Source organism: Tursiops truncatus, unplaced genomic scaffold (assembly GCF_011762595.2).
Source record: "Tursiops truncatus isolate mTurTru1 unplaced genomic scaffold, mTurTru1.mat.Y mat_scaffold_2_arrow_ctg1_1, whole genome shotgun sequence".
NCBI lineage: Eukaryota > Metazoa > Chordata > Mammalia > Artiodactyla > Delphinidae > Tursiops > Tursiops truncatus.
The window spans coordinates 91,397-153,166 of NW_022983265.1; the positions used below are offsets into that span (position 1 = coordinate 91,397).

General features: G+C 36.9%; 1 long non-coding RNA gene across 3 annotated transcripts; it reads left to right on the forward strand.

Moving 5' to 3' along the window:
- Window positions 1–30,506: 30,506 nt before the first annotated feature.
- LOC117310787 (uncharacterized) lies at window positions 30,507–60,546 on the forward strand. Of its 3 annotated transcripts, none has more exons than XR_012329525.1 (3): window positions 30,507–32,932; window positions 37,346–37,474; window positions 38,999–52,131. It is a non-coding gene; the product is annotated as an uncharacterized lncRNA (long non-coding RNA). The 3 variants fall into 3 exon arrangements; XR_004524845.2 differs by having other exon boundaries at window positions 39,850–52,131; XR_004524844.2 differs by lacking the exon at window positions 38,999–52,131 and adding an exon at window positions 57,887–60,546 and having other exon boundaries at window positions 30,529–32,932.
- The last annotated feature ends 1,224 nt before the right edge of the window (window positions 60,547–61,770 follow it).

Genomic DNA, 61,770 nt, shown 5'->3' on the forward strand with positions numbered 1-61,770 from the left:
CAGAATTTTGAAGATTTTGGTTAGCTATGATTGATAAAGATAATTTAGAAATACATGAATTGATTGTAAAAAAAAAATCATTTGATCTTTCCTAATTCTGAAACCATAATATTTTAGACATCTTTAAAGCATGATAAGGAAATAATTTATAACTAACTGTAAAAAGAATCATACATGACAATTACTTCTCTTAAACAGCCACATCACTAGTGATAAAAATACAATGTATCTTACATTTAATAAGTATGTACTGAAGCTACTACTCTTAGCTTATTTATTGCTTTTATTATTTGACAAGCATATCCATTACTATCACTTAAGTTCATTTATCATTTTAATAGAGAAAAATGTGCCAGTCTACCCAATTTCTAAGGAACTAGAAATCATGAAGTGTGATATAAATACATTGATTATCATCAAAAACAGTAACAAGTTGTTCACCATCTAAATTATAATTTTTTCTTAATTTGTACAAATAATTTTATAATTTTTGCATTCTTCTTTTCCCGAGACTAAATAACTTTTATTATCATTGTATCGTTACATGATGAAGCAAAAAACAAAGGGGGAGGTAGGTCAATGTAACTCATTTTTTCTCATTTTAAAGGCAGGATTATTGTGATTTAATATACCTAAAGTAGATTTCATCCTTTAAAGATGTACATTTCTATGAACATGTAGATACTTTTCTCTTACTAATGTTTCAGATATATCACAAAAACTTAAAAGGCCCAAAAGACAAAACTACCTCAATTTCCTACCCTCAATCCCCACAGCACATGCTCTTGTTTTTTCTTTATTACTTATTGAACAGGAGGGGATGTCTGTCTTCTTACCAAACACTTTCCTGTCTTCCCCTCCACTTCCACTCCCTGGCTGTGGATCCCATTGTACCTGACATCTCAACAAAGTTATGCCATTATTTTTTCTTTCTTTTCTTTGGTATTGCTACCTTTTCCTTCTCTACCATTTCCATTAGCATGTATACAGGCATACCTTGTTTTCTTGTGCTTCGGTTTATTGCCCTTTGCAGATATTGCATTTTTTACAAATTGAAGGTTTGTGGCAAGCCTCCATCAAGCAAGTCTACTGGCACCATTTTTCAACAGTATTTGCTCACTTTGAGCCTCTGCGTCACATTTTGGTAATTCTTGCAATATTTCAAAATGTTTTATTATTTGTTATGGTGATCTGCGAATAGTGATCTTTGACGTTACTGTTGTAATTGTTTTGAGGTGCCACAAACCACACCTATATGACAGCAAATTTAATCAATAAATGTGTGTGTTCTGACTGCTCCACCCATGGGCCATTCTCCATCTCTCCCTCTCCTTGGGCCTCCCTATTCCTTGAGACACAACAATATTGAAATTAGGTCAGTAAATAACCCTTCAATGGCCTCTAGGTTTTCAAGTGAAAGGAAGAGTTGCATGTCTCTTACTTTAAATCAAACTCTAGAAATGATGCAGCTGGGTGAGGAAGGCACGTTAAAAGCAGATAGACTGAAAACTAGGCCGCTTGTGCTGCCAGTTAATCAACTTGTGAATGCAAAGGGAAAGTTCTTGGAAGAAACTACAAATGCTACTCCAGTGGACACAAGAATGATAGAAAGCAAAGCAGCCTTATTGTTGATATGGAAAAAGTTTTAGTGGTCTGCATCAAAAAATCAAACCAGTCACAACATTCCCTTAAGCTAAAGACTAATCCAGAGGAAGGCCCTAAATCTCTTCAATTCCATGAAGGTTGAGAGAGGTGAGGAAGCTGCAGAAGGAAAGTTTGAAGCTAGAAGAGACTGGTTCATGAGGCTTAAGGAAATAAGTTGTCTCCATTAATGTTAAGTGCATGCAAGATGAAGCAGCAAGTGCTGATTTAGAAGCTGCAGCAAGTTATCAAAAAGATCTAGCTGAGGTCCTTAATGAAGGTGGCTACCCTAAACAACAGATTTCCAATGTAGACAAAACAACCTTATACTGGAAGAAGATGCCATCTAGGACTTTCATAGCTAAAGAGGAGAAGTCAATGCCTGGTTTCAAAGAACAGGCTGACTATCTAGCTAGGGTCTAAGGCAGCTGGTGACTTGAAGTTGAAGCCAATAATTTACCATTCTGAAAATCCTAGGGTCCTTAAGAATTATGCTCAATCTACTCTGCCTGTGCTCTATAAATAGAATACCAGAGCTTGGATGACAGCACATCTGTTTATAGCATGGTTTGCTGAATATTTTAAGCCCACCTTTGAAGCCTATTGCTCAGAAAAAGATTCTTTTCAAAATACTAATGTTCATTGACAATGCATCTGGTCACCAAAGAGCTCTGATGGAGATATACAATGAGATTCATGTTGTTTTCATGCCTGCTAACACAACATCTATTCTGTAGCCAATGGATTAAAGAGAAGTTTTGACTTTCAAGTCCTATTTAAGAAATACACTTCATAAAACTATAGCTGACATAGATAGTGATTCCTTTTATGGACCTGGGCAAAATAAATTGAAAACCTTCTGGAAAAAATTCACCACATTCTAGATGCCATTAAGAACATTTGTGATTTATGAGAAAAGGTCAAAATATCAACATGGGTTTCAAAGAAGTTGATCCCAACCCTAGTGGGTGACTTTGAAAGTAGCAGGAGAACTGGAATTAGAAGTGGAGCCTGAAGATGTGACTGAATTGCTGTAATCTCAGGATAAATCTTTAACAGATAAGGAGTTGCTTCTTATGGATGAGCAATGATAGTGTTTTCTTGAGGTGGAATCTCCTCCTGGTGAAGATGCTCTGAAGATTGTTCAAATGACAACAAAGGATTTAGAATATTAGATAAATTTAGTTGATAAAGCAGTGGCAGGGTTTGAGAGGATTGCCTCCAATTTTGAAAGAAGTCTACTGTCGGTAAAATGCTGTCAAACAGCATTGCATGCTATCGAGAAATTGTTCATGAAAGGAAGAGTCAGTTGATATGGGAAACTTCATTGTTGTCTTATTTTAAGGAACGCCACAGCCATCCCAACCTTCAACAACCACCACCCTGGTCAGTTGGTAGCAATCAACATCAAGGCAAGACCCTCCACTAGCAAAAAGATTACAACTTGTTGAAGGCTCAGATTATGTTTAGCATTTCTTAGCAATAAAGTATTTTTCAATTAAGGTATGTACATTGTCTTTTTAGACATAATGCTACTGCAACTTAACAGATTATAGTGTAAAAATAACTTTTATATGAACTGGGAAATTTTTAAAAATTTGGGACTCACTTTATTGTGATATTTTCTTTATTGCAGTGGTCTAGAACCAAACCACAATACCTCCGAGGTATGCCTGTACATGTTCCATTCTCTTTGATCTAAAGACAAGCAATCACAAACTCTAAACCACAGAACCACATATACATCTTTAGCTCAAATCTAACTTGCTGAAAGCATTGTTTCCATTTAGAGTTCTGACTGCTGACTGCCTAACCTCCCATTTAGTAGTTCCACCCTCCTCTCCATTTTTCCCCATCTCTCCAATTAAAATATCTACATCCCTTCCTTCAAATAATTGCTCCCTCTTTCAATCCTTTCTTCCCTTGGCTTATATAGCACTAGAGTCTCTCACTTCTCCTACAAATGTTTTGTCTGAACTTTCTATCTGATAGATTTCTTTTCCATGATCTTATTTTGTAAATTGAGATTCTCATCTCACCAAAAATAGTTCAATGATGACAGAATGCCCAGATATTATGTACAGCATCTGGCAGAGTATAGATGAGAAATATTTGTTGAAAGAGTAAAAGAAAAAAGAAGGAAGGCAGGCAGACAGGTGAAGGAGAGGAAGAATTAATGAAGCTAATTTCCTAATTTTCCCATCAAAAGAATAAAGTTTATTTCCTTTTCTTTTAAGAAAAAGTAAGTCTCTTTTTCTATTAATTACTGTGACTGAATGTGCATATTGTCATTGCATTGAACCAAGCACTAGTTAGGACACAAGATTTTGTTTCCTAACATTGACAAATGGAAAATTTTACCTATTAGTGGCATATTTACTAAAGTCAGACATACAGAGTTCACAGATTGTATATTTTCACAAGGAAGGACACCCATCTAGCTATCAGTAGATGGAGAAATTGGTCATAACTGGCATACCAGATTCTTCTCATATGAACCCTCCTGTGAACTAAACCTCATTCTCTTTAAAATAATTACTCCTACCAACAAAAAATCCTTTAAATTTATATAAGTGTACTCATGCCTTATGTGTTCTTTTTTCTCTAGCTTCTTTGGCCGACATTTAATTGGCTGTGGTGGTGAGATAGATCTATATTACTGTGTTTTGATAATTTGGCTTATGAATTGGCAGTTACCTAAGTGAAAAAGTGGTGCAGAGTATCAGACTCACAATGATGCATTTCCTTCTTTTAGGACTTAATCCATCAAATCTACTCTAGCTTTGTATCTCTCTGATGCCCACAAATAATATTCTTTTAATTTAACGAACTTACCTATTTTTTTTCAGCAGTTGAATTAATCTGTTACAAGCTATTCCAGTATTGTAAAAAGCAGAAAATACCTAAATCCATTCTTACCTCCACAATTTTGCTATGTATCTTCCTCCCTGAAATGTTTCTTATGCAAGTCTTCAAATGCTTTCTGAAGTGACATCATTCAGTATGAGTAAAGGAAAGGCTGGTGTCAGATTTAATATAAAAGACATTCTTAGAAATAATACAGTGATGTATTCTTGCCCTTTGAGAAAGAACAGCACAGCTCATACCAAAGAGGATTCAAACTTGCAGTAGGTTTAAGTCTAGAAAACACAATATATCAGAGGCAGCTTGCCCAGTGAAATGTTGTGAGTTTTATCATTGTCATAAATATTTCTAAGAAACACTGAAGGATTTGAACCAAAAAGGATAAGCTCTCTATAATAGTAATATGATAAAGTTAAAGAGGATATTGTATTGAAAACCTGGCTTTGCTCCAGTCATTGGAAAAAGAAGTTGCAGACAGAAATACAGAATGACTAAGAGAACCCCCACGAATATTATTGTTTTCTTTTACTTTTATTGAGCATGCCGCTCAGTCTTATAAGGATATTACTTGTATTAACACCTTTGCATGCATTAACCTTCTACCGTAGTTGTCCCCATTTTGCAGATAGAAAAAAATGGCACAGAGACAAAGTCAGAGCTGGGGTTAAAACCAATCTCAGGGATTGTAACAGCTCTGACATACTAAAGCTGGCATTGCATTGAGACAAAACTCAACCAGTAAACTGACCTTTTGAGAGCAGATCTAACAAATGAAGTAATGAAACTAGAAAAGTAATGACCCAGTGGGGCTATAACACCAACATACACCCACCTCCAGTAATGTCAATCCTAAGGGAGAATTCAGGAAGCATGAAGATTATCTACCTTGTCATCAAGTGGAAAAGGGGTTCCACTTATTTGCTGAATTTAATAATATCTTTATTTACTAGCTCTTCAGTGCCAAGTTTTAGACTACTAATTCAGTTGAAACATTTCAAAGGCTAGAAGGAAATAAAATATATTCTTAGTTAATGTTGCATTAAACTCCCTTCCCCAACAGTTATCAACTTGCAAGTCAAGTTCAAAGTAATTCTTTCTCAAAATGTCTCCCCTCCTTGCATTGGCCTCCATGGAACTCGCTCTATAAAAATCTATGTCTACACATTTTTTTGTTTCCATTTTAATGTTAATTCCAATCTTATAAAATAATATTCAAATAAATAAAAGATATGGCTGGTAACTTTCAGGCACATACCAAACTATGAGATTTTAAAATTATTGGCATTTGTATGCCTTTAAAAAAAAAAAAAGGAAGAAAAATTAGAGTTAGCAATTACAGTTCCTTTCACTCTCATAGATTTTAGATAACTACTCCTACTCCTCTACAATTCCCCTCATTTCTATAAATTTCCATGTTTTCATCTTCTTGGGAATTCACCCAGACCATTTATATATTGTTATTACTATAAATATATATAAATGTATATAAAATTAATAAAGAGTAACTTAATGAACTCATAATAAATAATGTTGATTAAAATACATAGTAGGCTTCTATTAATTTATAACTTCATATGAATAATATTGTTGATATCCTTCTGGAACATGGGGTTTTTTTTCGGTATTTTAATGTCAAGATGTGTATGTTTTATTTTTTTTTTAAAGGAATCTCATATCTTTATTTTTTAATTTTTATTTATATTGGAGTATCATTGATTAACAATGTTGTGTTAGTTTCAGGTGTACAGCAAAGTGACTCAGTTATACATATACATGTATAAGTTCTTATTCAAATTCCTTTCCTGATTTAGGTTATTACAGAAATATTGAGCAGAGTTCCCTGTGGCTGTACAGTAGGTCCTTGTAGTATGTATTTTAAACTATAGCAGTGTGTACGGTGTCAATCTCAAACTCCCTATCTATCCCTCCCCCCACCCTCCCTCCCCAGTAACCAAAAGTTCATGCTCTGAGTCTGTCAGTCTGTTTCTGTTTTGTAAATAAGTTCATTTGTATCATTATTTTAAGATTCCACATATAAGCAATATCATATTATATTTGACTTTGTCTGACTTACTTCATTAGTATGATAATGTACAGATCCATCTATGTTGCTGCAAATGGCGTTATTTCATTCTTTTTTATGGCTGGGTAATATACCATTGTATATATGTACCACCTTCATCTTTATCCATTCCTCTTTGGTGGACATTTAGGTTGCTTCCATGTCTTGGATATTGGGGACAGTGCTGCCAGGAACATTGGGTGCATGTATAATTTCGAACCATGTTTTTCTCCAGACATACGCCCAGGAGTGGGATTGCTGGATCATATGGTAGCTCTATTTTTAGTTTCTTAAGGAACCTCCATACTGTTCTCCATAGTGGCTGTACCAATTTACATTCCCACCAACAGTGTAGAAGGTTCCCTTTTCTTCACACCCTCTCCAGCATTTATTGATTGGCAGATTTTTTGATGATGGCCTTTCTGACTGGCGTGAGGTGATATCTCATTGTAGTTTGCTTTGCCTTTTTCTAGTACTTAGCAATGTTGAGCAAATTTCATGTGACTCTTGGCCATCTGCATGTCTTCTTTGCAGAAATGTCAATTTAGGTCTTCTGCCAGTTTTTGATTGGGTTGTTTGCTTTTTGATATTGAGCCACATGAGCTGCTTGTAAATTCTGGAGATTAATCCCTTGTTGGTCACAGTTGTTTGCAAATATTTTCTCCCATTCTATGGGTTGTCTATTCATTTTGTTTATGGTTTCCATTGATGTGCAAAAGCTTTTGAGTCTAATTAGGCCCCATTTGTTTATTTTTGTTTGTATTTCCATTACTCTAGGAGATAAGGAAAAATATTACTGAAATTTATGTTCGCAAAGCATTCTGCCTATGTTTCCCCTAAGAGTTATATAGTATCTGGTCCTACATTAGGTCTTTTATCCATGTTGAGTTTTTTTTTTTTAATTTACATGAAGCTGTCCAGTTTTTCCCAGCACCATTTATTGAAGAGACTGTCTTTTTCTCCATTGTATAGTCTTGCCTTCTTTGTCATAGATTAGGTGACCATAGGTGTGTGGGTTTATCTCTGGACTTTCTATCCTGTTCCATTGATCTATATTTCTGTTTTTGTGCCACTACCATACTGTTTTGATGACTGTGGCTTTGTAGTATAGTTAGAAATCAGGGAGCCTGATTGCTCCATCTCTGTTCTCTTTCTCAAGATTGCTTGGGTTATTCAGGATCTTTTGTGTCTCCATACAGATTTTAAGACTTTTTTGTTCTAGCTCTGTGAAAAGTGCCATTGGTATTTGATAGGGATTACATTGAATCTGCAGATTGCCTTGGTAATATAGTCATTTTGATAATATTCTTCCAATCCAAGAACATGGAATATCTTTCCATCCGTTTGTGTCACCTTTGATTTCTTTCATCAGTGTCTTATAGTTTTTGGACTACAGGTCTTTTGTCTCCTTAGGCTAGGTTTATTCCTAGGTATTTTATTCTTTTTGAGGTGATGGTAAATGGGATTGTTCTTTAATTTCTCTTTCAATCTTTCATTGTTAGTATATAGAAATGCAACAGACTTCTGGGTATCCTGCACCTTTACTGATTCATTGATAAGCTCTAGTAGTTTTTCTGGTAGCATCTTTAGGATTTTCTATGAATAGTATCATGTCATCTGCAAACAGTGATAGTTTTTACTTCTTCTTTTATAATTTGGGTCCATTTATTTGTTTTTTTTTTCTGATGACTGTGGCTAGGACTTCCAAAACTATGTTGCATAAAAGTGGCAAGAGTGGACATCCTTGTCTTGTTCCTGATCTTAGAGGAAATGATTTCAGCTTTTCACCATTGATTATGATTATAGCTCTTGGTTTGTCATATATGGCCTTTATTATGTTGAGGTGTGTTCCCTCTATGCCCACTTCCTGGAGAGTTTTTATTATAAATTGTTGAATTTTGTCAAAAGCTTTTTCTACATCTATGAGATGATAATGTGGTTTTTATTCTTCAATTTATTGATGTGATGTATCACACTGATTGATTTGTGGATATTGAAAAATCATTGCATCCCTGGGATAAATCCCACTTGCTCATAGCGTATGATCCTTTTTAATGTGTTGTTGGATTCGGTTTGCTAGTATTTTGCTGAGGATTTTTGCATCTCTTTCATCAGTGATATTGGCCCTATAAATTTTATCTTTTGTGGTACTTTTGTCTGGTTTTGGTATCAGGGTGATTGTTGCCCTCACAGAATGAGTTTAGGAGTGTTCCTTCATCTGCAATTTTTGGGAATAGTTTGAGAAGGATAGGTTTTAGCTCTTCTCTAAATGTTTGATAGAATTTGCCGGTGAAGGTTAATTTGATACTGGACTTTTGTTGTTGGGAGTTCTAAAGTCAGTTTCAATTTCAGTACTTCTGATTGGTCTGTTCATATTTTCCATTTCTTCCTGCTCAGTCTTGGAAGGCTGTATGTTTCTAAGAATTTGTCCATTTCTTCTAGGTTGTCCATTTTATTCCGTATAGCTCCTTGTAGTGATCTCTTATGATCCTTTGTATTTCTGTGGTGTCCATTGTAACTTCTTTTTCATTTCTAATTTTATTTGACTTGAGCCCTCTCCCTTTTTTTCCTTGATGAATCTGGCTCAAGATTTATCAATTTTGTTTATGTTTTCAAAGAACTAGCTTTTAGTTTTCATTGATCTTTTCTATTGTTTCCTTCATCTCTATCTCATTTATTTCTGCTCTGGTCTTTATGATTTCTTTCCTTCTACGAACTTTGGGTTTTGTTTGTTCTTCTTTCTCTAGTTGCTTTAGGTGTAAGTTTAGGTTGTTTGAGATTTTTCTTATTTTCTGAGGTAAGATTTGTATTGCTATAAACTTCCCTGTTAGGACTACTTTGCTGCATCCCATAGGATTTGAGATCATTGTGCTTTCATTGTCATTTGTCTCTAGGTATTATTTTAATTATCTCTTTGATTTCTTCAGTGATCCGCTGGTTGTTTTAGTAGCATATTGTTTAGCCTCCTCGTGTTTCTGTTTTCACAGATTTTTCTTGATGTTTATTTCTAATCTCATAGCATTGTGGTTGGAAAAGATAAGCTTGGTATGATTCAATTTCTTAAATTTACTGAGGCTTGCTTTCTGGACCAGCATGTGATCAAACCTGGAAGGTGTTCCTATGGGCACTTGAGAATAATGTGTATTCTGCTGCTTTTGGATGGAATGCTCTACAAATATCAATGAAGTCTACCTGGTCTAATGTGTTATTTAAGGCCTGTGTTTCCTTGGTTGTCTTCTGTCTGGATGATCTGTCCATTGATGAAAGTGGGTTATTAAAGTGCCCCACTATTATTGTGTTAGCATCGATTTCTCTTTATGGCTGTTAGTATTTGCCTTATATATTGAGGTGCTCCTATATTGGGTAAGCATATATTTACAATTTGTTATATCTTCTTGGATGATCACTTGATCATTATGTAGTGTCCTTCTTTGTCTCTTGTAAAAGACTTTATTTTAAAGCCTAGTTTGTCTGATAATGAGTATTGCTACTCCAGCTCCTTTTGATTTCCATTTGCATGGAATACATTTTTCCATTCCCTCACTTTCAGTCTGTATGTGTCCCTAGATCTGAAGTGGTCTCTTGTAGACAGCATATACATGGGTCTTGTTTTTTGTAACCATTCAGCCAGTCTATGTCTTTTGGTTGGAACATGTACATTTAAGGTAATTATCAATATGTATATTCTTATTGCCATTTTTGTTAATTGTTTTGAATTTGTTTTTGGAGGTCTGTTTTCCCCTTCCTCTTTTGTACTCTTCTCTTGTGATTTGATGACTGACTTTAATGTTGTGTTGGGATTCCTTTTCCTTTTGTGTGTGTATCTATTGTAGAATTTCAGTTTGCAGTTACCATGAGGTTTTGATATAGCAGTCTATGTATAAACAAGATTGTTTTATGTTGCTGGTCTTTTAATTTGAAATGCATTTGCAATATTTTCTATTTGTGCTCTCCTCTTGTCACAATTGCTGGTTTTGATATCATATTTATGCGTGGATGATTCCTACCTTTACTGTATGTTCGCCTTACTGGTGAAGCTTTTCCATTAATAATTTTCTTGTTTCTAGTTGTGGGCTTTTACTTTCCACTTAGAGAAGTTCCTTTAGCATTTGGTGCAAAGTTGGTCTGGTGGTGCTGAATTCTCTTAGCTTTTTGCTCATCTGTAAACCTTTTGATTTCTCCATTGAATCGGAATGAGAGCCTTGCTGGGTAGAATATTCTTGGTTGTAGGTTATTCCCTTTCATCATTTTAAAAATATTGTGTCACTCCCTTCTGGCCTGCAGAGTTTCTGCTGAGAAATCAGCTGATAACCTTATGTGAAATCCCTTGTATGTTATTTGTTGCTTTTCCCTGTTGCTTTTCATATTTTTTCTTTGTCATTAATTTTTGTCAGTTTGATTACTATGTGTCTCAGTGTGTTCCTCCCTGGGTTTATCCTGCCTGGGACTCTCTGCACTTCCTGGACTTGGGTGACTGTTTCCTTTTCCATGTCAGGGAAATCTTCAGCTATTATCTCTTTCAGTATTTTCTCAGGTCCTTTCTCTCTGTCTTCCCCTCTGGGACCTCTGTAATGCAGATGTTGGTGTGTTTAGTGTTGTCCCAGAGATCTCTGAAACTGTATTCTTTTCATTCATTTTTTTTTTAATTCTGTTCTGCAGTAGTGATTTCCACCATTCTGTCTTCCAGGTCACTTATCTGTTCTTTTGGTTCAGTTATTCTGCTATTGATTCCTTCTAGTATATTTTTTCATTTCAGTTACTGTATCGCTCATCTCTGTTTGTTTGTTCTTTAGTTCTTCTAGGTCTTTGTTAAACATTTCTTGTATCTTCTTGATCTCTGCCTCCATTCTTTTTCCAAGACCTCAGATCATCTTTACTATCATTACTCTGAATTCTTTTGGGGGCAGGTTTTCTATCTCCACTTCACTTAGTTGTTATTCTGGGGTTTTACCTTGCACCTTCATCAGGGACATATTTCTCTGCTATCTCATTTGATCTAACTTGCTATGATTGCGGTTTCCATTCCACAGGCTGCAGAATTGTAGTTCTTCTTGCTTCTGCTGTCTGCCCCCTGGTGGATAAGGCTGTCTAAGAGGCTTGTGCAGGCTTCCTGGTGGGAGAGTCTGGTACCTGCCCACTGGTGGGTGGAGCTGCATATTGTCCCTCTGGTGGGCAGCGCTATGCTCAGGAAGACTTTAAGCAGCCTGTCTGATGAGGGGGTCTGTGTTCCTGCCTTGTTTGTTGTTTGACTTGAGGCATCTTAGCACTGGAGCCTACAGCCTGTTGGGTGGGGCCAGGTCTTGGGGAGACATTGGTGGCCTCTGGAGGGCTCATGCCAATGAGTACTCCCTAGGACTGCCACTACCTGTGTCTTCATCTCTGCAGTGAGCCACAGCTGCCCCTCACCTCTGCAGGAGACCCTCCAATACTAGCATGTAGGTCTGGTGCAGTCTCTTATGAGGTCACTGTTTTTTTCCCTAGGTGCTGGTGTGCATGAGACCTTTTTGTGCACCCTCCAAGAGTGGAGTTTCTGTTTCCCCCAGTCCTGTGGAATTCCTGCTGGCCTTCAAAGCCAGATTCTCTGGGGGCTCCTCCTCCCATTTCCAGATGCCCAGTCTGAGGAGCCTGATGTGGATCTCAGAATTTTCACCCCTATGGGAGAACTTCTGTGGTATAATTATTTTCCAGTTTGTGGGTTGCCCACCAGCAGGTATGGGATTTGATTTTATCACAGTTGCGTCCCTCCTACCGTCTCATTGTGGCTTCTTTGTCTTTGGATGTAGGATATCTTTTTTTTGGTAGATTCCAGTGCTTTTTTGTCAATGGCTGTTCAGCAGTTAATTGTGATTTTGATATTTTTGTAAGAAAAGGTAAGCTCACATCCTTCTACTCTGCCAACTTGTCTCCGTCTGTGAGACTCATATACATGAGCATATTTTGATTTACTTATTTATCTTTCTACAAAGGGATATTGAAGTTTGGGCCATTATTTTAAATATGTGTCTCAATAATTTCATCATATATGGTTCTTCGGACTCATATGCACATTTCACTATGTACTTATAATTGCAACTGTTCTGCCATAAGCCCTGTGAATTTTCAAGTAAACTCTTTTACCAAGTTATTCTCCAACATATTAAGTGATCTATGAGTGCCCCTGTTTCTTTCTCTGTGTCAATACTTTGTATTGGTGAGACTGTTGGCATATTGCGGTACTATATATATATATATATATATACACACACACATACATCTACTAATGGGTGTGACATGGTTATTTTTTATCTTGCATTTAACAAATTTAGTTTTTGTATGTTTAGTTAGCCATTAAGTTTTCGTATTATACAATTTGCATTTACAAGATATTCTTCACTTGTTCTTCTGTTGGATTTTGAATTGTCATCTATGAACTTCTGTAAATTCTTCATATTGCTGGATAGTAATCTGTTGTCACATTATGAGCTATTTGCACTTCTTTCTATTTGTTGCTAGTCTTTCAAGAGAAGGTTTTTTTTGGTCAGAAAATTCTTAACTCTCTTAATAACATATTTTTCTACATTCTGTCTAAATTATTTTGCTATTCATAATCAAGTATTTAAAGAAAAATATATTTAACATGAGAAGGATATTTAATTATATTTATTTGCCATATGGATAACCAATTATCCTATTATGGTTTATCAAAAAATCTTTTTTCCTACTGATTTGCAATGCCCAATATGCTGTATATCACACATACCATCTGCAGTGTACGTCTGTTTTTCAGCTACACATTCTTTTCCATGGGTATCACTGCACACCATGACAGTTTTACTATTCTAGCTTTAAAAATCCTACTTATCATTTTATGTTATTTAATTATTCTTGATAATTTATTTTAATAAAAATTTTATTACCACCTTGTCAACTTATAAATAATGCACTGTTAGAATTTTAAAAAGACCGGTATTGCATAATGACCTAAAGGACAAACTCCTTTGTATGTTTCTATCTTTAAGGAGACGATTTCACACATACAAACTTACCTGTGCTTTCTGTCTTGTTTCCAGGTAAGAAAGTTCCTAGATATAAAAGTTTATTATTCAAAATGTGTCAAATATATATATAAACTTCAACTAAATATTAAAAAAAACAGTACCAAATTTTTCAAAAAACGAGCAAAAATTTGAAGAGACAGTTCACAAGAATGATAAACAAATGAACAAAAACCACATAATTGGATTCTCAACATTATTCTTCAATAACACAATTTAAATCCACACTAAGGTATTAATACATATCTTTTATAATAACAAAACAAACAATGCCCAGAATTTACAAGGATTTAGAGCAACTAGAACTCTCATACAGTCTTGCCAGGGATGTAAAAGGGTAAAACCACTTTGAAGAATTGTTTGGCAATTTTTGAAAAGAGTAAAACACAGTTATCTTGTGACACAATCATTCCACTCTTAAGTATATAAACAAATGAACTGACAAGGTATGATTTAACAAAGACTTGTACACGCATTTCTATAGCAGCTTTGGCTGCAACAACCAAAATTTAAAACCACTGAAATACCTATCAAAAGATGAATGGATGAACAAAATGTATATCTGACAATGGGATAATACTGACCAATAAAAAGAAATGAATTACTTATATACTTGAAGACACCGATAAGTTATATTAGTGAAAGACATAAATAAATACATATTGTATACTTCCATTTATATAAAATTCTAGTAAGTACAAATTAACCTCTAGTCAAAAGCAGAGCAGTTGTTGTTCCAGGCATGGAGGGTGGTAGGGATGGTCTACAAAATGTAACATTCTATATGTGATTGTGTCAGAGATTTCAGTGGACATTTGTAAAACTAAAAGAATTACTGAACATAAATTATACTTTGTTGAAATTTATTTTTAAAAATTACATATTTTCTACCCCAAAATAAATAATTTTAAAATAAATCCATTACATATAAGTTTTACAAGTCTATTATCATAACATAAGCTTTAATAATGAAAACACATGAAAGATTATAACATCATTACTCTTGAGGAAAAGCAAATAAAAACATGAGATGCCACTTTTCACTGTTAGTGTCAAAAACATGTGCTTTTATATACAGAAAGTCATTTGTTATTTTAAATATACTGTATAATAAAACTAATTTCTGAAATGGCTGAAGCAATGTAACATTCAATTCCACAAAACCATAATTTACAATAAAAGATATAATTGTTAATATCTTTTTGAGTTTACATTCAATATATTTGAAGAGTTTTACATAATTTTTATTTTCTGAATTTTCAACATTTAAGGTAAGATTAAATTTATTCTCTACAGGATGAATATTTTCCTACTAGAAAATTTGGCTGATCTGAAATATGAGGTAAAAAATTAATAAAAATATGACTCTATGTAAAACTCATAATATTAATGAAAACCAACCCTTTCTACAAAAAAGGCCATCTGTGTAACATTCCATACAAAAAATTAAATTTTATTTTTTAATTGTCCTTCTAGACACAATGATTTTTTTCAGTATTTCATTGTTTTCAGGATTTTCAGTTATACTTTATATATGTGTTTTATAAGAATAATTTTTAATCTAAAATCTGGCCATTTTAATTTCCCTGCTTTATCAAAAAGATTACATTTTAATATAAAGTTTGGGATTCAATATATAAGTGAGAACATGGAAAACAATAAATTGTGATGTCCCCAAATTGTGTTTTTTCAAATAAACAGAAAATAATGCTGTTAAATTCTGAAGTGACCCAGAATTTAAATGGTGCAGAGTGCTTTTTCATTAAGATTGAAATCACTATGATCAATCTAATAACTAATAAGACCAAAGTTAAAATTTTAAATATTCCATTCCATTTCTAAAATATTTGTTAGAAATTCTAATTCTAAAGTTTTGGCTGAAGTAAATTTAAAAATAGGAAAGAGCTTTAATTAAGATAAAGTGTATTAATTCCAATATATGATTGCTAGCAGTTCTGGCTGTTGACCTAAACAAAAAGGTAAAATGAGGCACGTTCAAAATTGTCAAAACAAAAATGTGTTTATTTGGGAATAGCGGAGGAATTGTAATTCAGGACATGCAAATAGCAAGATACAGGTGAGTCAGCTGAGGGTTTGGGGTAGGCTGTAAATATGCGAGAACGAGAAAGAGAGAGTTAAATGGAGAACTGCTTTGAAAATTCCCCGAGCAGACAAAACCAGTCCAGTCACACAAACAAAGCTCAATTCAGCTTATTTTCTGAGACCAACCTGATTGGGTCATCTCATGCCTCTGGTAAGCATAAGCAAAGCTTCTCAAGGTTGATATGAGGTAATCCCTGACCAACTGACCAAGTCCCTGTCATTTAACAAAGTTAGGTAATCAGGTAATCCCTGACCAACTCCCTGTCATTTAAGAAAGTTCCAATATTATCAGTTTTCTGTAAATCAAGCATTTACAGGAAGTCAATCTCTCTGTCCTTAAGGTTTGTTTTCCTGAGGGTACATGTGTGAGACTTTCCATTTTATATTCTCTGGTTCCATTCCTTCACATTTTCCCCTTTTGTTCAAGATCTTTTGCGAAAAGCATCTCTGATCAAGTATCATTCAGCTGTTAATTTTTGTCAAAGGTATAGTTTTTTATAGGTGGATTGCATTATATGTCCCATGGATCTGAGGAGAGCTGTCCTCAGGTATTTTTCTCATGAAGCTGAGGAGCATCATGCTCAGGTGTCTTGTCCCACAGAGGAGGAAAATGATGGGGAGTTTCATTGGCTTCATTTGAAAGGATTGAAAAAAGAAGAATCTCAGTTATGTCTTTCTGTGGTGGATGGTTTAGTTTCCATGGTCAGTCGAGTTTCAGGAAAAGCCTTTGAAAGGAAAAGAATTTAAATTTGTACATACATTTGTGAGGAAGGTATTTGTTTACTATTACAAAATAGTGGAAATAAACTGATGACCAGAAGCCCAATGATAGCTATTGATTGAAATATGCTTCTCAACCAGTTTCCCTAACTGTTTATGTTTAATAGATCAAAAATGTCCCAAGGTTCAGGAGCTTGGCCAACTTCTGCTTGGTATTGTCCTTTGTTATTTTTAGTTCTTGTGTTATTTTCCTGACCTATTGACAAATAACATTCTTGGTGAAGTAGGGCACAAGTTCCCCCTTGCTGAGCAATGAGGAGATATTCAGTCTCTGAGGTTTTTTAGTACTGCTTTTGAAAGGCTATTTATTTGGGTTTGTTGATATTTAAAAGCTTGGACAGAAGCATTGAAAGTGGTAGACATAACTATAAAAGGATTGTGAATTCGTTTTTCAAATTCTGCTGTTCCAACCTAAGGAAAAAGTTTTTGGTGAATGCATGCCCAAGCCCTTTCTATCTACTGTATTGTTATTTGTAGTCATTCACCCAAACTATAACCTTCCCAGCTCTGATGTATCTTTTTAAGTTAATAAGAGAAAAATCCCAGATTAGGTATATAAGAAGTAGAAGGAAGAGTTTTTCTAATTTTGGAATCATGGGTGAGGGCAACAATCACACAGTGTACCTTCCAATTAAGAGGAAGGATAGAGTATACATTTTTTTCCACATGAAAAAAAATGCCCAATGTCTTGTAAGGATAAGGCATAATTGGGTCCCTTTGCTTAGATTCCTTTTCCTGGAATGAAAGAAGGCATCTCATGATCATAAATATACTTATTATACAGAGCACATGATAATCTGGTCCATTCACATTATGAGAATGTTTATTGAGCACCTTAAATTTCTATAGATCTGAAGTAACAAGTGAACTGATCTAGTATAAGTAAGATTTTGGTGGAGGTCTGGAAGATCTTTAGGGGAGAAGCAAGTTTAATTAAGTTTCCACCATTCACCAGATTTTTGGTCAATTCCCAGTAACATACCATTGAGTGGGAGAACATCAGCTTCTCTTTTCCCAGTATTATTATTGTTTTCATTTCCATTATGGAGTTACATTAAGGGAGGAGATGATATAAGCTTGTATATTCCAATGGGGAGTGAATTCATGTTCCCAAAGATATATAAAATATTACAGTTACAATTTTTCAGTGGGAGATACCCTAGAGTTTTGCCATGCTCATCATTGTTTTTGAAACATAAAGAAAAGTTTGGGATAAGAGTCCAGACCTGAGTGAGGGGCATTCCTTTACGAGTTGGGGGTACCCAATGGAAAGCCGTATATCTGGTGCCAATCTTCTGGAAGGGAGGACATGTGCGGTTTCAAAGCTACCAAAGGAAAATCCTACATCTTTACCACATGTTTTACTGTCCTTCTAAAGACAGAAGCTAGGCCACCAGTCCATGTTCATCATGAGTATTGTTTGCTCTGGCACAAATCTAACAATCAGTAAGTTTAGTAGAATCAGAGAATTTTTGTAAGGTGTGGATACAAGGATGTGCTAAAGCTAAAGTAAAGGGCAGTAGGAAAACAAGGGAAAGAACAATTGAAGGCCTGAATGACATGATTTAACCAGATATAGAGTGAGAAGAAAAAAAATAAGTTATGCAGGCCTGGTCCATATATCTTAGGCAAGCTGTCTACTTCACATGCCATCTACTTCAGTCCCTAGAAATTTTCAGCTTTAGGTCACAAGTTAGTATACATGTCTCTTCAGATTTGGGGGCTTCTTTAGTTGTGACACATGAATCCTTGAAGTTTGGCTGCACCAGGATTAGTTAATATCACCTAAGGCAGGGTCCCTTCCAGCAAGGTTAAAGAAGAGTCTTTTTGGAAATGTCTTTTCTGACAGATGAAACCTCTGGGCTGTAAGGTGTGATGTTTGACATCTTTGTCTCCTGGAAGTGCACTGTGGAAAGATTGCTCTATCAGAGCATGGTTATTTTCTATGGGCTTGATTAGGCCTTTGCAAAATTGAAAGATATCCTTCTTTATTAGCTGTGGGTCAAAAGAAGTGGGAGGCTAAGTGCATCAGCTGTCTTGTAATTATTTTAAAAGACATAAGTTTTTGCATCCTGAAGGAAGTAAATCTAAGATTTAGAAGAACCAACAGTAATACTCTTGGCCAGGGTATTTGGAGGGTTTCAACTAATTCAGCTAACTGAATCTTAATAATTAGATCTGTATGCTTGGCCAGTCCTGAAGACTAAGCATGATAAGCACAATGAAGGTGCTACAGAACTGGCCAGACAATACAGACTTGTCAAAATATTTGATAAGTAAAGTGCATTCTCCAATCACTATGAAGTTCAAGGGGGGGTCCCCAACTAGAAGTAACCTTTTCTAATGGGATTTAGCTACAGAAGAAGCAGTCACATATCTTCATGAAAAACTTCAGTCCAATGTGAAAATATACAAACCATTAGCAGAACATTCATGAGTGGGGGTGATTGCATGAAATCCGTTTCCCAAATCTTAGATGGTTCATTGGGTAAATGAAAATATCCAGGAATAGTTTGGATAGGTTTCCCTGGGTTAAATTTAGAACACATGGAACAAGCGAGATAAGCGCTTTCTGCAGCCTTATCAATGTTTCCCCACCAATATTGATTCATGAACATTATCATTTTATCTGTAGGCCAATGATTTAATTTAGGTATGATAGTAATAGAAATGTTAAATTTTCTAGAAGGACCAGTTTGTTACTGGGTCTGAACCAGAGTTTCTTTTCTTCATGATACCAGCAGACCTTAGATCTCCAATTTTCTTTTTCTTCTTCAGGGGCCAGTTGTTGTATTTCCCTGGTGAATTCTCTTAGGTTGTCACTAGGGGAAGTAGTTTTCTGGACCATGAGAGAGGTTTGGTCTGTGGATCCTATAAGAGCAGCATTTTTGCAGAGATATCAGTGAGGTGCTTTACTTTGGATTCCAGAGAGAATGCCCAGGGACTTTAATAATAGCCAAAGCTGCATGCCAGAGTATGGCATCTCAACTTTGGGACATAAGGACCATTTTAAAATTTGTCTCCACTGGAAGTAAAGAAATCATGTTTCTATAATATTCCAAAATCATGGGCTACTCCAAAGGCATGACAAATACCAGTATAGACGTTTGCAATTTTACCTTCTGCTAGAATACATGCTTGAATAAAAGCGTATCATTCAGCTTGTTGGGCTGAAGTGGACAAAGGTAGGGGTGCAGCCACAAGGACCTCAAAAGGAGTTGATATTGCATATCAGCACAATATTTGCCGTTTTCATTTTTCAAGTAAGAGCCATCAGTAAACCATGAACAATCGACATTTGTCAAGTGGGTTTCTTATAACTCATTACAAGGGGTTGATAGGTGATTCATCAAACTCAAATAGATATGGGAGGTTTTGTCCATGGAAGGAGGAAAAGGAGTAACTGGATTGAGGTTGTTATGATGAATGAGAGTGACATGAAGGTTGGTTAGCAAGAGAATATTTTTTATACATTTTTATTGAAATATAAATGCTTTACAATGTTGTGTTAGTTTCTGCTGTACAACAAAGTGAATCAGCTATATGCATACATATATTCACATATCCCCTCCCTCTTGAGCCTTCCCTCTACCCTCCCTATCTCACCCCTCTAGGTTTTCACAAAGCACTGAGCTGATCTCCCTGTGCTATGCAGCAGCTTCCCACTAGCTAGCTATTTTACATTTGGTAGTGTATATATGTCAATGTTACTTTCTCACTATGTCCCAGCCTCCCTTTCCCCACTGTGTCCTCAAGTCCATTCTCAACGTCTGCATCTTTATTCCTGCCCTACCACTAGGTTCATCAGTACCATTTTTCTAGATTCCATATATATGTGTTAGCATACAGTATTTGTTTTCCTCTTTCTGACTTACTTCACTCTGTATGACAGATGCTAGGTCTATCCACCTCACTACAAATAACTCAATTTTGCTTTTTTTATGGCTGAGTAATATTTCATTGTATATATGTGCCACATTTTCTTTATCCATTCATCTGTCGATGGACATTTAGGTTGTTTCTATGTCCTGGCTATTGTAAATAGTGCTGCGATGAACACTGTGCTACATGTATCTTTTTGAATTATGGTTTTCTCAGGGTATATGCCCAGTAGTGGGATTGCTGGGTCATATGGTAGTTCTATTTTTAGTTTTTTTAAGGAACCTCCATACTGTTCTCCATAGTGGCTATATCAATTTATATTCCCACCAACAGTGCAGGAGGGTTCCCATTTCTCCACACCCTCTCCAGCATTGTTTGTAGGTTGTTTGTAGATTTTTTGATGATGGCCATTCTGACCAGTGTGAGATGATACCTCATTATAGTTTTGATTTGCATTTCTCTAATGGTTAGTGATGTTGATCATCTTTTCATGTGTTTTTTGGCCATCTGTATGTCTTCTTTGGAGAAATGTCTATATAGGTCTTCTGCCCATTTTTGGATTGGGTTGTTTGTCTTTTTGATATTGAGCTGCATGAGCTGCTTGTGTATTTTGGAGATTAATCCTTTGTCAGTTGCTTCATTTGCAAATATTTTTTCCCATTCTAGGGTTGCCTTTTTGTCTTGTTTATGTTTTCCTTTGCTGTGCAAAAGCTTTTAAGTTTCACTAGGTCCGATTTGTTTATTTTTGTTTTTATTTCCATTTCTCTAGGAGGTGGGTCAAAAGGATCTTGTTGTGATTCATGTCATAGAGTGTTCTGCCTATGTTTTCCTCTAAGTTTTATAGTGTCTGGCCTTACATTTAGATCTTTAATCCATTTTGAGTTTACTTTTGTGTATGGTGTTAGGGAGTTTTCTAATTTCATTCTTTAACATGTGGCTGTCTGGTTTTCCCAGCACCAATTATTGAAGAGGCTGTCTTTTCTCCATTGTATATTCTTGCCTCCTTTGTCAAAGATAAGGTGACCATGAGTGCATGGGTTTATCTCTGGGTTTTCTATCCTGTTCCATTGATCTATATTTCTGTTTTTGTGCCAGCACCATACTGTCTTGATTACTGTAGCTTTGTAGTATAGTCTGAAGTCAAGGAGCCTGATTCCTCCAGCTCCATTTTTCTTTCTCAAGATTGCTTTGGCTATTCGGGGTCTTTTGTGTTTCCATACAAATTGTAAAATATTTTGCTCTAGTTCTGTGAAAAATGCCAGTGGTAATTTGATTGGGATTGCATTGAATCTGTCGATTGCTTTGGGTAGTATAGTCATTTTCACAATGTTGATTCTTCCAATCCAAGAACATGGTATATCTCTCCATCTGTTTGTATCATCTTTGATTTCTGTCATTAATGTCTTATAGTGTTCTGCATACAGTCTTCTGCTCCTTAGGTAGGTTTATTCCTAGGTATTTTATTCTTTTTGTTGCAGTGGTAAATGGGAGTGTTTCCTTAATTTCTCTTCCTGATTTTTCATTGTTAGTACATAGGAATGCCAGAGATTTCTGTGCATTAATTTTGTATCCTGCTACTTTACCAAATTCATTGATGAGCTCTAGTAGTTTTCTGGTGGCATCTTTAGGATTCTCTATGTATAGTATCATGTCATCTGCAAACAGTGACACTTTTACTTCTTCTTTTCCAGTTTGGATTCCTTTTATTTCTTTTTCTTTTCTGATTGCTCGTGGCTAAAATTTCCAAAACTACGTTGAATAATAGTGGTGAGAGTGGGCAACCTTTTCTTGTTCCTGATCTTAAAGGAAATGCTTTTAGTTTTTCACCATTGAAAGTGATGTTGGATGTGGGTTTGTCATATATGGCCTTTATTATGTTGAGGTAGGTTCCCTCTATGCCCACTTCTGGAGAGTTTTTATCATAAATGGGTGTTGAATTTTATCGAAAGCTTTTTCTGCATCTATTGAGGTGATCATATGGTTTTTATCCTTCAGTTTGTTAACTTCGTGTATCACATTGATTGATTTGCCTGTATTGAAGAATACTTGTCTTCCTGGGATACACCCCACTTGATCATGGTGAATGATCATTTTAATGTGTTGTCGGATTCTGTTTGCTAGTATTTTGTTGAGGACTTTTTCATCTATGTTCATCAGTTATACTGGCCTGTCATTTTCTTTTTTTTGACATCTTTGTCTGGTTTTGGTATCAGGGTGATGGTGGCCTCTAGAATGAGTTTGGGAGTGTTCCTCCTTCTGTTATATTTTGAAGAGTTTGAGAAGGATAGGTGTTAGCTCTTCTCTAAATGTTTGATAGAATTAGCCTGTGAAGGCTTCTGGCCTGGGCTTTTGTTTGTTGGAAGATTTTTAATCACAGTTACAATTTCACTGCTTGTGACTGGTCTGTTCATATTTTCTATTTCTTCCTGGCTCAGTCTTGGAAGGTTGTACTTTTCTTAGAATTTGTCCATTTCTTCCAGTTGTCCATTTTATTAGCATATAGTTGCTTGTAGTAGTCTCTCATGATCCTTTGTATTTCTTCAGTGTTAGTTGTTACTCCTCCTTTTTTGTTTCTAGTTCTGTTGATTTGTGTCTTTCCCTTTTTTTTCCTGATGAGTCTGGCTAATAGTTTATCAATTTTGTTTATCTTTTCAAATTAGTCTATAGTTTTATTGATCATTGCCGTTGTTTCCTTCATTTCTTTTACACTTATTTCTGATCTGATCTTTATGATTTCTTTCCTTCTGCTAACTTTGGGGTATTTTTTTCCCTTCTTTCTCTGATTGCTTTAGGTGTAAGGTTAGGTTGTTTATTTGAGATTTTTCTTGCTTCTTGAGGTAGGATTGTATTGCTATAAACTTCCCTCTTAGAACTGCTTTTGCTGCATCCCACAGATTTTGGGTCATCCTGTTTCCATTGTCATTTTTTTCTAGGTATTTTTTATTTCATCTTTGATTCCTTAAGTGATCTCTTGGTTATTGAGTAGTGTGTTGTTTAGCCTCCATGTGTTTGTGTTTTTTACAGATTTTTTCTGTAATTTATATCTAGTCTCATAGTGTTGTGGTCAGAAAAGATGCTTGATATGATTTCAATTTTTTAAAATTTACCTAGGCTTAACTTGTGACCCAAGATGTGAACTATCCTGGTGAATGTTCCATGTGCACTTGAGAAGAAAGTGTATTCTGTTGTTTTTGGATGAAATGTCCTATAAGTATCAGTTAAGTCCGTCTGGTCTAATGTGTCACTTAAAGCTTGTGTTTCCTTATTTATTTCTGTTTGGATGATATGTCCATTGGTGTGAGTGGGGTGTTAAGGTTCCATACTATTATCATGTTACTGTCGACTTCCCCTTTTATGGCTGTTAGCATTTGCCTTATGTATTCAGGTGCTTCTATATTGGGTGCATAAATATTTACAATTGTTATTTCTTCTTCTTGGATTGATCACTTGATCAATATGTAGTATCCTTCATTATCTCTTGTAATAGTCTTTATTTTAAAGTCTATTTTGTCTGATTTGTGTATTGCTACTCCAGCTTTCTTTTGAGGTCCATTTGCGTGGAATATCTTTTTCCATCCCCTCATTTTCAGTCTGTATGTGTCCGTAGGTCGGAAGTGGGTCTCTTGCAGACAGAATATATACACGTCTTGTTTTTGTATACATTCAGCTAGTCTATGTCTTTTGGTTGGAGCATTTAATCCATTCACATTTAAGGTAATTATCTATATGTATGTTCCTATTACCATTTTCTTAATTGTTTTGGGTTTGTTTTTGTAGGTCCTTTTCTTCTCTCATATTTCCCCGCTTAGAGAAGTTCCTTTAGTGTTTGTTGTAGAACTGGTTTGATGGGGCTGAATTCTCTTAGCTTCTGTTTCTCTGTAAAGGTTTTAATTTCTCCATTGAATCTGAATGAGATCCTTGCTGGTTAGAGTAATCTTGGTTGTAGGTTTTTCTCTTTTGTCATTTTAAATATATCCTGCCACTCCCATCTGGCCTGCAGAGTTTCTGCTGCAAAATCAGCTGATAACCTTATGGGGATTCCTTTGTATGTTATTAATTGCTTTTCCCTTGCTGCTTTTAATGTTTTTTCTTTGCATTTAATTTTTGACAGTTTGATTAGTATGTGTCTTGGTGTACTTCTCCTTGTGTTTACCATGTACGGGAATATGTGCTAATGTTTTTTCTTTGCATTTAATTTTTGATAGTTTGATTAATATGTGTCTTGGTGTGCTTCTCCGTGTGTTTACCATGTACGGGAATGTGTGCTTCCTGGACTTGGGTGGCTATTTCCTTTTCATGTTAGGGAAGTTTTCGACTATAAGCTCTTCAAATATTTTCTCAGACCCTTGCTTTTTCTCTTCTTCTGGGGCCCCTATAATTCGAATTTGGGTGCATTTAATGTTATCTCAGAGGTCTCTGAGACCGTCCTCAATTTTTTTTTTAATTGGAGTAAAATTGCTTTACAATTTTGTGTTAGTTTCTGCTGTACAATGAAGTGAATCAGCTATATGTGTACTATATCCACTCCCTCTTGGACCACCCTTCTCTCCTCCTCCCACCCATCTAGGTCATCACAGAGCACTGATCTGAGCTCCCTGTGCTCTGCAGCAGGTTTCCACTAGCTATCTATTTTACACATGGTTGTGTATTTATGTCAAACCTAATCTCCCAGTTCGTCCCATCCTCTCCTTCCCCTACTGTGTCTACATATCCGTTCTCTTCCTCTACATCTCTATTCCTGCCCTACAAATAGGTTCATCTGTACTCAGCAATCCCATTACTGGGCATATACCCTGAGAAAACCATAATTCAAAAGGACACATGTACCCCAGTGTTCATTGCAGCACTATTTACAATAGCCAGGACATGGAAACAATCTAAATGTCCAATGATAGATGTCCTCAATTCTTTTCATTCTTTTTTCTTTATTCAGCTTCATGGCAGTTATTTCCACCATTCTATCTTTCAGCTCACTTCTCTGTTCTTCTGCCTCAGTTAGTCTCCTATTGATTCCTTCTAGAGAATTTTTAATTTCATTTATTGTGTTGTTCAACAGTGTTTGTTTGTTCTTTAGATTTTCTAGGTCCTTGTTAAATGTCTCTTGTACTTTCTCCATTCTCTTTCTGAGATTTTGGATCATCTTTATTATCATTACTCTGGATTCCTTTTCAGGTAGACTGCCTGTCTCCTCTTCATTTGTTTGGTCTGGTGGGTTTTTACCTTGCTCTTTCATCTGCTGCATATTTCTCTGTCTTCTCATTTTGTTTAATTTACTGTGTTTGGGGTCTCCTTTCTGCAGGCTGCAGGATCGTAGTTCCTTTCACTTCTGTTGTCTGTCCCCACTGGCTTGTGTAGGCTTCCTGGTTGGGGGCACTGGTGCCTGCGTTCTGTGATTGGAGGTAGATCTTGTTCTTCTGATGGGCAGGGCCGCTTCTGGTGGTGTGCTTTATGGTGTCTGTGAGCTTAGTATTACTTTAGGCAGGCTGTCTGGTAATGGGTGGGGTTGTGTTCCTGTCTTGCTAGTTGTTTGTCATGAGGCATCCAGCACTGGAGCTTGCTGGCCATTGGGTGGAGCCAGGTCTTTGTGTTAAGATGGAGACTGCTGGGTGAGCTCTCACCGATTAATATTCCATGCGGCTGGGAGTTCTCTGGTGGTCCAAAATCCTGAACTCAGCTCTCCCTCCTTGGAGGTTCAGACCCAACCCCCGGCTGGAGCACCAAGACCCTACAAGCCGCACGGTGTGGAAGAAAAGGAAGAAGAAAACAAACAAACAAACAAAAACCCCAAATAAACGAACACACAAAACCCCAAGACAAGTGGTAAAAGCAAAACTAAACAGACAAATTACACAAAGAAACATTCACACACGCACTCACAATAAGAAAAGAAAAGAAAAAAAAGCAAAAACAAAGAAGAGAGCAACGAAATCAATAAACAAACCCAAAAATGAAAACAAACACTAAAAACTACAAAACACATAAAACCAGAAACACATCAAATGCAGAAAGCAAACTAAAAAAAGGCAATGAAAGCATAAAACTAACCCACAAAAATCAAAAAAATGCAAAGATGAAAACAAAAAAAAAAATATAAAACAACAAAGTAGTAAAGTAAAAATAGAAAAATGTAAAATATAGTTAAAAATAAAATGAAAACAAAGCAAAAGAAAGGAAAAAACAAACAAGGAAAAAAGCAGTGTAATGAAAAATTACAATAGAAATAGGAAAAAATAGAATAAAAATATATTAAAATAAAACCATAAAAAAGAAAAAGTAAAAAATTAAAAGAATATTAAAAAAAGAACAACTGAACAACAACAACAAGAAAAGTAGTGATATTTTCCTGTGGCCTTAGCTGTCAGCGTCCTTGCCCCCATAGTGAGCCACAGCCAATCCCTGCCTCCACAGGAAGTCCTTCAGTACTTGTAGGTAGGTCTCTGGACCTACTGTGGGCACTGTGGGGCAAGCTCAGACTGATCTGACCTTACTCCCGCATGTACTTTTCCCCAAAGCCCACAGCCTCAATTGTGGGAAAACTTGTTGTCTATTCAGGTATTCTACAGATGCAGGGTTTGCCAAGCCGATTGCAGGGATTTAATCCACTGCTTCTGCAGTTGCACGGGGAGATTGGATGTGCAGGGAGTGCCTGCTGTGGCAGAGGCCAGCATGAAGCTGCAAGAGCCTGAGCCGTGCTGTGCGTTCTCCTGGGGAAGTTGGCCCCAATCGCAGCACCCTCGGCAGTGGTGGGCTCCACAGGCTGCTGGGAAGGTGTGGGCAGTGACCTGCCTTGCACACAGGACTCTTGGTAGCAGTGGTGGACGGCAGCCTCTGGGGTCAGATATAACAGCCACGGCTTGTGCTTGTGCTCACGTAGGTGTTGCCCTGCTGTCTGTGAGTGTGTGAAGCAGGAAGCTCCTATGGCGGGCCGCTCCTCAAGCACCCCGCAACAAAGGTCTCTTGCCTCTCTGGCAGGCCCAGCTTTTTCCCAGACTCTCTGCCAACTAGCTCTGGCGCACTAGCGCCCCCCGGCTGTCCTCATGCAGTCAACCCCAGTCCTCTCCCTGGGTTCTGACCTCTGAAGACCAAGCCTCAGCACCCAGCCCCCACCCGCCCCGGCGAGTGAGCAGACAAGCATCTCAGGCTGGTGAGTGCTGGTCTGCACCGATCCTCTGTGTGGGAATCTCTCCGCTCTGCCTCTGCACCTCTGTTGCTGCCCTCTCCTCTGAGGTTCCAGAGCTATCCCGCAGTCCCCGCCAGGGAATGGTCTTCCTAGTGTGTGGAAACTTTTCCTCCTTCACAGCTCCCTCCAGAGGGGCAGATCCCACCCCAATTCCTTTCCTTTTTTTTTTTTCTTTTGCCCTACTAGTTACGTGGGGATTTTCTTGCCTTTTGGAAGTCTGAGGTTCCCTACCAGCATTCAGTAGTTGTTCTGTAGGCGCTGTTCCACATGTAGATGTATTCTTGATGTATTTGGGGAGGAAGGTAGTTTCCACATCTTACTCCTCTGTCATCTTGCCGGTCCTGCAAGAGAATTTCATGAGAAGTAAGACAGCTAGCTGAAAAAGTTGGGAATGATATGAGTTCAAGAGAGCTTTGACAGCATGAGGTACAAAGATGGTCAAAGAAGATCTTAAGACTATTTTTCAGTGGCTTTTACCAGAAAGGCAGTAGCAGGTGTAGCCCTAAGTCATAAGCGTAACGTTGGGTCATGGGATCTAATTGTTGGCTGTAAACCTAGATGTTGTGGTAGCCCCCATGTTTGAGTAAGTACTCTGAGGGTATTACCCTCTTTTTCATAAACAAAAAAGAAAAAAGGGTAGTTTATAGTTTGTATATCCAAGGGCAAGAGGATTTATTCAGCTTTCCTTTAAGATTTTAAAGGCTAGATCATCTTGGTTTTTCCAGATAACAGGGTCAGGCTTAGTAGTTTTTAGTAAGATATACAAGCCTAGGCCATTAAAGAGAAGTTTGGAATCCAATTGTGACAATAACCAGCTAGCCCAAGAAAACCTGATATTGACATTTGGTTTTAGATTTTGGGAAGCTCAAGATGCCATGAAACCTATCAGCATCTAGGTATTATCCTTGTTCTGAGAATAAATATCCTAAATATTGGATAGAGCTGTAATGGTGAAATCTGTCTTCTTGTGAGGAGGCTTGAGAGGGTGAGTAGAGAAGTAAATCATCTACATATTGTAGTATGGTAGAGCCTCCAGAAAATTTTGTATCATCGAGGTCAGCATTTAAATTTTGTGAGAAGTAAGAAGGACTTTAGAAAAACTGTCGGCATTTCTGTCCAGATATATTGTTGTCCTTCCAAGGTAAAAGCAAGAATATATTGGCCAGCCTCATCAACTATAATACTGAACAATGCCTTGCATAAATTGATCACGATGAAAAATTTGCTTTCAGTAGGGAATAATGCTAATAATGTATGGGGATAAGGAACAACAGGATGGTGAGAAATAACAATGTTATGTGTTGCATGGAGATCTTGAACAAATCTTTATTCTTGACCATTACGTTTTCTATAGGTAAAATGGTTTTACAAGGACTACTGCAAGGGATAATAAGTTCCTGTGCTTTATAGTCATCTATGATAAGTCTTATGCCCTGTAAAGCCTCTTTGTTTATAGGGTATTGATTAATTTTGGAGAGAGGTTTTGAGGGATTGACTTGGATCTTAACATAGTGAAAAGCAATATGAATTCTGTCTATGTCTGTGGAAGATTTTGCTCATAGACTAGGAGACACTAAATTTAATAACAGAGATGTACCTGAAATTGTTCTTCTATGGCTTGTAAAGTACATGTGAGAGAGAAAAGGTTTGGATTTTCTTGGGGCTTAGATTCAAGGACTTAAATTCAAGAGATTTTAACAAGATTTATTTCTCTCTTTCAAGAGAAAGAAATGGCAGCATGATATTTTTCTAGGAAATCTCATCCTAATAAATGAACAGGAGCCTAATCACTGAGGAAAAACAGGTGTTTATCTTTCAAAGGTCCCAAACAAAGGGTATAGATTGAGAAATAAAGACACATTGTGGTTAATTTGAACTCCCACTATTTGAAGGACTGTTTATTTGTAGTAGGTGTTGAGAACTGATAGAGTAGACATATATATATGTATATTTAAATTTTGGCTTCTGTTAGCAAGTAGTAAATTAAATTATTAGCAGATCCATACTGCAGGGAAATAACCAATCAGATTTCATTCAATAGCTTGCTTTTTTGTAGATTTATGGTTGTGATTTTATATCTGCAGGTATGTTTGCTGAAGAAAATATTTCTACCACTTTACACAAAATTAAATTCATTTAATACCAATGCGGCATGTCTCAAATGTCTTAATACAGTTTTAATCTTGAATCGCATCAGAAGTATGAAATTAGAAACATACCCCAAAATCATTTGAAGATATAATTACTTTCATTTCCCTTATACTTTTCAGACTTTTCAAAAATAAGTATTTAGTTGTACTTATCTGTTTCTGTCTCTCTAAGGATAGCAAACACTGAAACACAATTCTTTTAAAAGTCAATATTAAAACTATATTGTCCAAGATGATCAAAACTAAGGAAGTGGCAAAGAAATTCAAAAATTTAAACTTTCAAAGGGTGCTTTTTCTGTGAATGTGTAGTACTTGTTCTTCTGAAGGAATTAATCTTTTTAAAAATTTAATTAACTTATTTTTTATTGAAGTATACTTGGTTTACAGCATTGTGTTAATTACTGCTGCACAGCAAAGTGACTCTGTTATACATATGTATATACATTCTTTTTCATATTCTTTTCCATTATGGTTTATCACAGGATATTGAATATAGTCCCCTGTGCTATACAGTAGGACCTTGTTGTTTAGCCAATCTATATATACCAGTTTGCATCTGCTAATCCCAAACTCCCAGTTCATCCCTCTCCCACCTGCTTCCCCCTTGGCAGCCACCAGTCTATTCTCTATGTCTCTGATTCTGTTTCATAGATAGGTTCATTTGTGTCATATTTTAGATTCCACATATAAGTGGTATCATGATATTTGTCTTTCTCTTTCTGACTTACTTTGCTTAGTATGATAATCTCTAGTTGCATCCATGTTGCTGCTGCAAATGGCATTATTTCATTGTTTATTTATGGCTGAGTAGTATTTCATTGTATATATGTACCACATCGTCTTTATCCATTCATCTGTTGATGGACATTTAGGTTGTTTCCATGTCTTGGCTGTTGTGAATATTGCTGCTGTGAAGATCAGGGTGAATGTGTCTTTTTGAATTATAGTTTGGTCTGGATATACGCCCAGGAGTGGGATTGCTGGATCATATGGTAGGTCTATTTTTAGTTTTCTGAGGAACCTCCATACTGTTTTCCACAGTGGCTGCACCAACTTACATTTCCACCAACAGTGTTGTAGGAGGGTTCCCTTTTCTCCACACCCTCTCCAGCATATGTTATTTGTAGACTTTTTAATGATGGCCATTCTGACTGGTGTGAGGTGGTACCTCATGGTAGTTTTGATTTGCATTTCTTTAATAATTGGCAGTGTTGAGCCTCTTTTCATGTGCCTATTGGCCATCTGTATTTCTTTTTTGGAGAAATGTCTTTTTAAGTCTTCTGCCTATTTTTTTTGATTGGGTTGTTTGCTTTTATTGTCATCAAGTTATATGAGCTGTTTGTATATTTTGGAAATTAAGCCCTTGCTGGTCGCATCATTTGCAAATATTTTCTCCCATTCTGTAGATTGTCTTTTCATTTTGTTTATGGTTTCCTTTGCTGTGCAAAAGCTTGTAAGTTTGATTCGGTCCCCTTTGTTTATTTTCATTTTTATTTCTATTGTCTTGGGAGACTGACCTAAGAAAACATTGGTATGATTTATGTCAGAGAATATTTTGCCTGTGTTCTCTTCTAGAAGTTTTATGGTGTCATGTCTTATGTTTAAGTCTTTAAGACATTTTGAGTTTATTTTCGTGTATGGTAAAAGGATGTGTTCTAACTTCACTGGTTTATATAAGGCTGTCCAACTTTACCAACACCACTTGCGGAAGAGCCTGTCTCTTTCCCATTATATATTCTTGCCTCCTTTGTCAAAGATTAATTGTCAAAGATTAACTGAGATGTGGTTTTATTTCTTGGCTCTGTATTCTGTTCCATTGATCCATATGTCTGTTTTTGTGCCAATACCACGCTGTTTTGATTACTGTGACTTTGGAGTACTGTCTGAGTCTGGGGTGGCTACGCCTCCAACGTTGTTCTTTTTCTTCAGGATTGCTTTGGCAATTCTGGGTCTTTTATGGTTCTGTATGAATCTTAGGATTATTTGTTCTAATTGCGTGAAAAATGTCATGGGTAATTTGATAGGGATCGCATTAGATCTGTAGATTGCTTTGGGTAGTATGAGCATTTTAACAATGTTAATTCCTCCAACCCAAGAACATGAGATGTCTTTCCATTTCTTTGAATCATCTTCACTTTCCTTTATTAATGTCTTACAGTTCTCAGTGTATAAGTCTTTTGCCTTCTTGGTGAGGTTTATTCCTAAGTATTTTATTTTGAGGGTTGTGCTTTTAAAAGGCATTGTTTTTTTACATTCCCTTTCCGATATTTCATTGTTGGTATAAAGAAATGCAACCAATTTCTGTATGTTAATCTTGTATTCTGCTACCTTGCTGAATTCGTTTATCAGTTGTAGTAGTTTTCATGTGGAGTTTCTAGGGTTTTCTATATATAGTATCATATCATCTGCATCTAATGACAATTTTACCTCTTCTTGAAGGAATTAATCTTGAAGTTCTACTAAGACTTTTGGGATACCTGTTTTAATGAGCCACTACTTCCTGCCTGAGATTGCACTATGCACCAGAGATTCTAGAATTAGCATAGTAAAACTAATAATGCAAACAACAACAACAAATCTTCACAAACCTTCCTTGCAAGGAAGTAAAGTCTACTGGAAAAACAGACAAGTGAAACACACATTCAAAATGGCAGTGATTCTCAAACATTTATGTGCTGAAAAATCATGACAAGCATGATAACCAGGGCAATTACTAGACCCCTTCTCCAACTGGTAAGGTGTAAGGTCCTGTACCTCTATTTTTGGTGAATGCCTCCAGGAGAGTGTGAGACAGATGTTCTCAGTTGTCGTCAACCTTTAGTGTGCATCAGATATGCCTGAGAATATCGTTAAAACACAGATTGCTGGGCTCCGGTGCCAGAGTTCTAACCAGTTCCCAGGTGTGGCTGATATTGCTGGCCCAGGGACCACATTTTGAGAACCACCTTTCAAAACTCTGCAGTATGCAGTTGTGTGTGTTGTGAATGCAGTATGCGGTTGTGTGTGTTGTGAATGAGACGGGCCCAGAGAACCAAAGGAGGGCAAAGGGACTCTGCCCTAAATTAGCCAAAGGTAACAATAGCAGCTACAATTGATTGACCCAAGAAAAAATTGTAAGAACTTTACCTGCATTTGCTCATTTAATCCTTTCAGTAAGGTACGTAGGTGCTACTTAGTGTTCCTCTTTTACAGGGGTGTCCAGAGAAGGTAACAACTTTGCCCACGTCCTAAACTGGTAAGTAACAGATTAAGAATTCAAGTCTAGGAAGTCTGATTCCAGAGCCCACACCTCTACCCTTTCTGCATGTAGAGAGGAGTAAAGGGTTGTCAGTGAAGCCTTCCTGGGGGCCCTGGCCTCTTACTTTAAATAGAAGGATGAGTGGACATAAAGATCATTATTTGTGTGTGGTGGGGGTAGGGGAGGAAGTATGAGGGCTTCCAGAAGAGCCCGCCCTCCCCATACATCTGCTATAAGCAAGTCTGATGATCAGGAGTCCGGAACATGAGTATGACTATGGGATACTGAGAAGGGTTCTAGAACCCTGAGGTTAGAGTTCTGGATCAGTTAGTAGGTAACAGAAAGTGAATGAGTGATTTACCTTACTTTCCACGGGTAGCAGGAAGTTTGGAGATAGTCCCTCTAGCTGCTGAAGGGCATCACCAGGGGACTGGGTTGCTTCGCTCTTCCAGCTTCCACATCTCTAGCACGTCCACATAGGTTCAAAGTGACCCCAGAATCTCCAATAGTGTTCCAACAATTTGGGCAGGAAGAAAGAAAAGGATAAAAAAAAGAAATTAAGTAAGAAAAAAAAGGCAGTGTCTAACTCAGAGAGCAAATTTTTTTACCACAGATGGTCAGCAGACTTTTACTTAGATCTCATCAGCTCGGATTTTAAACTGGCCACCTTAGCCTTAAGGATAATGGGGTCTCCTAACCAGGGCTCTGATAGTAAGGAATAAGGAGAGAGTGGTACTGATTAGCAGTGCCTGCTGTCCCAATCAAATATTATCCCCAAACTATTTTTTTTATCCTATATTTTACTTTAAAGAATGGAGGGGAAACATTATGTATCTGTAAATAGCCTTTTAGAAAGGGTACAATTATATAGTTATACAACCCCCTGGAGGGCTCCTTTCTTCTAAAATCTCTTTAAAAACTGTTCAAGGTTAAGGACATTTTTATCTTAATTTAGTCACTTGCAGTCGATTATCTTGGAATGACATCCTCTCTCTGCAGATGTTCTGTCAGGCTTTAGAAGATTCTAGAAGTGGACAGAGAAGTGTTATGGTACATGTATTTGCAATATGCACGTCTTTGAAATGAAATCCATTTAGGGACCAAAAGGCATTTCATGTCTTTGCTATACATTTTCACATGTTTGCCTTTCCAGAATTCCTTTGAGCAAATCTGTTAGATGTAACCCATCCGTTTCTCCCATCTGAATTCTTTATTACTAAACATTCTTCAGTATGCTCTCACTCCCCTCTGTCAAAGGCGTTTCTCTGGGTCCTCACCCTTCTCATCTCATATGTGAATGCGTATCTTAAACTGAAGCAACAGTCTGCTATGACTTCTCCATAACTTGAAGAACCCGTCTTTGTGGGAAAAAAAGTAGACTTACTAACGTAAAAGGTAAAATGCGCGCAGTATTTCTGAGAATTAAAAACTAAGATAAAAACATAAGCAATGGAAAAAGCTTACAGTGGATCCTTTTCAAAGACTTTATTTTACAGAGAAGGCAACTGAGGTTTAAAGAAAAAATGTGTTAGTTAAACACTAAATAATAAACCTTAAACCTCAGTGGAGCAACACATGGACAGTTCATTTCTCACTCACTCAGGAGTGTAGTATGGACTTTGGTGGTCTGCGGGTCAGTTTTCTGCTCAGTTACTCAGGGACCCACCACCTTCATCAAGTGGCTCTACGTTTGTCCTAAAAAGGAAAGGAGAGAGGAAGCTGCAAGCTACAATTATCAACTCGTTATCCTTCAGACATAAACTCTTCAGGTCACCTCTGGTCACATTCTTTGGGATAGAACCATACCCAGATGCAAGCGGAGATGGAGAATGTTGTTCCTATCTTGATCCTAGTGATGCCTCTACAGGCTGGAGGAGCTAATTAAAGTGTAGTCAACAGCTCGTTGTTTCTGCCACAATGAGTGATTAGCCTAAGACTGGATTAATTATGTGTGGATTAATATATGTGTGTGTATATATACATTTTTTAGCATGAGTTGACACATGGAGCTTCTGCCGTATCAAAAGAGTACAAACTGCCTCTTGTTGCTTTTTCTTAATTGAAGTTGACTACTACTATCTATTTCCCTTCATTTTGCTACCTCCCCCCCGCCTTTCAGTATTATATGAAAATTCTGAAAGAAATAATTTCAAAGTTTCCAGTGCTTTTAAAGGTAATAGAATACTCAGACCTTAACAATTTTCCTGTGTGAAACTTTTGCCAGACTAAAATAGTTAACTTATGAAAAGTAAATTTAGATTGATACAAAAGAGAAAATAAGCTGATTTTTTTTCTTTTACACAAATACCCTGAGCCAGGGTAGAAAATAAATGGAAAACTGGAGGAATTTAGATCCTTTTGTTGTAAATTTAAATATTTTTAATTGTAAAAATAATACAGGCTCATTGCAGAAACTCCAAAATTGAAAGGCTTTAAAGAAAAAAGGAAAAATAACTCAAAATCCCATTTCTGATAAGTCATCTCTGTAACATTTTTGAGGGTATCTTTTGAAACTTTTTTGTGACGGGGTGCATATAAATACAATGCAAGTATAAAATACCTTTAATTATTATATCAAACTACAAAACAGTTCTATAACATTTTTATTTAGTAATATAAGTATGATTACTCATCACCTAATAAAAATCTGCAGCATCATTTTTAATGGTTGAACAGCATTCTGTTATTTATTTAACCAGTCCCTACTGTTCAACATTTAGATTATTCCTGTTTTGCTCTGCTAAACAATGAGACAAGCATCCTTGTTCATATGTCTTTGAGCATTTGTTTATTTCCTTAGAATGGACTTCTAGAACTTGAATGGCTGTTTGTCAGTTCTGGTACATACTGACATATTTTCTTCCAGAAAGGTTACCGTGCTTTTTATTTCTACCAAGAATTTAACATCCAGTGTGGTTTCTTACACACACTCATCAGTACCAGTATTATCAATATCAATACCAGTATTATCAAGTTTTTTAAAACTTTGTCATTCTAGTCAGTAAAATATGACACCTGAATTATTTTATTTGTATTTCTTTGATTAATAATAGCAAGGTTGAACATATTTTCATATCTTTATTGGCTGTTAATACTTTTTAGTTTGTGACTTTATGACATCCATTTTTCATCGATGTATAACAACCTTTTATATATCAATGTGTTTATTTTGTTGTTTGTTGTAAATGCAATTTTTTTCTCTTCATTTATTAATTTTTATTTTGTGTGTGTTGAACTTCTTTAATACTGTCAAGTCTATTCAAAAACTCTTTAATGAACACAACAAATGTGGAAAATCAGTCATTCTCCTGCATTTTGTAATCAATGTATTTCCTTTTGGGCAGTATGGAAATGTAGGTTCTTATTTCATCTTATGGTTGGAAAGAATCTATTCCCTCGGAAAGGGATTATAGTCTCCATGATGCAGTAATAGGAGATTTTATAGGGTAGGCAGGGTCTACAGAAGAAAAAACCCTAAATCACACTCCATTGGTGGTTGCCTTATTTATAAAAATGGCATTTGAGGTTGTGTGACTGCCATCAGGTAAGCAAAATTAATTTTTAGCATGAAATACTCCTATCAGCAAGAACAGCCTAGGATAGGCTAGCAGTAAGAAGTGAGGGGTTATGGGATTGGGGCATAGCCTCTGTTTCCTCCAATGCAGCTGGAAATTTAAACTCTGGGGCTCCTGCTTGATCCAATCAGCCCAGCTAGTGTGTGTTGCCAGGTAGGGTGAATAGACTCAGAAGTACAAGAGCTCATCCTTGGTCCCCTCTGGAAATGAGCAGAGAATACTGTGTCAAGCAGAGGTGATCAGTCCATGGTCTGGAGACTTGGATCTCCCCACATAGTCCTTAAAGTCAGGGTGAGACAAAGTGCCAATACAAATTATATTGATGACAGTATCAATGAGGTGACATTGAGTCCTTTGACCCAACGTGTGTCTGCAGTGTGCCATCCATTAGTAAATGGGCAAAGCCATTTGACAGATCTATCTGATACAGTGAATGAATCTGACACTCACATTTTGAAAACTGAAACTGTATCCATTTGTCAAGAACAGTGGCTACTTGTTCTGCTTTATTCTCCCTGGTAGATCTAGGTAACATTGCAGGCAGTAAGACGTTCCGGCATTTCACCCTGGAGTAGCCCCAAAACTGAAGAAGCTGTCTTATCAGTAGTTAGCTCCTTGTCACCAAGAATATTAAAGTAGATTTGTATGATTAGCAAATTAAAGAGACTATAGTGCCTACCACTACTGTATTCACTAAGGCACCCAAGTTATTCTAAAGAAATCCTAATAATACATTAGGACCGTTTTGAATATTTTTATTTGATTAGCCATAATCTTCTAGTTATAACATCCATCACCATTTTGACCACTGAAACTTGGCCTTCTTTTCTTACAGCCTAGCCCTGTGGTCTTGGGCTAATCACTAACCTGCTTAGATACAATTTTCTTCTCTATGAAATGGAAACAATATTATATGCTTTGAAGGACTGCAGGAAGATGAGCTGTAATGTTTATCAACTGCCTAGTAAGTAGCCTGACCCATAATAACTACTTGGCTAATTGTAGATGTTTCATTTTTAGTTTTATTTCCAAACATTGCTCTTTACTTTTGGAACTCTAAAATTTGTTTTGAGAGTGGAGGACTTGTTGTTTGGATTCCTCCAACACACTCTGTATATTCTGTACTTCTATCCCTACATCATTTATATTAATGGAATAAATGATCTTTGGTCTGGTGATTCCAAGGTGACGAGGAGCTAAGTGGAGGTTCAGTATACACCTGGAAGTATGGATTTTCATGCCCAGTGCAAATGTGGGAAAGGCATTATTCCCACATTATAAATGGGGTAAAAACCTCCAACTTGAGGAGACTCTGGGTTGAGAGATGAGAGATTTACAGGTACTGTGTTTATCCTACAGGGTACCACAGGGGCTTTTATGTTCTGTAGCAAGAATTTGCACCTTATACCCTTGTAATTAGAAGTAAAGCATACCACATAAGTAATATCTAGTAAGCATTAGAGTTAGAATAAATACCATTATTTAACGTTTCCTTTGTGTTAAGCATTTTACAGTTACAACATATGGATGGATACTATATTGTAATGGTTAAGAGTGTAGTTTTTTGAGCTAGATAATCCTGGATTGGAATCTCATCTTTATTACCTCTTTTTTTCCTGTTTTATCGAGGTATAATTGACAAAATTGTAAGATAGTCAAAGAGTATATCATGATGATTTAATATACATATGCGTTGCAAAAGGATCCTTCCCATCACGTTAATTAATACATCTAACAGCTCATGACACCTTTTTCCTTTTTTTCTTTTTTTGGTGAGAACACTTAAGTTCTATTCTCTCAGAAAATGTTATACAATACAGTGTTATTGACTGTAGTAACTATGTTACACAGTAGATCCTCAGACCTTATTCATCCTGCAGCTGAAAGTTTGTACCCTTTTACCAGTCTTCCCCTCTTTTCCCCACCCACACCCCAGCCCCTGGCAACCAGTTTTCTACTCTCTGTTTCTATGAGTGTGGCTTTTTTTCTTTTTAGATTCCATATATAAATGATATCATTTGTATTTATCTTGTCTGGCTTATTCCATTAGCATAATGCACTCCTGTTTCATCTATATTGTCACAAATGAAAGGATCTCCTTCATTTTTTAAGGCTGAATAATATTCCATTACCTCTTAAATGAGTGACTTTTGGTACATTGTTTACACTTTCTAAGCCTCACGGTTTCTTTTCTTTAAAAAAATATATATATATATACTAACAGGTTATTTTCTGATATGTGGAATGTTTGTTGAATCAACAAATAATTAGTTGATCATAAATGTGACACTTAGCACTGTATTAACATTTATTAATACTCTCCCTGTTAATTTCTACAATAAATTGTATAATAAGTAACAATAATAATGGTACTAGTAGTAGTTTTAGAAAATGCATAGGATGTGCCGGGCATCATATCCTGTACTACCCTCCTTCATTTGTACCACAAGTTACATGTGGACATCATCTTCCATGTTGTTTCCTTTAGAGAAAATTGAAGCTCAGCAAGATTGAGTAGCTTGCTCCAGATGTGAACTCAGGTCTGAATCACTCCACATATAGGTTCTTAATAATTTCATGTCTTTAATTCCACATCTGCATTTGTTTGTTGTTGTTGTTTTTAACTTTCCAAGCATCTGATCTGAAATTCCTTTCTCTTTGGGGAATTTTCCACTTTGTGGGTCTTGGTGAGAAACAGAGCCTTCCTCTCGTTATACAAGCTGAACATGTCAGATACACTGTTTACTCACATGCTCAGTCTCCCTTACAGATGGAAAACAGTCGGGCGACCTCGGGTTGGCCAACTGCACCCCCTCTTGGTTTTTTTTTTTTTTTTTTTTTTTTGCGGTACACGGGCCTCACTGTTGCGGCGTCTCCCGTTGCGGAGCACAGGCTCCGGACGCGCAGGCTCAGCAGCCATGGCACATGGGCCTAGCCGCTCCGCGGCATGTGGGATCTTCCTGGACTGGGGCACGAACCCGTGTCCCCTGCATCGGCAGGCGGACTCTCAACCACTGCGCCACCAGGGAAGCCCCTCTCTTGGATTTTGAATTACAAATAAATGATGTAAAGAAGCAAGGCCAGCAGTGTTGGGTCAATCTTCTGTTTCCTGTTCCTGCTGGGTAGCAAGGCCAGCTAGGACTTATAACATTACTTTGGCCTGATCCTATAATTGCAATAGCATAGGCTTGGCTTTCGGTTGTTTAGTCTGCTTCTAGTTACTGAGACCTAACCATAAACTTCCAAAAGTTTCCTTTTCTGCTCAAATTAGCCATATCTGGTTCCTGATGATTACAAATAAGACCTTTCCTGATATACAATGGTGACCTACTTATCCAGGTAGATGTAACATCGTCCTGGCAGGAACAGAGGGCAGGCAAGTTCCTTGAACAGCTGAACAAGAAGAAAAAGACCTAAGAAGGAAGAATTGAAGCCAGTTCTGCTTGTGTTATAATTCTACCAGCAGCTACCTCTGTTTCACAGACCACGTGCTAAGGACTAGACGAGCAAAGTAGACCCAGGCCTTCCAACCCAGAGACCAGCTGAGCTGTACCGTGGACAATCTAGGATGTGAAAGAATTCACTCAATGTCTTTGTCACTTGACACATTGTTCCTCTCTTTGGGAAGTAGCTTCTTTGTGTGACAAGAATATGCTAAACCGACACTTAAGTGGACAGAGTTGAAAGATGCCAAAATTAGCTACAGAAAAAAAGGCGTAAAGACTTGTATTTTCTGTTATTTGAAGGTGTTAAGACCCCACATAGAATATGAGTCCTTCAAAGGAAAGTTGTGAATGGCCCAGGCAATGTTGAATTTCCATGTGGCAATATGTCCTTGATCGGTCATGATGATGATGGTAGCATCAGTAGCATTTATCAGTGTTTCCTGGGTGAGAGGCACTTTATCCTAATGACCTTTTATCCCCATGACGACCCTGTGAAGTAGGAAATACTGTTTCAGCATCTTCAGGGTTTTTTGTTTTTTTTTTAAATGGGGAATTTACCCTAGATCACAGTTGGGTGGTAGAACGATCAGAACTGGACACTAGCCTTTCCTGAATTCCCAGGGTGTGATCTTAGCAGTTGTATTGCCTGATGCAGAGCCATGTAAATGTTGCCAAAGCAATGAAACGTGTACCTATTTCTAAGAGATTCTAACTCAGAAGCTCTGGGGTTAAGTGCAGAGCAGTTGAGTGTGATTGTCTTTACAGACAGTAGATAACTTAAGAGAAGTTGTTTAAAAGTATATTTGCATATTGCACTACACTGTCATATCTGTGATTGGTTAGCTATTGAGTAAACTAACACAAATCCCAATCCCATCTCTAATCTCATTCATCTCTTGTATGATATTTGACCTAATTGAGGCAGTTTTTTTTTTGTTCTTCCCCACAAACACACATCGAACATCCAAAACATGCTTACCATTTGTGAGCATATTCTCGTAGTTATTTAGGAGTTGAGTAAGAGTGAGAGAGAAGGGCTTCCCTGGTGGTGCAGTGGTTGAGTGTCTGCCTGCCGAGGCAGGGGACGGGGGTTCGTGCCCCGGTCTGGGAAGATCCCACATGGCATGGAGTGGCTGGGCCCGTGAGCCATGGCCGCTGAGCCTGCGCGTCCGGAGCCTGTGCTCCACAACGGGAGAGGCCACAACAGTGAGAGGCCTGCGTACCGCAAAAAAAAAAAGAGTGAGACAGAAAAAGACACATAAATATGAAATACAGTCATCATTTTTTTAATATCCTTTATGTGTGTTTTTAATATCCTTTATGTTGTTAATCCCTCTTAGTATTTACTGCCATTCACTCATTTGTATTATTTGGGGTATAGCAGTTTATTCGCACAGCAAGTTTACATATGGCTTATCATTTGTATTCTATTTTAATAACACTAATAATTATAGACTATTGACAAACTCATCAGACCCTACATATTAATTTCAAAATCATGAAAATAAGGTGTAAAATGAGGTGTAAAGTGGAAAATCTATGTGTACATTTTCATTGGTGGAATGAGGAGCTACCTGAATATCACTCCTTTAGCTTTTCCTTCAAATGGTGCACTTTTTCCTCCATGCATAGGAGTCACTTCCATTAGGTAAACAGTAGTCTTGAGGGCAAACCTCAGAAGTAGAAACAGGAGAACTTTTCAGTTATGGTAAAATCAAACATAGTTTTCTTCAGTAGTGAAAAAACAATTCATGAGACGTTCAACCACCGTGAGTTCCATGGTGAAAAACTTTCCGCTTATAGTTGCAACTTCCCCCAGAATTCTGAGAAATGTCAGTAGTAGAAAGAGGTGTTGCATACACCTGTTTCATTTCCCTCTGACTTTTCCTTCTCCTTTCTCTATTGACATTAAAATCTATAGTGAAAGCACATAGTAAGCAGTCTAGGACAATTGATATGACATTTGATCTAAATCACCAAAGTCTATTTTAGATGGGGATGCTGTGAGAGTCACAGGAGGGGAAAAAATCTAGAATTATTCTTATGTGATCAAATGTACTAAAATAACAAAAGCAAATCTTATTTCTAGCTAATAACATAGCATTCCTTATATGATGTCATATTATGGCAGAAAAGAAATATATGCGTCTATTTTCTTCTATATTAAAACTGCTAAGGAGTGGGGACCAATGAACTAAATCAATTGTTTTGGGTTCAAGTTGTAGTTTTTAGTAGCCATCCTTCTTAGCAAGTTTTCAGAAGCAAGTGTAGTTCGTTTACTATCACCACTAAATGTGCAGTTGTGTAGATTTGTGGAAAAAAGTATTATCAAATATATATACTTTAAAATGATTTGTGTAAATTTATCTATTCATATTATTATTCTCCCCAAGTAAATCAAAATATACTATATACTATGTTTTTCTTCTATAGCTTAAAAGGGGAATGTATGTTGAAACTTATTCAAATATTTATTAGGTGTCTACTAAGTGCCAGGCACTCTACTAGGCAGTAGAGATGTTGTATTAGAGGTGGAAAATGTCCTTGACCTCCAGAACTGATACGCTTGTAAGAGAAATACTGGGTCAAACTAAGTCAACAGTTTCTTTGCTACAGGGCTTTTCACGAGTCTTGTGAAATTGAGTCTCTGATAAGGAGATGTAGTGGACAACAGATCCCAAATTTATTTGAAATCTTTTCCTTCATGGACTGTCTCACAGGATTTATGATCCACTGAACACACCTTGAGAGACACTAGTATTCTGCAGTGGTTAGTTAATTGTTTTCTATTAAACAACTTTATACTGAATCCATGATATTATTCTGGATGTTTTGGAGGATACAATGATGTACATGGCCACTGTGATGATAAGGGGTCCAGTTTAGTTAAGAAGAGAAACCACAGGAGTTATAACTTAATGTAACAAAGAAATACACACACATATACATATATTTATATGTCAATTACTATTTATACAGTATACAATGTCTTCTGAAGAAGATAGAGTTGTTTGTAACTTGGGATCTCACAGGAGGTTTCACAGAGAAGGTAGACCCTGAGCTGGGCAGAAGTTCAGTAAGTTAATTTGGTTCTGACCGTACGATAAAATCAGGTATTTGCACTGGTCAGTCTGACCTGGATGGAACAGCATTCCATTTGCAGGGAACAGTGTGATCAAACATGCAGTGGTGGAGATGGCCAGATTGTAATATTCCAGGACCTGGAAAGTGTTGAAACATCTGCTTTCTCCACGGTCTAGAAAAGTGAATCTCAAGTGAAATGCACGTATAATGGAGGCCAGTGCTCTTTGCTTTGTACACTGCTTTGATTCTACAGCATGCAACAATGTAGTGATCTGTTTCAGATTGTCATTATTCGAGAGGGTTCTTAGTAACAGGAGTGGAAAAGGAAGACCTCTCTTCCTGTGTTTCTGCCCTATGCTCTTAAGCCAGAAAAGGTACCAACATCACTGACCTGACCTTGTCTCAGGTATCTATCAGGATCTACTAGAATCATTCTAGTGAAAGGTAACTAGACATCCAAAGGACTCAAAAGATACACTATAACCTTTGTATACTTTATATACCTGGTGAAACAAAAATGTCACCTGGGTGGTCCCCTTCCCTAGAAATACCAGTATGTTTTTCCAGTGCATGGCAGAACTTTGCAGGTAAAACTGGGATAAAGGTGAAGAACAGTCTTAAAATTCTAGTCCTTGAACAGCACCTAACACACAACAGGTTATCAATAATCTTAGCAACAGTATTCACAAATAATGACCATCAGCGTAACTGCTCTTTTGTGCCAAAATACATTACCATATTACTTTTTTTCCTTCAGCTTTACAACTTGGGTTCTATTATTGTTTCCATTTTACAGATTAGGAAGGTGAGGCTCAGAGATGCTAAGTCACTTGGGCAAGGTCACAGAGCTTGTAGGAGATAAACCTGCACCCTTACTGTTGGATCCTACAAACCAGACCATAATTTAAGTCCTTCAAAATATACCTCAGAACATTTGAGTAAATTAATGAATAAATCCTCCTAGTCAGACTGACCAGATCATTATATTAGGTTCAGCTATAAGTGGAGGAAAGTCATAATCATAGTTGGACAGTTAATACAGTAATTTACTTGCTTTGAATTTTCTAAATGACGTTTAGCTGCTAATTTCATGATGATAACCATCGAATAAAAACAGGTATATTTTGATGTTTGGAATAAGATCTCATATTGAGTAAAATACATATTGATTCCTAGACCTATATGATGTGAGTAACAGATGACATTGAGATGTCATCTAGAAGTACTCCTGTGCAGTTCATCATGTCAACCCAGCTAATAATTTTAGAATCTTCAGAGTGAATAATATATGCAGCCATAAAGCATATTTCTAATCAATGCAAATAATGTTTTTCCTATGCTAAACCCAGAGTGAAGTTATAACACGCATCATAAGATTAATGGGCCATGTTTTCTTCATCACTTTGCTAAATTACTTAGTCTGGAAAGCATTCAAAAGGTTGCGAATTGGAGCTGAGCAGTAGTAGTGAGACTGTGCCTCTGATGATGAAACTATTTCCACCCCGACCCCTACTGCTCCCTTCTTGGGAAAGAAGGCAACATTTCTCCTAGAAAAAGTCACAGGTTTATAAGCTGGCTTGAATAATACGTTTGGAGGAATAGTGTGTCTTTTAAGCAGAGCCTATCTCGCCATATAAAATAATTTTTACCTACCATTTAATGAAATTAACACTCAATTTGAAGCTAGGTCTTTTGCCATTTGACTCCTGGATCACGTCTATGGATATATTTTTTTCTTGAGACGAAGTGTGAACCCAATATAGTATCCATCATTCAGTCTATCTAGCTGATGTACATCATCTGAAGCACAGCTCCCTGAGGCCAGGCACTTTATCTGCTCTATCAGTGTAGCCCTGATGCCTAGTGTCTAGCTTTTGGAGATTCTTAATAAACATTTGTACTGAATAAGGTGTGTATATGGTGAGCAAAAGTTGGCTTCCCATTTTACAGTTAAGGGTATCCCACTCATGTTCTGTGAACACTGGATAGCAGAATCTTACTATGTTATTTTTCTGTTCCCTTTGCAAGTTTCCGGAAAGGGCATTCCTGTCCTTAGAATGTCCATCTCCTCCCATCTTCCTGGAGAATAACTCTTCTTTCTTAAATACTTAGCCCCATTATTGACTCTTTAACATTGAATGTATTACCTCCTTACAAACAGGAAAATGCAGTGCTTTTTTTTTTTTCTGACAATTTATCACCAGAAAATTATTCTAACACCTGAAATTCTGGACCTAAAATGCCTGGACTAGTGGTTCTCAAAGTCTGGTACCCAGACCAGCACATCAGCTGCACGTAGGAATTTTTAGAAATAAAAAGTCTTGGGCCCTGCTCCAGACCTACAGACTCGGACACTCTGGGGGTGGGGCCCACTACCTGTTGCAGCAAGCTCTCTTGGTGATGCTGATGCATACTCAAGTTTGAGAGCCACTGCTTAGACCTAGAACTTAAGGTTTAGGCTTTGGACAGATCTGAGTCCTAAACACTACTGAGACACTGGGGTGACCATGAGCAAGTTACTTCTGGGAACCTCTTAGCATCTGTGTGTCTTGCTTAGCTAATAGTGATTTTAATTAATTAGAAGAATGCACATGGTGTACTCAAGAGAGTAACCAAAGCATACTTTATGTTCCATAAATTCTAGCTGTTTACCATTATCAATCAGAGCTTACTGACACATCCTGAAGACATTCTTCTAATAAGTGTAATAATGTGGTTTGTAAAATTAACAGCTTAGAAGAGCATTATTACGAAGTTCATCAGACAGGGTCTCAGCAGGAAATCAGGGGTACATCAATAAGGATAAATTGAGCCCAATGTAGAGAATCAAGAGAGAGTGTAGTGCCCTGGGTTCAGTAAAAGTGTGGCTACTTTATAGGAGATGAAAGAGAAAGAAAGCCTTGCTGGAGAGAGAGTCCTCCCCAAAGATGCTGTGACGCCCCACAGAGAAGCACTATACGTTAGTTGGGGGATGCAGCCAACTCCCAGCAATTTGGCAAGAATTATTACCCTAACTTCACTCCCCTCCTTCGTTGCCTACAATCTTCTATTGGTACTCTTCATTGGTGAGCCAAACGGAAGCCAAAGCAAGGACACTTACTAAGATAAGCCATGCAAGCCATCCATATAGAGTTGGGTGGAGAAAAGATGTGGAAGGGCAAAGAGGACATATTTCCCACAGGTGGTGAGCAAGCTGTAAAATCACTCGCCCTTCTAACATCATTGCCATTGCAGGAGCACGGAGGAGCAAGTGGTTAGTTCTGACCTGGCAGATACAGGAGACTGCAGGACAGAACTGGTATATGAGTTGGACTTTAAAGGTAGATTTGAATTTTAATGGAGAGTATGGAGTAAGAAATGGTGAAGAACCAAGGGAAACGGAGATTCATTACAAATGGAGAAAAGAAAAGTGGCATAAAGACAAGAAAAGTCAAGACTTACGGAAGAGATAGCAAATACTCTGCATGTGACTGGAGCAGAGAATGGGTAGACGAAGGCTGGAAGTTAAGATGAAGTCATCCTTGAATAACATTAAAGTTTCCTCCTTTAACCTCAATTTTCACCTTCTACTTCCTTCATTAACATTGGAAAATTAAAAGTGAATTTGACTGGGCTGGTGACAATGGCAGTATGAAGCAAAGAGAGGAGAATAAGAGTAAAAAATTTAGTAGTACCTTGGTGAAGCTGGGTAAATGATGGGTGGTGGTGTCACGTCAAAGCATGGGCAAGTGATTGTGACAAATATAGGCTTATTTCTTGACTATATGACTTCAGTTAAGGTACTTAAGCCCTCTAGGCTGCAGTCTCCCAACCTGTAAAATGGGGATAAAACCTCGCTTCCTCCAAGGTTTCTGTGAAGATCTAATGAGAAATGGAAGTAAGAGTTGAGTCCAGTAAACAGTTTTTAATACATATAAACTAATGTGAGGATAAGGGTAAGAATACTTGCTATCATTTATTGAATACTTATTATGTGTCCAATATTGTGCTATTCTATTTACATATCTTTTCTCACTTAGCTTTCTTTTCTCTTATCTGCCTTTCTATAGGCAAGAGATAACTGATGGCTCAGTTATGAGGAAACCCAGTTGTGAGGAAAATGTCAGAGGGAAAATGTACCAGAAAGTTAATTCCTAATGGATCTGTTAACCTTAAACAGAGCATGTCTGTGCTAAAATGTGTAAAATATCTGTGCTAAAACTACTCAATTGGACAAGTTTTGATAAAGTATTAATGTAATGAATAGACATAAACAGCTTGGAGCTTTTTGGAGGGTATGTGGTAACATTAGTATTGGTGTGTTGACTTTTGAAAGTTCTGTGGCGTATAGAAGTCAAAAAGAAGACCCAGAAAGGGGGAAAACTCTCTCTGAAAGTTATTGGGGAAGTCTGGCTAGTAAGACTCCAAAAGGGAGAATCAGTAAGAGGCCAGGTTATTCATAGGCCTTCTAAGAATGTGTCCATGAGAAATATTTACAATGATTGGATGCCGGAATAAAGGAGAACACTGGCTCCATAAATGGTAACTTATTTTACACAAACAGGCTAATGATAAAAAATAATGAAAATCTGATGGATTTTTGAGAGTTTCATTGACCAAACTGAGACAAAAGTGCATAACAGCTAGATGCTTATAGTTTTAATCAGTTCACTTTGGAGTCAAGCAAAGATAGCACCTGAAATGGTAAGGGACGTTTATGCAAGGTCACAAAGATTTTTGGTGGTGCATTTGGGATATAAACCCATTTCCATAAGAATTCTTTCAGAGGTCAAATGTTTGCTTGTCAAAAATAGCATGAACTTACTTCCAGGGAAAGTTCCTAAGAAAAAATAATTTATGAAGAACACTGATGTAAGAGTTAATTTAAGAACCCAGAAATAGAGGTAAAGAGTAAAGCAATTATGGGTTAAGTGTCTGCATAAATTCCCCTGGAAGGGGGATATGGTCAGAGATGGCAATTTGAAAACAGTGAGTCACCAAAAGTAAAAGTAAATTACAAGCTGTTTTGGGGGTCTTCAAGAGAGATTTTATAGATTGAACAACAACAGCAGCAAGGATAAGATATAACGCTGTCATGTAGACTGCAGCCTGAAAAGAAAGCATTGCAGAAAAGCCACATCATCCTGAATTTATATTTCCGTGCATTTGAACAGATTGGAGAGCAGTAGAGTTGTTTTAAGAGCAAGTGATTTAAGTCAGCCAGCTTGTGAATAATACGAGATATTTTTGCATTTACATTAACTTATGTCCATAAATAACGAACTTTAACAATGAACAAAATCCATAATCCTGATAATGCTAAGAAAACTGGAAAGATACCGTTACCTTGAAAAGACAGGATAAAGAAGACAGCATAGAAATTTAGGGAGATTGCAGTTTTGGAAAAATTATATTAACATTTATTAGCTGCTACAGCTTTGAAATGTGATGATTTAAAGAAAGAAGTAGACTGTTGATTTCTAAAAGGTAATGTGTTGGCTGAAAGAGAAGAGAATCTTGTTGAGACCTAAAGTGTTCTTTTAAGGATATATTTCAATGTCATTTCAAAAAATAAACACATTTCCCATAACAAAACAGTGAGGTTAATGGAATAATGCAGGTGAAAGCTTTTTGGCCTGAAGGAGTTCCATCCTTTGGAACAAAGTTTTATTGTTGAACACACCATGACCCAGGCCTGTGAGTGCCAGCACAGTGACTGTTTTTACAAGATCTGGTACAATATTCACAGTAGTTCTGGTCTTAGCACTAGGCAAGGATCATTCTTTTTGTATCTTCCTGATTGCTTCCTCTACAGAAATGGGATAATCCCTCCTCTTCTAAACTGGAAAGTAGTTTCTTCCCTCAATAAAACTAGTTTCTTCTCCAGGTTGAGCTTTTCTAACTCTTAGAGGTCTAAAATGAATGATATGAAACATACTATTTTTGCATCTATTTTTATTTAAGAGTTATCTAAAGAGATTTATCTAATTAAATAGGAATTTCCTAACAGATGCCAAAATAAACAACCAACAAGTTTTCTTTAGAGATCATATATATTATATAACAAGATCCATCTAAGAGTTAAAATATAAGTGGGTATACAATTTAACTATTTGAAGATAATTTTTCTTCTTACCACTGAAGCAATAAGCAGGTAGTAGTACAATTTGGGGAAAACAATATTTCTGGCTTTTGTTTGTTTTATTTTAATTTGTGATATTCATGAGATCTTTTGTGAAGCCTTTGGGTATATAGTAAAATTCATGGGTTTTTAACTTTGTATTGACTCGTATTTTTGTAGGTTTTAAATTTTTCTTCTGGCTTTAATTTATACTATCTCCTTTTACTTTTTCATTTAGAAATAATGTATTTTTCTCAGGATTGCAATCTCAGTGCAGTCCTCTACTTTTCTATTTGTTGGACGTTCTCTTAGACGTCTACATTTTTGTCTAGTTAGTACATATCTAGATTTTTATACAATTGATAAGAACTCCTTAATCTTATGAATTCTTTATATTTTCTCTTTGGAGACAAGATTTATAGGGATTTCCTTGGGCTTAAACTAGAAAGAAAAATGAATTTGCATATGCTTTGTTACAAAGTGGGTTAACATTATATGTATGTTTGGAATAAACTACTTCAACCAGAGCACCTAGCTGTTAACCTCCAGACTAATATCTATCATAAAATATGTGCATGCTTCCAACACATGGCATTGCCTCCTATTCCTGCATGTCCAGGAGAAATTGTTTTGTCTTGTAGCAAAAGGCATTAGCTCTTTGCACAGTTTTTTTTTTTTTTTTTTTTTTTTTTTTTACTGACAGCTATCCAAAAATCAAGCTGAACCCTTGTATGTGAGGACCGAAAAGGACAATTTTTAGACAGGTCTAATATCTAGTTGTACCTTTCAGTCACTTAGAGAGAAGGCTTAGACCCCTGAAGCCCAAAGTCACAGGTTTTTTAGGATTATGGTGGTATATACCTCCAGTTTATAGGAAAAAAATGCGTTGTAGAAAATCCAAGTTAAATTAGGACTAAAATCCAAGTTAAATCTAGAACTAAAGTTTTACTGCCCCAAATACGTGTAAACTCTAGGTTACTGCTCTGTTGTCCATTTCATCAGTTGCAGAATATTCAAGTTAGTCTTTCAATGCTAACAAGAACATAAAAATGCATTATGTCTAAAAGCAGAACATGATTGCCAAGCCAGATCTGCTCATTACCTGAGAGTTTGGGGGGCCACCCAAGCGGCATCTACTTGTTTGCTACTGACCTTCAGTTAGACTTGCTCAAGAATTGTTACAATGTAATAACATACACCCTTATGTACTCTTGAGTTTATTGAAAACACACAGCAAATGTGCACACACACACACATACACACCAGCACACCAGCACGCACCTACTCTAGAGCCTAGAATTTTAAGAGTCAGAACTTTTTATTTGCTTCTGGATTAAGATTGGAGCCTGTATTTCCTCAGCATGCTAATTAGAAACTCTATAAACAATTCAAAACCAGCTTCTTAAAATTCTGTTTTACAAAAATTGATGTTAAATATTGTCCTCAGAGAGTTCTACTCTGAGTTTTCAAATTGTTTTTTTCTCCCTTCATGGGATAAACAGTTAGGGTTTCTTTTTGTTTGTTTTTTATCTCTCATTGTAAAAAATTCTATCTTAAAAGCTGATTTATTATTTCTTCCTTAGCATGGATGACATGGGAACAAAGATGATATTTCATCAGTCTTGTTTTTATTTAAGTTGAAAGGTTATATATTTCTACTATCTACTGCAATACTGCTAAATATTTTTATAGTGCTTGTAAATCTTATGACATTATTTTTTTAGTTTGTATTTCAGGCATTTACTCAAAAGGGACCATATGCCTCAGTTCATGTCACTCTATCATCAGTGTGTATGGTCACTCTTATTTTCTAATACTTTTAAGATTGGTTTGGCCCCGACGTTCCTCTGCCAGATTTATTTCCTTTATTTTCCCCTATATAGCACCATTTGGGCCATTTAATATGTAATTTCCCAACTCACCTTTCATAGTTATTTTAAACATATGTATATATTTGAAATACTGAATTGTTTTGTATTTTCTACTTTTTGCAAAAGTAGTATCGACTAAAAATCACATCCTATTCTTTTATTTTTTCTACACAAAATTATTGTTTTAAAATTTGTCTGTGTTGCTCCATAGAAATTATTGCTTCTGGCCACTGTCTAATATTCCACTATGTTAATACCATGTTTTGCTTATCCATTACCCTGGTGATACATACTTAGGCTATTTTCAACACTTTATGTCCACCATAAAGCATTAATACACTCTTTCCATATGTCCCCTTGAGTAACAGTGCAGAGTAACAGTGCAGCCGTGGAATGGCTGAGGTAGAAGTCATATATATGCCTTATTTCACAGATTCCTCCCTGGAATAGCTGTACCATTTTCCCCTCACCAGCAATACTTGGAATTTCTCTCTTGCCATATCCTTTGTCACCACACGCTGTTAATCTGCATTTTTAAAAATTAATCAATTTATTTATTTTTGGCTGCATTGGGTCTTCGTTGCTACACTCAGGCTCTCTCTAGTTGCAGCGAGCGGGGTCTACTCTTCGTTGCGGTGCTCAGGCTTCTCATTGCAGTGGCTTCTCTTGTTGCGGAGCACAGGCTCTAGGCGCGCGGGCTCAGTAGCTGTGACTCCCAGGCTCTAGAGCGCAGGCTCAGTAGTTGTGGTGCGCAGGCGTAGTTGCTCCACGGCATAATTTGCATTTTAACTTCTGGAAATTTGGCATGTGTGGATTCATATGAAGTAAGGTGTTTTAATTCTGCATTGCTCTGATTCTAGAAAAGTTAGGTCTTCATATACTTTCTTGCTATTCATGTTTTCCATTCTGTGAATTACCTATCATGACCTTCACTCATTTTTCTATTGAGTGTTCTGTGTCTTTAGAGATGTAGAAGTTTTTGTATTCAGATGTTGAGTCCTTTATTGGGTTTTAGATAATGTATATGTCTTCTACCCATCAACTGTTTTTCAGTCTGACTTTGGTATCCTTTATTGTACATAAAATTCTAATTTTTTATTAAAGTATAATTGATTTACAATATTATGTTAATTTCAGGTGTACAACATGGTGATTCAATATTTTTATAGATTATGCTCCATTGAAAGTTACTATAAAATATTGGCTATATTCCCCATGCCCTACAATATATCCTTGTATCTCGTTTATTTTATACATAGTTATATGCACTTCCTAATTACCAGTCTGTATCTTGCCCCTCTCGCTTCCCTCTCCCCACTGGTAACCACTAGATTGTTTTCTATATCTGTGAATTTGTTTCTGTTTTGTTGTATTCATTCATTTGTCTTATTTTTTAGATTCTACTTATAAGTGATATCATTACAGTATTTGTCTTTGTCTGACTTATTTCACTAAGCATAATACCCTCCAGGTCCATCTATGTTGTTGCAAATGGCAAAATTTAACATTTTTTATGGCTGAGCAGTGTTCCATTGTGTACATATGGCACGTATTCTTTATTCATTCATCTGTTGATGGACACTTAGGTTGCTTCCATATCTTGGCTATTGTAAACAATGCTGTTATAAACACTGGATGTGGGTGCATGCATCTTTTCAAATCAGTGTTTCTGTTTTCTTCAGATATATACCCAGGAGTGGAATTACTGGATTATCTGGTTGCTCTGTTTTGTTTTTGTTTTTATTAACATCTTTATTGGAGTATAGTTGCTTTACAATGGTGTGTTAGTTTCTGCTTTATAACAAAGTGAGTCAGCTATACATATACGTATGTCCCCATATCTTCTTCCTCTTGTGTCTCCCTCCCACCCTCCCTATCCCACCCCTCTAGTGGCTACATCAGTTAACATTCCCACCAACAGAGTACCAGGGTTCCCTTTTCTCCACATCCTCGCCAAGGCTTGTTAGTTTTGTTCTTTTTTATGATAGCCATTCTGACATGTGTGAGGTGATCTCTCATTGTGGTTTTGATTTGCATTTCCCTGATGGCTAGTGATGTTGAGCATCTTTTCATGTGCCTGTTGGCCATCTGTATGTTTTCTTTGGAAAAATGTCTATTCAGCTCTTCTGCCCATTTTTTTAAATCAGATTTTTTATATTAATAAATTTATAATTTTAATATAGTTAAATTCATCACTTTTGCTTCATACAATGTATGCTTCTTTATTTTTCAAAGATCTATTTCATCTCTTACCCTGAAATCACAAATATATTACCTTGCAATTTCTTTTATTCTCTCTAGATTTTATTTTTCACATTTAGATATTAAAACTATTGTATTTTAGTTTTGTACATTAGGTGGAATTATATAACATAATGGTTAATAGAATGATTTCTGTGGGGTTTAAGTTCCAGCTCCACCATGTACTTCTTAGGCTAGTCATTTTATCTCTCATACTTCAGTTTTTCCACCTGTAAAATGAGGATAATAGTTTATGCCTTATGGATTTTTTTGTGAAGATTAGGTGAGCTATATAGGACTGGGTACAACATAAGTGATATCACTAGGTTAAGATCCAGTCTCATATCTCTTTTGAAAATGAGACTGTTTCCCCAAAAGCTGTAATTCAACTTCCTCCATTGGACTATGATTCCATCTCTTTCATGTGCCAACTTTCTATCTGTATATAGCTCTATTTCTAGGCCACCTGTTTGATTTGTTTTCTTGTTTGCCGTTTCTTCCAAGGGCATCACACAGTTCTTACCTATCATGACTTCCCACTATATCTTAATGTATAGGGCACATTCTCCATTTTGAGCTTATTTTTCAAAACTACCTTAGCTGTATGGAGAACTTTATTCTTCCAGTTACGTTTTATTTTATTTTATTTTATTTTAATGTTCTTATAGGAGATAGAGCAATCTGCTCTTTTTTTTTTTCTTTTTTTCTTTTTGGCTGTATTGGGTCTTCATTGCTACGTGTGAGCTTTGTCTAGTTGCAGCTACTGGTGTGGCAGGAGGCTACTCTTTGTTGTGGTGCACAGGCTTCTCATTGCAGTGGCTTCCCTTGTTGCAGAGCACAGGCTCCAGTCTCGTAGGCTTCAGTAGTTGTGGCTCGTGGGCTCTAGAGTGCAGGCTCAGCAGTTGTGGTGCACCAGCTTAGTTGCTCTGTGGCATGTGGGATCTTCCTGGACCAGGGATTGAACCCATGTTCCCTCCATTGGCAGGCGGATTCTCAACCACTGCGCCACCAGGGAAGTCCCCCAGAGACATTTTAGAATCACTTTTTTATGCTGTCCCTCAAAAAAAAAAAAAAAGCGTGGCCTTTTATTACAGTCGCATTTAATTTTATAGATTAATATAAGGACATTTATATTATTATAGTAAGTCATCTCATCCATACCTGTGATATATATTTCTTTTACTCATCTGTCCTCTAATAAAGTTTTCATTATGAAGATTTTCTGCATAATTTATTAGGTGAAACCCCATACTCTCTAGGTTTTCTTACTATGGTAAATTCATCTTGTATTGTATCTAGATATTGATGCTATGGAGGAACACAATTGATTTTGGTGTATTAATTTTTTCCAGCCCCTATGTTGAGCTCTTCTCTTAGATTTAATACCTTATTGATTTTCCTGTGTTTCCAATTAAATACGTAATCAAAACAATCTATAAATATGACATTTTTATCTATATTCTTCTAAACCTTCCCTCTCTTTCTATTTCTCTCAATACACAGCTCCAAAAAGGTCAGTTCCAATAGATCAGTAATGTTAGAAATCTTTATCTCAATTCTCTCCTTAAAGGAAATGCTAATTTTTTTAAAAAAAATAGTAGTATAATAATTTTTGTTAGTGTATACATGTGCCATGTATTTTTGGTATATAGCCTTTATCAAGGAAAGATAGTTATTATTTGGATCTAGTTTTATAAAAGTTACCCCACCCAATAGATTTTGAACCTCATCGGATGCTTTTTATGTCCTCTATCTTAAAAGAATGATATGATTTTCTCCTTTTATTTAACTAATACAGTGAATCACATGAATTGATTGGCTGATACTGAACCAACCTTGCATTCTCAAGGATAAACCCACTTGACCAAATTGTATTATAGTATAGATTAGCTTTTGCTGTATTACAAACCACCTCAAAACTTAGTGGCTTAGGGAGATCAGCTTGGTGCTTTGTGACCACCTAGAGGGGTGGGATAGGGAGGGTGGGAGGGAGGGAGACACAAGAGGGAAGAGATATGGGAACATATGTATATGTATAACTGATTCACTTTGTCATAAAGCAGAAACTAACACACCATTGTAAAGAAATTATACTCCAATAAAGATATAAAAAACAAAACAACAACAACAAAAAACTTAGTGGCTTAAAATAGCAATTACTTGGCCATTTGGGACTGGATTCATCTGGGTAGTGTTTTACTTTTGGTTTTATCTGGGCTCCTTCATGCAGTTTTAGTCAACTGATGGATCAGCTGAGTGAGAGCTGGTCTGAGACAGCCTCACTCACAGGTTTGGTGGTTGGCTTGGACAGTGGGAGCACCTGGTCCACTTGTCTTCAGAACCTAGTGGGCTAGTCCTCGGCAACTGAGCCATCAAGCTCTTTTGCTATTGTCTCATCATGTGGGTTGAGTATGCCAAACCCAGTCCTACTGAAGTGGTGACTCAGGAATGAGGGTGTCAGAAGGGGATTGTACCATAATTTTTGAAACATCCTATCACAATGTTTTTAATATACCTTAAAACTCTGTGGAATAATATTGTATTTAGGTTTTTGACTTATTTTTAATAAGGAAAATTTGATTGTGATGTTTTTTTATATTGCCCCTGTTTGGTATAATATTCTTCTTGCACCTCTAGCCCCATTATTCTAGCTTGGGGTACTTAAAATGTATTGAAGGGGATAGAAATGAGTATTGCATCTTAAATAAAATAGTCTTGGACAAGTGGTTCCCACTTATCACTGAGGTTGTTCAAAAGGCTGCACTCTCACAGTGGACTGTTGAACCCTTATGCACACCAAGCATTACATCTCACTTATACCTTACTAGCATTCTTGTGCTGGTTCCTTGATTTTAATTTAAAAAGTAATAAGTACTTGAAAAAATACAAAGTAAGAACCAAAAACCCTCCATCACCCTAGTCTCTTTCCCTCACAGGGGAAGCAACTATAAAGTTAAGATGTCAATTAAAAAATATTTACAAGATGAAAATGATTCTTAAAAGTCCTTGGGGGCATTTAATCATTGAAGGTATGCTGAAGAAGGTAAGGAACAGTTTGACCTCCAATCCAGAGACTATTGGCAATAAGTGTAAACAGTGCTCTAAGAACATGGCCTAATAGAACTATAGAACTAAAGAAAAAGCTAGGATTAGGATTATTAGGCCCAAATTCACATTGTTCCTAATGAAGAACCTTAAAATCATGAAATATTGACTGATCTCTAATTCTAAGTCATTCCAGAATGCTATTTTCTATGTCGAGGAGTGGAGTTTGAGAGAGAAATAAGAAGGAATAAAGTCCAATTTGGTTTTAAAGAATCATGGAGAAATGAAGATTATTTATTTCATAATTTCCCTGTAGATAGAGCTCTTCTATGACTGACTGTTTCACTAAAGCAGGGAAATACAGGGTGTTATCCAGAAAATCATATCAATTTACTTCAAGTCAGTCCTCTTCTGGGCAAACACATCTTTAACTTCATTTGTATTATATAGTATTTTAAATTATGAACTGTTTTGTCTTCTCAGGTCAGTTTCTTTTAGCCACGTGGGTTTGTTCTCTATTTATTCCTTCCTCCTTCCCTCTCTTCCTTCTTCTCTCCTGTACTCCCTTTTTTATTAGTGAATGGAAAGACGATTTCCTTATATATGCTAAACTATGCAATAGCAAATCCCCAAAATATAACTAACATTTTATGAAGAAGACAATAACGAAAAAAAATTATAGTGGAAAAATCTTAGGAAACTGGAAGGAATTTGGGGGTCTTTCTGTCTCGAAGTAGATTTGGAATGTGCATTTCAGGTTCTCTTTTTTAATGCAGGGTTGCTAGTTGAGCCTTTATTTTGTTTCCAGAAAAACAATCAGCTTACATATTTTTTTAACAAGGTTTTCTTCACCTTTGGAAATTAGTAATGATTAAAAAGAATATTATATAGTTAAGTGATGTCTAATTTTTTTCCTCATGAGTTCACTGTACTTCAGGTTATAGCCCTGATCTGTTTAATCCTCCAAAAACCCTGAGAGGGAGCAAAGGGGCAGATGTTCTTTCCTCATTTCACAGATGAGAAAACTGAGGTTCAAAGATTCAAAGTGAGGTTAAGAGCTTCTGCCAAGGTCATTCTCTGAGGTAAAGCCGGAGCCAGGAATAGCACCTCATCCTCTTGTTTTCTCTCATGTGATTCTCCATCCGCTGACCCACTCTGACTATAAAAACGCACTGTACCAGGCCTCACACAGTCCCTGAAACGTCCTTTTAGTAGGACACGATGGTAGTGACAAGATTGAACAGATATAAAGAATGCTGTTAAAAAGGACCTGTCTTTTTTGTTGACTCCATCCCATAAACTTCCACAGCCACACTGCATGAGAAACATGAGACATCCATTAAGATCATGTTCCCATTAGTTCCCAAAATCTAGCTAGAACTAGATTTTGCAGAAATTGAAGACACATCTTGTGGCCTGACTGCTGAAAATGAGTGTCTCAGGAGTCAGAGAGGCATTGCTGCTCAACGAAGTCAAGAATGCCCTTTGCTAATTATTTCTCCTCCATTTCTGAGGGAATTTAAATTCATGATCGGCACCATATGTTATACTTCAATACTGATCACCATCCATCTTGTACGTATTTGCAGGAAAGAATGTTGCCCAAGTCATTATATCCCACCATGATTCACAGTCGTATGACCTTAGGTGGCAGCTCAGCAGGAGCTTACCGGGGCCTTAAATCATCCCTGTTGTGGACATACAAGAGCGTGACCTCCGACTTCCCAAGCTGTCTCTTCATGAAATGAAAATGGAACTGCGAGTTTACGGGAAAGTTTTGAAAGTGTCTGGCTCTTGTAGTCATCTAATGAGGTCCTCGTTTCTAGCTGCTAAGCATGCCCTTTAATTGGTGGTCACTCGAAAATCAATGATAATATAACTGTCCAACTCTTTGGAGCTATTTTTCTCTCTGCTTTCTATCCTGCAAGTGCGCAATAAAAGAAACCACCCATTCAGCCATTATCTTGTGTCACTTACTATTCAGAGATCAGTCTTCCTTTATGTGCTCTTTCAGGAAAGACCTGGGTTGTATTTTTCACTTGCCTTTCAGGCAGAGAGTAGAGTCCTTGGCACAGATTAAGTCCTCAAAAATGTTAGATGGGTGGATGGGTGGGCAGTGGATTGCAGCACATGAGCAACTACAGTAGTGTTGTGATACATGACAAGGAAATGACCTCAGTTGGGGAAATAAATGCCTAGCACATAAGCCACCACTTTCCCCTTCCATCTTCATTACAGTCTTTACTAATCTATTATGACATTTTTTCCCATTGGGTCTAGATGTGACCTCAGGATCCTTGTAGAATATAAACAGTCCTGTGCAATGTAAACCTTGTATAATGTAAACAATGCTTTACTGTTTGATTTGAGTTGGGACACGAGAAGAATCCTATTTTCCGTCCATAACATAGACGTTGGAATAATAGCTAATGCTTATGTAAACATATAGATTCATAGGATAGAAAAAATAATTTTTAAGAAATGACCTAGTACAGACTCAGGGGGAAAATATATGTTACCTTGATTATAGAAATTTGGTTCAGCCACTCAGCTTCAACCTTCAAAAATCATGTCACTTTATTTTAAACCAACATATGAATCCAAGGTATAGCAAAATAAACCATAAACCTTGCAGAACAGGGCCCTTCTAGATACGATCTCGTTAGGACCTGATCCTCCATGGTTGTATCTACACAGAGGGGTAATGCCAGGTCCCCTACTGGGAAGTTGAATTGGAGGAAGAGATAGACATAGAGGTACTATGGATAATTCTAGACTGACATGGTCATCAGGAAGTCCTATGAAAAATAATTTCTGGTGAGTATAGAGTAAATCAGCAATGAGAAATGGAGAGGATTGGAATTAAGTAGACTCATCACTAGTCCGTGGTTATTACCAGTGTACCAATTTAGCAATGAATTACTCAAGGTAATTGATGCTAGGTAGTCTAACAAACACTCCTGAAAGCCAAGTGTCTTAACTTAATAAATGTTTATTTCTCTTGTCAGAGACCAGTGTGAATTAGGTGGTTCATTCTTAGCAGATTGCTTTCAAGTAGTGAATCAGGAACCCATGCCCCCCTCCACCTTGAGGTGTTGTCTTAAATGCATGACTACCTAAACTACAGCAGAAGGGAACATGGGCAATCATGCATAATATCTCCTGGCCAGGCCTGAAAGTGGTAGACCCATACCCTTTCAACAAGAATGCAAAAACTTGACCTCTGCCTGGCTCCAAGGGAGGTTAGAAAAGGTCATTGTTCTGTGTGTCCAGGAAGAGGAGAATGGAATGCATCTCACTATCTCATCCATAGCTAAAGGCAGGTAATCTGTGAGAGAGAGCAATGTTTGCAGATGGTGATACATGAAGATTGAGGAAGATTGATTTCTCAATCATTGAGGAGTACTGTTCCATATAACTGAGTTCGGAATGGTAATAAAGTCATCCACTGAAAACTTACCAATCTAGTTTGTGTGCAAGATATTATGAATTATAGTCTTACCGTTAATTTAGCAGACCCACAAATATTTACATCTACCAAGCACCGTGCTGGCAACTGCAGCTTACCAGTACTTCTTTCCTGGGCCCTGGATAATTTCCAGTAGTTGGTATCAGAATCTAAGCTATCCACTTGATGTGGACACTAGTCCCCTTGTAGCCGGCTCACAGGAGCCTTTAACCATTCGTGGCCAAAAACAAAGGAAATGGGCAAGAGTTACTGCTCTGCTTATCAGAAAGTGTCTCCTAAGGTCTTGTCTCCTAAATCATTTTTCTGGCCCCTTTATACTAATTCTTTCTTTATTCACATTTCTTGGCCTACTGAACACTATAATCAAATCCTCCCTCAATTTTCTTTTTTCTGAAGTATATAAAACTACATTTTCTTCAGCCTTTTTTTAAACAAATGATAATTATCTTGTTTATTTGTATTTGGAAAATCTAATGAGGTCACATATTTAAAAATCACACCACTATCAAAAGATAAATAGTAGTAGTAATTCCTTCTGGAATATTTTTGCCCCTCATCCAACCAATGTTAGGTCCCTTACGCCCTTTCTTAGCAACTTTTATTAATTTCTTATGTGTCTATCAGAAGTTTTTTGTGGCAGAGGTACATGTGTATGTTTCAGAGGTTACTGTTGTCATGAATTCACAGAAGCCAGAGCCTGGAAAGCATTAAGTGGTCCTGAGCACCCCATTTCCACTGAGAGAGCGTAGCAGTGCTCAAACGGCTGGGTGTCCTATAATTCAACTCAACTTCTGGCACTATCTACCTGTAGATAGCATCAGATCTCACATGTTAAGGGCTCAGTCCAGCAGGAATGCACACACACACTTCAGGTGTCAGTCACCAAGTATATGTTACACCTGTGCTTCTGACACTTGTACCACAGGTCAGAGGTTCCAACGACCCCCTTCTTAGCTTTAATTAATTTGCTCAAGTGACTCATAGAACTCACAGAAATATTCTATTAACTAGATTAACCGGGTGTATTATAAAATGATAAAACTCAGCAACAGCCAGATAGAAAAACATGTATAGGACGAGGTATGGGGAGAAAGCATGGAGCCCACTCTCCCCAAATCTCCATGTGCTCACCAACTGGGAAGCTCCCTGAACCCTGTCCTTGGGGGTTTATGGAGGCTTCAGTACACAGGCGTGACTGAATAACTCATTGGCCATAGGTGATTGAGCTCAGTCTTGACTGGCTCTTCCGTGCCCTGAGGTCAAGGGGGTGGGACTGAAAGTTCCAACCTCTAATCACAAGGTTGGCTCCACAGGCTGCCTGCTCCCTTCCTTAGGTGCTTTGCAAGGATCACTTTGTTAACATAACAAAAGGCACCATTATCATCTCATCACTTAGGAAATCCCAAGGGTTTTAGAAACTCTGTGGCAGAAACTGGGACAGAGACCAAAAATATAATTCTTATTACTCCTAAAGCACAGTTATCTAGGTAAATGTTTGTATCACCCCAAACAGGCAGTAGTCACCAGGGAAAATAAGTTAATTGCCAGTCTTTTCTATTAATTTTTAAAATCAGATTTAAGAAGAGAATTTTTTTAATGGCCAGTGAAAATGTCTCTTACTTTAGCTCTTCCCTTTTTCTACTTATTATTTTTTCAATTTTTAGTTTAGTTTTGAAAAGTGTCTTAAGAGTTATTTTAAGGTTAGAACCGAACCTTCCAGGGTTAAAAATATTGCGGTCTTTGAAAAGATTATTTTAGAATTAGTGAAATGGCTTTGATGCTAGGACATGTGACTCATACATTTTGACCTGTTTGAAATGATTTACATTATATTAGCTAATTTTAAGTCCAGCAACTGTAACCAAAAACAAGAAAAAAAACCTACTAATTAAGGCAACTTTGCAGATTGATGGCATTAGATTATCATTTAAGATCTCAGTTTAACCAGACTTTTTCTCCTCTAAATATGATCCAAAGAACACTAGTTTTATGTCATTCTAATTA